Source organism: Anas platyrhynchos, chromosome 4, assembly GCF_047663525.1.
Source record: "Anas platyrhynchos isolate ZD024472 breed Pekin duck chromosome 4, IASCAAS_PekinDuck_T2T, whole genome shotgun sequence".
In the NCBI taxonomy this organism is placed as follows: domain Eukaryota; kingdom Metazoa; phylum Chordata; class Aves; order Anseriformes; family Anatidae; genus Anas; species Anas platyrhynchos.
In genome coordinates this window covers 27,656,696-27,717,102 of record NC_092590.1, presented here as the reverse complement: position 1 = coordinate 27,717,102, position 60,407 = coordinate 27,656,696, and the positions used below count along the sequence as shown (strand labels likewise).

The 60,407-nt window shown below is 34.8% G+C and overlaps 2 protein-coding genes across 6 annotated transcripts; one reads left to right on the top strand and one right to left on the bottom strand.

Moving 5' to 3' along the window:
- Window positions 1–6,090: 6,090 nt before the first annotated feature.
- FBXO8 (F-box protein 8) lies at window positions 6,091–25,149 on the bottom strand. Of its 3 annotated transcripts, none has more exons than XM_027456398.3 (6): window positions 25,015–25,149; window positions 20,628–20,964; window positions 18,237–18,363; window positions 10,597–10,715; window positions 8,769–8,965; window positions 6,091–8,011 (listed from the first exon to the last, which is right to left on the bottom strand). In XM_027456398.3, exons 2-6 carry the CDS (start codon window positions 20,954–20,956, stop codon window positions 7,824–7,826), a joined length of 960 nt encoding a protein of 319 aa, XP_027312199.1. In that variant the 5' UTR covers window positions 20,957–20,964; window positions 25,015–25,149; the 3' UTR covers window positions 6,091–7,823. The 3 variants fall into 3 exon arrangements, with proteins under 3 accessions (XP_027312199.1, XP_005027519.1, XP_005027518.2); XM_005027462.6 differs by lacking the exon at window positions 25,015–25,149 and adding an exon at window positions 24,656–24,871; XM_005027461.6 differs by lacking the exon at window positions 25,015–25,149 and adding an exon at window positions 24,076–24,184.
- Window positions 25,139–37,808, top strand: CEP44 (centrosomal protein 44). Of its 3 annotated transcripts, none has more exons than XM_027456397.3 (11): window positions 25,139–25,278; window positions 26,370–26,519; window positions 27,172–27,319; window positions 28,279–28,425; window positions 29,655–29,762; window positions 31,364–31,522; window positions 31,887–32,096; window positions 34,812–34,881; window positions 36,817–36,944; window positions 37,206–37,243; window positions 37,621–37,808. In XM_027456397.3, exons 2-11 carry the CDS (start codon window positions 26,431–26,433, stop codon window positions 37,676–37,678), a joined length of 1,155 nt encoding a protein of 384 aa, XP_027312198.1. In that variant the 5' UTR covers window positions 25,139–25,278; window positions 26,370–26,430; the 3' UTR covers window positions 37,679–37,808. The 3 variants fall into 3 exon arrangements, with proteins under 3 accessions (XP_027312198.1, XP_071893390.1, XP_005027517.1); XM_005027460.6 differs by having other exon boundaries at window positions 25,262–25,540; XM_072037289.1 differs by lacking the exons at window positions 36,817–36,944; window positions 37,206–37,243; window positions 37,621–37,808 and adding an exon at window positions 36,744–36,766.
- Window positions 37,809–60,407: the final 22,599 nt, after the last annotated feature.

The following is a 60,407-nucleotide window of genomic DNA, read 5'->3' as shown; positions in this document are numbered from 1 at the left end:
TTATCCACATACTGATTTTTTTTTTTTTTTTTTTTTTTTTGCAAATGAAACAGTGTAAACTTGCCAACCAACCATCTTCGCTTTCTTTAACCTTTCCGCATAACTTTGTGATTCTTACTTCCAAAGCCAATGCTACTGGCCCACCAAAGACTGTGTCAGCCAGAGCAATCATATAGATCATAAATGTGGGTGGATTTGTCAGCCGTGTTCTCCTGGATAGATTATTATTTATCAGTCTATGAACTGACAAATACTCCTTTGCTAGTTTATGTCGTATACCTGTACCCCTAGAATAGGTTACTGAGACACCTTTTCATTTGGACCAATGTTTTTCTGCTGCCAGTACAGATGGGGCTCTTCTATTTATTTTACAGGCTTCGTGTGCATCATGGATATTGAATTTGACTATATCTCTTTTCTTCAAGGTGTAATGATTTTTGACCAAAGCATTATTTGTAGTGAGTAATGGTCTTATTTGTACTACTTGTAGTAAGCATGAAGCCTCCAGATTTGTTTCTCTTCTTTACGGATAGTAAAGGATGGTTATCCAAAAAGATCTGAGAATGCTGCTATGTAGTAGTTGATATCATGGGATCACTTATTGGCTCAGACAGAGTGCTAAGCTAAGACCATGGGTCTGCCAGAAGGTGAGGTTAGAGATACTCCTAAGCTTTTACTTTTTCCAAACTCTACTGACATTCTGTCTTTACTCCTCGCTTGCTTTTTTTGACAGTGGTGTGGTCAGGATCATAATAGGGTGTATCTTGTTAAATGCGTTGAAAGAATAATGTAGATAAGCCTTTTTTTTCTTTTTTTTTTTTTTTTTTTGGTGGCCTGCTTAGCACTGAAGTATCTCATATTCTATATAAAATTCTGCACACTTCATGCAGCAGACAACTTCTGAAGTAATCTAAAGGTTGTAAAACAGCATTTGTAGGATTGATCTGTGGATGACCGGAATAAGGATGAGAACGAATTTATTGACATAAAACTATGTGGGCTTCCTTAGTACCAAGAAAAGGAAATAATATATTAAAACAAATTTATATTAAAAAGCTGAAAATGAAGTTTTAACAAAAGTTGATTACTAACCACATGACTTCTGCATTTTATTACATATGTAAACCTTATATGTAGGAAAAAGATTCAAACATTTGTTATTATATTTTCAGTGTGATAGATTTTTTTTTTTTACTATAAATTTTGCTGCTGTGTAAGGAAAAAGAATTAAAAAAATGAAAAATAAACTAAGAACTTATTTTGCTAGTACAAATCAGAAATGGTACTGGCACACTTTAGAGAGCATGCAACAATAGTAAACAAATTCATTGATATATACTCCTAAATGGAATATAGAAATAGGAAGTTACAATTAATGTGAAAAAATGCAGGATCTTAACTGCCATTGAGAAGTATGCAAAGAGACACACTTAGCACATCTAAAGCAGTTCAGCGATTTCTTTGCTTATTTTGTCATGCAGGTGATTAATGTTACAGAAGGCAAGTAAATGAGACCGTTTAAAAGTTCTCCAGTCATAAAAATATATTTTGATTTGATTGTGTTACATGTAACTGCAGTAATTATTCTGAATTCTTGATGTGAAAACAGGGAAACAGCAGTTGTGAAAACACTTTTTATAACACTTAGGAAAATGTTGAGATGAAAGTCATGTAAAGAATACCTGAGGCATCATGCCTGTAAGGAATATGTTCTCTGTGGTGTAGTGGAGTAGTATTAAATCCTTTTTACCACGTAAACCTCTGTGAAGCCTGATGAGTCAGTGGATAGAACGTATCTATGGAAAGGTCCACTGGACTGATTGAAAAGTCATGTTGTTGGCACTAGGTTACATGACTGCAGAAAAGCTTGCACAGCATAGACAGATAGTTTTCTTGGAAGGAGAAAGCCTGCTTTTGAAATTAAAGTAGTCATTCCAGTTTTTCTATATTGGATGTTTAAGAACACAATGCTCCAGCCGTAGTCCAACAGGATACATTTCCACAGGTAAAGTGAAGGAGACACATTGCAAATCATTTTCAATATCTACCTTACGTTTCAAAAGATAACGCTCATTTTCTTATGCAATGTTTTTGTATCAAAAATATTGTGAGCTTATTAGTTTTTGGATATTAGCATACCTTAGTTTTGGCTATTAAATGCATCTGCCCCAAGTCCAAGAGCACATTCTTTGCAATTGGCAGCCTCTTCCCATGAGCAAGGCTTAGCAAATGAGATCCTCAGAATTTAACGCTGCCAAAAATGAGATAGGTTGCATATTTGGTATTTTCTATAAAAACAAAACAAAGCAAAACAAAAAAACCAAACCCTCATCTAAAAAAGCCTTGATTTCCCTCCCCCCCCCCCCCCCCCCCCCCCTTTTTAAAATAATTTCTCAGCTGTGTGGATTAGAGGATTTTCCTGAAGTTTAACAATAAAGGCTATGCCTCCTCAGAAAACTTATGTTTATGCTGGTATCCACTGTCAAACCCAGACATTGAAATAACGAATGAGGTTCACTTCCTCAGAATGTGTAAATGTCCTGATTCAGAGTTAAACTGTCAACAGCTGAAAGACAATACCATTGACATGTACCTGGCACTAGTTACTCAGGTTTATTTTTTCCTGGAAAGCTGTTTTGGGCGACAGAGTGGCGTCCGGGTTTCCCAGGTTGTTGTGCTGACAAACTGCAGTGGTGGTAAAGGCAGGGAGTCTGACAAAATCTCATTAATCATTTTAAATTAAATCCAACATTCCTCTCCAACACTGCCAAGAAGAAAGCTAACTTTTACAAATGAATACCCTCTCTGAGAAGAACCGATATCCTGACCATGTTGCTTTCAGATAAATATTCTTGATTTCTGTCATGTACTAAATACCAAATAAGTATTATTTTTAAGCTGAAAAAATAATGAGTTTGATGGCCAGAAATCTGAAAAGTGCTTTTTGCTTATTTTCTGTAATAGGTGCTATGCATGAACATCTGATATTTAAGCCCACTTAATTTTTTTCAGTGAGCTGCAGATTTTTGCTTTATATAGATATTATTATATAGATTATATAATTATATAGATTTTATATATATAGAAAAAAAGTTGCTTTTTAATGGAATAAAATTACACATAAGGAATGGAAGTGTTCTGTGCAAATAGCTTATAATCTCTCTCTTCTCAAAGCTTGTTTAGATGAATAAGAAAGAAAAACATGCACATTCATTAATATCACTGTCAACAAAAGCACTGAAGTGATGAAGGAACTATGTGATCTCTAAAGCTTTTTATGTATAAATTCATTTATATAACTAATCCTAGCTATTTGGTTATGATGTAATTACACCCATGGTATGGTAAGTCTTAACTTTTAACATCTGATAAATAATATTAGAAGATTACATAAAATTTTATCTAAGATCACTATTATATGTAGGTTATAACAGTTTGCATATTATTTCTCTTTAAGCCAAACTGAAACCATAACGTGCCTATAGGAGACACAGGAAATCCTTTAAATCTGTCCTTTGTCTATTTTAATAGTGCTTTTGAGATTAGTAATAGATTTTACAATGGCAGAGAACAAGTCACCTATCATAAGGTTTATTACTTCTGATATTTACACGAAATATGTAAAAAGAAAAACCCTTCTCTTAAATGTTCAGTTGCAATCCAATCCATGACTTTTCTAAATACTTAATATCGTTATTTTGTCATATTAACATGAGAAAGTTAGTGTACCTCAATCTTTACTTAACTACTTTAAAGTAATTTAATACTTTTAAAAATAGAACTGTAAAGATAATAGATTGCACAACAACCTTAAATACAGAACTAAATTATTACCACTTCAAAGAAGAGCAATTCCAGTCTATAGATTTGTTTATGCAATTAACATTACTAAATTTCAGTATACTGCACAGGAAATAGTCATGTTTATTTGCCTGGGTAGAGAGTTCATTTTCCTAAATCTTTATTTTGAAGCCATTTTATAATTTTTGTTTTTCCATTATAGGGAATGGAAGGGATAGGTTGAAGAGAACAAATAGAATTTATTTTTCTTGAATGAAAATTCTTGCCTGCTTCAAAATTGACAAACTTGTCTTGCTTACAAGTGTTTGGGCTTTTATTTGTTGAAGTTTCTTTGATTTGAGAACCCAAAGCTGTAGAAATCTGTTTTTTAGCATGTGAATTAAAACCATTCAAGTTAGAAACACAAGAATATGTAGAATGTCAGACACTGACTATAACTAAGCTACATCGATATGTAATATACACCATATTCTTTAAGCAGTGCAATGAAAGACTCAGAAATTAATCCGGATCCAAAAAATTTGTATTATGATATTTCAAGTGGACACAGGTACACTAGTTTCCCCTACACATGAGCAAAGAACAATTTTATTTCTGTGACATCTGAAGTGTATTCTAAAGTCAGTAAAATTTCAGAAATGTATGTTCAAAACACAGCTTTAGTTTTTTAGGACTGGAGTAACCAGCGTTTGCTATGCCACAGGCTCTTTTCTTCCTTTCATGTATCTATTACACAGTTAAGTGTGCAGGCAACATTACGTACCACCTTTCCAGTTTGACTTTCCCAATTCCACTGTGAGGGGAGAGAAGTTCTTTCACAGCTTCCTAATAAGCAGTCACGGAGTATTTCTCTTGGTACAAATCTGTAAGATGTATGGCCAGATTTCAAAGGGCATGCAGTGGTGAAATCTCCTCCTAGCTACCAGTTAATAGTATGATCACACTCACATCATTAGGTTTGAGATCCTCTACGTATTCCGAAGTGCTTAATCAAGTAGCAACTTTCACAGCACACCAACACTACAGTGCTTAGCAACACCTAGGGCAGCGTAGTACCTATCACTATTTCCTTTTCAAATGTACATGTAGAAAGCAATAGTGTATACTGAAGAAGACACTGCCCAAACCTTTGTTTTTAGAGGACTTTTGGAGGATGATTAAGGAAATTCAAACTTTATCTTTTCTCTTTGTAAGAGTGGTTTTACACCTGCTTAAGATTTTTTTTTTCTTGTAAAACATGGCAGAAAATTGCCTAACTTCAAGAAGATTCTAGATTATTTAAATAAATAGATATTACTTATCTGCCACTCTGGAGAAAGACACAAACCTCAAAAGAAAAAAGAACAGATGAGATGTCTATTGTAATTTTTTGTTTATTGGTACCTCTATGGGAATTCACATGTGGCACATTGAGGTTTTCTATTCCACTCTGAATTGGTAACATAATGTACAATGTACAGCACGAGTTGGGTGCTAATCAACTAACACGGTTCAAAATCATACTTAGAAGATCAGATGCTGTTATTTGTAGTGAGTAGTATTTTGTTTTCCCTCCCCTCCCCCCCAGACTTTAAGCGCATTGTCCTGTTTCTAATTTATCACCCTGGTTTTTGAAGCTTTATAAACCTTGTTAATAGATGTACTCAACTATCTCAGACAGAACATATTCTGCCTGCCTGGAGGCTTTGTTCTGTATCTGTCTGATGGGAACTGAGGGTAACTGGGAAGTAAGAGAAATGCCAATTAATGAATTGTACTCTTTATCAGTGCAAAATCTAAAACGCTATCTCTCATGTCAACATAGGTGCTGGTGAGAAGAGAATTAGACCTTGAGCTGCATTTGTGGTCCCAGAAGAAAACTCTTCCAGATAAGATTAGTTGTAACTTCAAAATTCACTGAATTCTTCTCTTTACGTGTGTAACTTCTGAGGAGTGGTTTCTAGAAAGCTGTAATCTGCAGTCTTCATGTAAGAGCACCTCAAGGAGCACACAGAGACTTGTCCTTATTGTTGTTTTTACAGATTACATTACAATTTTCCTTTTTTTTTTTTTTTTTTTTTCTGAACAGGGACAGACCTTTGCCTAAGGCAATGTTTAATATAATGTTTTTAACATTTCATGTTTGAGATTAATAAACGATCAAGGAATGCACAGTTGTGAAATACATGAAAGGACAGAGTGATGCAATGAGGGACCCTGAGAGAGGGGAATGATATGGTAAAACTTTGCTGGAAGATTACTGCAATACTGCTGGCAGTGTACACTAACAAACACAAATGACATTTAAACTTGATTAAAGGTAATTTAATAAAAAAATACAACTCTGAGTGCATTTTTGCATGTGAACCAGAGCTATGAACAAAATCTTATGCAAAATACTTGAAGCAGCAGTAGCTACATTTTTTTCCCCTGTTATTTATGTAGCCCTTATGTAGATTGAAGTAAGTATATTGTTAGTCACTGCTTTTCTCACATCTAAGATGAATGTAATAACCACTCAGTGCCAAAGAAAAAGCAGCAGTGTGGGCAAAGTGCATGCCTATGAAGAGTACAACCTGCATTCAATTCCTGTCTCTGCCATAAACTTTCTACATTAAAAAATAAAAATCCACAGCAGTCTGTAAAACAGTACTAAAAAGATCTTTCTACCTCATTTCATGGTGTGGTAGGTAAAAATGATAAATCTATTAGTTACCACAATGAAAACAGATGCTAGAGCTATCTGAGGATTATGTAAACAAACAATTAGGAAAAGATTAAGGAATGACTCTTATTTCAACTACAGATGATGTCAGTTTAACAGAAGCACTGCACTACGAGTTAAAACCAGGCAAAAATCCTTATTAACTTTCTGCATTTTCACTGCAAATGCACTAATATTCTACATGCCTCAGAGAATGTAAGATATGACCTGACTTGAAACCACTTCTCAAGTATTTTCATAAATCTAGCAGTATTTAAAAATCTAGCTACATAAGAGACTCAGAGAATACTTCAGTACCTGGGTTGGCCAAACAGTCTGCAACAGCTCCAGTCTTGCACAGTAACCACTCTAAGCATGCACAGTCACTGTTTTTAACAGCTTTAACAATGAGTCATCTGGTATAAATTTGTCTAGGCATTTCCATCATTGACACTTCTAGACTGAGGGAAGCAGTTGAAAGAAGCAACATATTTAGCTGCTCTCTACCACTTTTCCTGTTGAAATTTTCCTTTGCTTACAGTGCTGAATAGCTGAATGTAGTTGTCCTATATCACCAACGTGCCAACAATATAGGTTAGCTATGTGTAAAACACATATTCTTCCTAGGCTGTGTCTAACTGACATCAGGGTTCATCTAGAACAGAGGTTTTAATCTTCTTTAAATTTGAGTTAATAGCACATTGTTATTATTCAAGTTAGTCATATAGTATTAAATATCAACTTTGATATTTTACAAGTATTCTGTCATCTTCTGGAATAAAATTTCTGATGGTATTCAAATCAGTTTCTCTAACATATGTATCTGAGGTAATTAGCACTGTAAAAGAAAAAACTTAATGCAAAAGAAAGAAGTACACTCTTAAGAGATAAAAGGAGAAATTTTAGTTAAAATATTTTACAATAAAATAATTATGATTATAAACCTCTTCAGTTAAATATATACACATTACATGGCATTTTAAAAAGAATGAACTTATTAAAGTTTCAAGCAGATCTAATGCACAAATCCACCACTTTGTCAGCTTAGACTGTAACGTCAGTTTTAACATTTGTAAATAGTTGTGTCAGACTAATGGCATTGTTTTGTGCAAAACTAAAAAAATTACGAAAAACATATCTCCAAATCCTTCCATTCCCACAGTAAATAGTTAGAAAAGGTAGTCTGCACATACACACACTTACACACACAAACTTTGATTGCATACAGAGGTTAGAATGACCAGCACTAAAATAACCCCCATCTCTACAAAATAATCAATTTCTTGAACTGATGTAGTTTTTGAAAATTACAAATATTAAGTGCTAGCAAATTGTGCTTTTAGGCAGCCACATGGCCAATAAGGTAGATGTTGTCATAAAGGTGCCCTACAAAATCTTCACTAATATTCTGTGCGGCTCGTCGTGTATTTCGGATGAATTCTCTCTTTGACATTTTGTTCTTCACATGAGGGCTGGTTAGATCAATGGAAAGTAGAATCAAAGAGTAACACAGTACATAAACTGCATCTAGACAAGAAAAAAAATATAAAAGGAAATGGTGATCATTACAAATATTTCCTGAATCTTACCAAGTCTTCAGCATCTGGGCGTATAACTGTACATATAGGTACATAACAATATAAAGGGATATCCCACCAACATAAAATTTAGTGTACCAATTTTCAAAGTAATTACATCAGCACATTGCCAGATGAACAATTACAAATCTTTTAACTCTTCTACAATATCCAAAAGTCACTGATGGCTCTATACACATTCATTTAAATGGATTCTTGAAGTTTTTATAAACTAAGGTCAACATCCAGCTAAAGCTTATCTTTAAATATCTTTAAAAGCAGTCCCATTGCTGAAAACTGGCTTCCCAGCAACCAATTAGAAATGCTTATTAACTTCAGTGAGGCCCCAAATTCCCTCATTTCTCTGGTACTATCCACAGGGCAAAACATTAAGTGTGTAAGTCTTTGCAAGAGGGAGTTTAGAGATAGTACAGAGTGTAAACAGAAAAACTGAAGGAAAGATATCATGTTTATCCCTCAACACTTCTTAGTTGGGTCTAAGAATCTGTACATTTTTTTTTCTCTTTTTTCAGCCCAAACAGGATGATGCCTGAGTATTCAACATAGGTGAAAGACCCTCCCAAGCTATATATGTACTTAGACAAATATTTTAGATGCTGCTTGTGTATTTATTGTGAGCAGTAACATCAACCAAATATGTACAGAAATACAGATTGATTCACTGAATCAAAGCTCTTTTTGCTTACCAGGGCTAAGGCCAAGCTCTCTCATCAAATCAGGGTTACAAGCACAGAATCTGTGAGAGAACTTTGTTATAAGAGTCTCAAGGTACTCCCCACGCTCCTCAGGGGCATGAATATGTCTGAAGAACTCTCTCAGTGCATTTGGTAAGAATTGATTTCTGAAGTTGTGCAGTGTCACAAGGTCATCCAAAACATCTCGCCTGGTAGAAGAAAATCCCACACGATTAGAGATGTTTCTTTTACCTATTTACATATGAAAATGTAGGTTTAAAAATCAATACGAAAGGTTTAGGGTAGTTGGAGCTTTAGAATAGTTTATTAGCTTTACTTTGGTTGAAAGACAAAATTATCACTAACATTGCAAAGACAGTAATATAAATATCACTTACAATAGCAACCAAATATGAAAATATACAACCAAAAAAATATACAACCAAAAATAGCAACCAAATATAAAAATATACATTAATTAGCAGTTTACATTTCTTCATATGCAAAGTCACATATACTACACATAAAGGCTTCAATTCCTTTAAGCAATGTGACAGTCATTTAAAGAGACAGTAAAGAGAATACATTTCTGTGTATCATGCAGGTTTTGTTGCTTAAGTAGAAGCTGTTATAGCAGTATCTTGTTAAAAACCAGCTTAAGTTAGATAAAATTTGCTCTCAAAGCCCCTTTAAAGTCCAAGTCCATCAGAGTGCAATGCTCTGAAGTGTTTTCAACTGCACACAGAAACAACAAAATCATTCAGACTAGCCTAAACACACAGAGATGAAGAAGACATTTGAAGCAAACTTGGAAATACATTTGAGTGACATCAAGAATATTCTGTTACATTGGTCCTTTCTATTAAACAGTTCAGTACTGAGAGGGACATCTAGAAACCCAGTTTAACTTTTAGTGCCTGATTAAACTCCATGAAGGGAAGATGAATAGCAGAAGGGGTTGTTAAAATTAATTTGCAATCTCATCTGATAAATGGTTTTGTATTTCTTCTACTATACCAAAACTTGATATTTTGATTCATTTTTTAGTATCATCACCACTGACAGTCCTGTACTACAAAGTCAGGACTGTCAGTGGTGATGATACTAAAAAATGAATCCTAATAAAAGGAGTTCTTTTGTAGTACAGGCTGAATAGGATGAGAAGCAGGAGAGGATTCCTGCTGTAAATGCTGCCATCCCTCTGCTCATCCTATGTAAGTCCAGTTATTATTTTCCTCCTCTTACAACTTTCATTTGAACTGGTAGTTGGTGCCCCTCTTTCCTGATACTGCACCACCCCAACCTGAAGGTACCCTGATGGGCAAAAGAAAGCACTGTGGAGGTGGAAGAGCATGCTACAGTAGGGGGTAGAGTTCCCTACCACAATCAAATAGTGGTTAGATAATCCATCATTAATTAAAAAGCTACTGCCACTTCATAAAAGGACTGTTTTTCCTGCTTAACACCAAAAAGAAGGACCAAATAAAAAAAAGCAACAAAATATCTACAAGTCCTGAACATCATACAGCACAAACTATTGTGTGCAGTTTGAATGCACGCTACAGCTTACACACAATTTATATGAAAAACTGCAAAAACGGAGAAATAGCACACTATGTGAGATTGATTCATTGGTTATAAGTAGTATTTTCAAGGGTTCTTATAAGGTGTTATAGTCTAGAACCAAGAAACTGTTCAGATTTAGCAACAGCATTACCTAGCTGTGTTTTCATATAGTTTTACATCAATAAAATTATATTAATATAAACAAAATATTTATTATTGAATGGTGCTGTAGACTGAGAATAGCTGTTTTCTCCTTGCAAGAAATTCAAGTTACCTTTCATCAAGATAGATTCGCAGCTTCTTCCAATTTAGTGTTCTTGTGCAAAAGATAAACTTAGCAATTTCCTTTGGCGAATCGTCTAGTATGCCTTTGGACATAAAGTAGTTGACTCCCTGAGATAAAAAATATGTACATATAAATATGTTTAATCTTCATATTATGTTTAGGAGCAAGCACTGTCCTTAGCAATGTAGGAACATAATGCAACCATATATATATATTTAAGCAGAATTATTCCTCTTCCACTCAATAACATTTCAACATGCACAATACAATCTAAAAAGGAACTTAATATGTTGTTATGGTTGAGATTTTACATATATTCACAGTAGGATATTTAAAATTATGAATCCCATAATTCTGTAGTATCTCATTTACAGTGTAGACTAATATTTTGGTTTTAATACTGTCAAAAATTGTATTTAAAATGCTACGGGGACCATAACCTTTAATTTCATAAATTTTGTAGAGAAGAAAATCTTAGCCATAATGTGTTTTGTCTTTTAAATCTTTGACTAATACATGTGAGAACATTAATGTTTATGACGCATCACATTCAAATAGATGCATTAAATGCATTTGTTTAAATGTGTAATAATGCAAATAAACACAAGCACACTGATTTCAAAGCATAGGTAAATATAAACAAATACAAATGTGCATACACATAAATAAGAACACTGCATCAATATATAAATACCTTAAGAAAAATAGAACTATTGTGTATATTTAATATTCATATTATAATTTCCACAATTTTCCACACTTTGCCAAGCACACATTTCTTATAGAATACACATGCCAAATTTCATTTAAAAATAAAAATATTTCGTAAAAAATATTTCAATGATATCCTGAATTCTTTATGTTCACTGTAATATCCCAAAGCATGAAAACTTTTTCCTTTGATCAAAACCACCTTGATGGATTTTTAAAATGTTCAAATGTTCCAACAACAAAAATCTAACAAACTAGCTTCATTTCACTTTGCCAGGGAGTGGGAGCAGTTTTAAGAATTTGTTAAACAGAAATTTAATGTTCTTTAATTACAGTATCTATTACACCATAACATTGAAATAACGTAAAATGTGTACGGGAGTGCATCTCAGTGTAGGCAGCGTACACCGAGGTAGTGCCACTATCTGTATCACCTTTAAACACTTCTGAAATCTTCTGAAATGAGACCACTATTTTTTGTAAGTCTGCCCTTTTAGTTTACATTGTATACATTACATCTATAAACATGTAGGGGAAACCTGTTCAGTCTATAAACTAACTTCCCAGTGCTGTGCAATTTTGCTCAAAAAAGAAATAAAGTACTGAGCATAGGTTTGGAAAGATGTTTTATGAAGTGGATCAGTAAAACAAAATCTCACTTATATCAAGTAAAAAATAAATTAGAATATATGCCCTGAGATACAGAGTCAGATACCTAAGATATCCATGACAAGTGAAAAGCCAATAAACACATGTAGTATTATCTAACCTTTTTTTTAACCAGTCCATAATTTTTAATATTTACAAAAAATAGCAGTGGAGAAGCATACTTTATTTTTAAAAGAATGTTTTCCAAAATAAATACAAATATAAAGGTTTTATACAGTTAAGAAAAAAATAAACCAGAAGTTTTAGTGCCTGATTTTAAGAATTCTTATTTGTGACAGTAATGAAATGTACTGCATTATACGTCTGCATTTAAGTCCAAATTAAATTATATTTAAGTCTGTTTGAAATAAGGATGGGCAATGTATGGTTAAGTACTTTCTTGAATTAGAGGTAAATGGGAATGTAAAAATGGGAGACCAAAATGAGTATGAACCTCTTATTAATTTCTCAAGTATTTTGGCGGTGTGTATGTGACTAACAGCAGGACACCAGGGCTTCACTATTCTTTACACTTTTGGCTTAACTATGCCTCCTTTACTTATATCCTGACTTAATGAGACTTTAGCATTTGCTTCACTAAGAAGTGCTTGTTTAAGGTAATATAAACTGGACCCTGTCAAAGAAGTTTCAGTAACGCTCTACTTTTAAAAGCATTTATGCTGCAGCTATTTAACGAACACTTCTGCAACATATCCAGAAAATACCTGGCACTTCATAGATGAAACAACATGAAAACAGCATCTACTTTAAGACAAACAGGGGATTGATTTTTCTGTGTCAGTAAAAGCAGTAAGTCATTTCTTTTGTGTATTAGATTACAACTCAGTGTAGGATCCTTATCTGATACTCTAATGAGTCTTTGCAAAACGTTTTTATCCCGTCTCTTAATTCCCTCTCTCTCCCCACCACACACAATCTCTTAACAATATCTCTCTGTGAATGCAGTCTCTTTATTCATTTTCCTCATCTCTTTCACAAATAAACAGGGTATAAATGAAATACACTTCAACGCATGCCATCATCTTTAGTTGCTTTTTATTTCTTCCTAAGCAACCACAAATACTTCGCAGCAGTAGAAATTTGAAGATTTCTCTTCAAAGTTCTTAAATTTTGGCTCACAGCAAATTAAATTTATTTTCAAGATTTAAGGCATGTCATCAAATCTGCTTTCTGTAACACTGTAAACACTGCCTTGTATTCCTCTCAAAACCCACATCTCAAATAAATCCCTTTAGGAAGCTAGAATGGTTGCTTGTGGCAGGTATAGTAGCTGAAATAAGTAGTCCTACATGCTAGTAAAATCTATGCTAATATTATTTTTCAGTCATCTGGTGATTCTTCTAGGTAATGTTTGACTGAATTCAGCTAGGCAGATCTGAGCCACTATCCACCAGGTCTGAAAATGTCTTTTTAACACTTAGAAATAGAGCAGGATGAGCTGGTTTGGCGGAACTGTAATTAGGTGAACAGCACAACAGCCTAGATTGCCAGCAGCTCTCAAAGTTCTGCAAGGAACCTGTTTGTCCCTATGATATTCTCAGCATTATAGAGTTAGGAAAGATGCCTTAAAGATACCTTGCCTTTCATGGCCAAGAAGCCAGCTCTGGATAAAATCTTCATGGATGAAGGAGTACTTTGATTGTATGTGGAAACAGCAATCATATAGCCCAATAGTTACAAGAAAAGTAATTCATTGTATTTACGTAACTTATTTTCTATAATTGCTCTTTTTTTTTTTTTTTTTTTTCCCAAAGCATTTAATAAGCTTTTCACAAAATGCTTATATTACCAACCTATTCTGTTACAGCACTGACACCTCTAGCTTACTTTCTCTAGTTCCCAAGAGTCTTTCCATTCATTTATATCCATACCGGACAGCTACAAATTAAAAAGTTTTCTTTTACAAAATTGGTTTAATTTTTGCATTGATTTTATTCTCTCATAATAGTACTTCCAGAATTTTTCAGTAAAGTAGTTAACATTAAAACATTTGTAGTTGCCTTGGACTTTTCTGTTTAGTTACACATACAAAGCAAACCAACCGTACTCTAAGTTGGTAACACAGAACTCTCTGAAATCATGTTTCCTCTCCTCCTACACATATACATTCTTTGTTTATTAATATTTAAATGGAATTGTCTGCCAAATCAGAAGTAGGAGATGATGCTTTTTACCTAATGGACATTTAAAAATACTACAGCTAAATATATGACAAATATATTTGTTAATAGAGACAAATTTCATTTAATATTTGAAATCTGACATAAACATTTGTACACTGCTCTATTTGTTCAGCTTACGTAGTTTTAAAAGGTGACTAAGGAAATCGCTAGTAGAATATCAACATTAGCATTTTCAGTTGACTTTTCCAGGCTTTGGTAGGATTATGTAAATATCAACACAAAATGCAGATTTCTTTCTAGACGACTGTGCTATATTTAAAAAAAAAAAAAAAAAAAAGGAGGATTTTGAACACCAAATAAATTTAAACACTCTTAATAAATGATTAGGAAATATGGGAATTCAAGTATAACTACTAGCTTGATTATATAGATGATTTTCTGAGGGGCAGTGACTCTGCTTTTATTTTGTATATAAATAAAGGCCCCTGGCCTTTTCTATCCCCAATTTCTATTTGGGGCTTCTAGGTAACACTAACATGATTAGTAAATGATAATTAGAAATGTACAGTATTATTATTTATGTTTCTTTTCTACATAAATACAGTATCTTAATACATTTCACGGTGATTCTTCCAGAACAGAACACAAGTACTAATTTTATATTTTCCAGTAGGTATTTATAAGGTTATTTTCCTAAGTTATCAAGTCATACAGTGATTTACTCATTTGGTGACAAATGTGGACACAATATAAAACATCCACTTCAACAGCCTCTTTCATGGCATGTCTTTAAAATACAGTCTCAGTGACACACACTTGTGATGCAATCTTTTAATTGTAGAAATATTTTTCATGTTACACAGCTTCCATAACTGGTAATTTAGATGACTGAAGTTCTTTGACTTAAAAGGACAGTTTTCAAAACGGTTTCAACTCTGTCATCCATTCCACCTTTTCACATAGTTAGAAAGGAAGTTGAAATCACATAGAACTTCTTGCCCCTGTCACATGCACATACTTTTAATATTCTTAGGAGAAATAAATCAATGCATCTCATCCTTGACTTGCTTAGTAGATCACTATGAAATGGGATAACTGTTCCAAAAATTTGGCTAGAAATGTACAGCACAGTAAATATTCTATCATCTACAGCCTAGCTATAATTAACAGCCAGGTAAGGTAGCTTTATGCACATCACTAAAAATTCATTTATAACCAAGAATAGAAAACTCACATCCCTAGTAAAAAGTAAGGGCAGTTGGTAATGAATGAACCAATTTCCATAAAACTGGAAAGCCAAGTACACTGTAAACACTGTCTCTGCTGACTGTATTTATGCTGTTATTATGCTACATAAAGGATATCCTGACCTCTATGAAGGCTGAGAGCTTGAATACAGTCCAGATTCTAATAAATCCATATAAATAAATGCTATCAAGCAGAATCTTTAAGAACTGCTATCATCAAGAATGAAACAGAAATTATATCTTCTTTCCTGACCAAAGTATTTTTCCACCTTCATTTCCAATCTAAAATCCATAGCATAGCCCCGTGTAATAAACTTGACAGTATATTTTGTAGGGAGTCAGAAACACTATACAAAAAGTGGGAAATAACTTCTGGTTGCTTACAAGCTCTGAGTCATAAGCATACATGATATGGAATGAGCACTGCATGAAGAACGTTTTGCATATGCCATACACTCTTTAGAATAAAATACAGCAGAGACTATGTAGGCAGATTAAACAACAGAATATTCATATTCAAGTCTTAATACTAACACTAAGGCACCCCTTCTCCCAAAAGAAAACAAAAAAATGTTCCAAAATCTTGGCTACAGTGGTGCTGCCATTATGATGAAAAACCAAACAACAAACAAAAGAACACAAACCAAACATGCATAGGAAGGTTTTCAGATTGTGTGATTATGCACATCCTTTCAGCTGAATGTGAGCACCTGCTATGAATTATGCAAGCTCATGCACACAACCGATACATTAAATTACAGCAGATATCACAACACCATGCACACAACAATGGCTAACCAGAGAATCCTACCACAAAGTGTGTAGATGCTCTTCCCTACCCCGTGAGCCACCGCTAGCTCTGGAGCTGTTGCTGTGGAGCCTGGTTACCCATTTTCATGACATGGGCGGTGTCCTTTGGAGAATCTTGCTCCTGTGGCTGTAAATATTCCTATTTTTATAGTACTTTGACCAGGTCTGTTATCAAATGTAAAGCAGAGTTTGGCAGGAAATTCCATGACACAATTTGTCATAGTGGAATGTCATATCATATATTCCAGTCACAGTGTCCTTATAATAATAATTCTGCCAATATCACAGTTGTAAACAAGAAAAGCAATGGTATCTGAATTCCCCTGAAACTCAGGCCCTGAATGATTCCTGCCAGGCTATGGTGCTCCACAGGGAGAGAGGAACAGAAGCCCTTAGGAGATATCCTGAAGCTTTAATCTCTCACTAGGCCTGACACAGTCTGTTCATATTGCCACTGTACAATATAACTATAATGAAACCAGAAGGAACGTAGCATAACAAATTTAATATCTAGTTTAGGTATACTATGATATCTCTAATTTGCTCATCTTCATTTCCTTGAAAAATATCAACACCTTTATTCAGTGCATTTTGTGATGGCTCCAACTACTTTAAACCTACCACAATTGCTTTAAATTATGTTGGAACATAACATTATATTAAAAACTTAAAAACAGTATATTTTAAACTGAAATATGAAATGAAAAATTATCCTAAAACAAATTGAAAGGCAAATAAAAATTTGTGTGGGCAAGGCTGTTGCCAATTAAAGCTTCATATATCCTTGAAAACACATTGTGTTTCATTTGCAAAGCTTTACATTTATTACTATATTCATTAAAATCCTGCTGAAAATCAATGCTTATCACCCGAGCAGAAAGATGCTGATAAGACATCTCAGCACTGTGTATCAAAGTTCAAGGCAGAGCTCTATGAGAGAAATTACAGAATACTATAACTTGTGACTAATAAAGGTAGTGTGTTTCTTTATCAAGCAGAATATGAGGTAAAGCATGAATTTAAACAAAATCCCATTATTGTAATGATTCATATGACTGCTTTATTTATGTCACCCTGCGGTCATAAGTTCATGTTTTCTGCATCTTATCAGCCAAGTGAACTATTGGCTCCTGGAAGTATATCTTTTCATTACTCTTAATTCTTTTCCTACTTTGGATTTATTCAATTGCCACTTCCTTGTGTATGTATAAACATATGCAGGAAGTTAATATTCCCTTTTATTCAGTACTGTCTACCAACTCTTCCTAGGAAACATGAAGCAGGAGGAGTCTGGTTCTGTACACAAAAGACTCTCTTTGTCACTTTGGCATTAACTGTGTATTTCCCAAGCAAAAGCTGTCTACTCTCAAGCTCTTTTCTTCTTTGAAAGGTGACAGAGAGAGGGCAGAAACTGACTTTCCCAGCTAGTTACATAAATTAATAAATGGAAACCTTTTAGCTTGACATGGGGTATTTTTTTGAAAATAAATTTATGGCATTACATACTATTAAGAAGATTAGGTTTATGCAGAACAAGTGTCCACAGAAGTCAAACCGATCTGTTGGGTAGTTCAGCAGTAAATCTTTTTCCATAATATTTCAAGATGCATTCCTTGACAGTGAAAGCTTAAAAATGCTGTACAAGAAATTGCAGTTGTCACAGAAGTAATTGCTGTCACTTTACACCTCATCCTGCTTTGCATGAAGTCAACTAAGTGTGATCAAATCCATACTGAGAAGCAGCATTTTAGTTTATGTATGCATGTTAGTACCCTTTTTAAGTTTCGCACTACCTCTTCAGTTAGGATTTCCCCTTGTTCCCATGCCATTACGTGATTATGAGTTTCTGGCATCCATAGGTCAGACTATGGTACAGAGCATTTAAGAGGCAAGCCACATAAATGATGTGCACAGGTACCATACGCAAAAAAGATCAAGAAGGGGCTGTATCTTACTATTAACCAGTCCTATTACAGAACAAATACCTATTAAAACTTTGCTTCTAATATGTCTATAAAACAACAGTCATAATTAAACTGTTTATTACTGTCAGCAACAGTTTACTTACCTCATCAGGGTTGGCATTAAAGGTGAGACTGCCCTCATCTAGCTGCATATACAATTTTCTAAAGGAAAATCCTAGAGGTGGATTCTTATTGTATATAGAACAGTGACCCCAAGTGGATTTGCACAACCTATGAAAACAGAATTAGTCTATTATCAAAATTATTTTCTGTGTTTCATATATTTACAGAATCAATGTAATCAATGCTGCAAAACCAAACACCCAAACAGTAAAAGGTTGATTTTAACACTTATTTCTTAAGCCTTTTGCATGTGTATTGCTCAAGTCTTCAATATGATTTTTTTCTTTTGCAGGTTTTGGTGTATTTGAATGAAATCTCAAAAATGCATCCCAGTAGGTGGCTTCATAATGACATCCACACAGCTGGGACCTCTGGAACTCTAGTATCTGAACAGTGGGTAACAAGTGACAAGTTGTTCTCCTGCAGCAGTATCAGAGATTAAAAAATTGTGTTTATTTTCTTGTGCTCCAGTTTTGCAGTGAGTGAGATGCCACATCTGCATCAAATTATCCAACTCACTACTTTCTACCTGTCCTTTTTCCAGTCTTGACCAGTCTGGGTTATGTGATCCAACCCCACCACTCCATGCACATTTCATCTATACTTTCCATTAGTTCACAGTTTCTTTTCTTTCTATCCCACCCTGACTCTGTATCAGTTTCATCAGTTTCTGTCCCTCATCCCAGTTTCTTTGACGACACCGTCTGAACTTCCCTTGAACTATCACTTACTAGGCACTTCGTTTGTTATATAGATTCCTTATTTCAGTTGTGGTTCTGCTTTAAGGCATCTGTTTTGTAAATAATTGACCACAATAGTCAGAATTCAGCAGGTAACTACTGAGAATGTGAAAGAATGGTTTTCAGATCAGGAACCCGAGTCCCATTTGGACTGAGTTCAGAACTATAACCACAGGACTTGCTGAAGTCTAAACTCAAACATATCCAATACAAATGGAATATTAAAAACTAAGATGTTTGCAGATATTATGTGAACTGAGACTTTTATAAATTTGCTAAATAAGGACAGGTTTTCACCAAACTTTATGCTTGGGAGGAATATTTGTGAAGATTTCACTAAATGTATATATATTTGTCCTGTGAAATACCTCATATATATATAATATACAATATATATATAATGTACAAAATATTTCTGAGGGAAATTCACTTTCTACCTGTATGCTAAGAATATACACTGCATACAATTGTTTAATTAAGAAGCTATAGTATACTTATGCTTTAGTACTGGAAATCTAGTTGTGTTTTATATGGTTTTCATACTAAGGGTCAAAAACAGTACAACCTACTGAAATGTTAAGTGCATAAACTTAGAAGCTTAGCAGGACCTTCACCAGAATTCCTATTTTCTGTCAAGACAACAGTCTCCAACAACAGAACAACTGTGACTAAGAAATAATTGCATTATTCTATTACTGAAGTTCATAAAGTGTAATAGGAAGGGAAACTGCTTCAAATGCAGATGGGCAAATAAATAGATGACGGAAGGAAAAAACATAGAGCACAAAGAAAAGAAAATAAACAGGACCTGGAACAATAATCCATTTATTACATAAATACTACTTACTGTCAGTTAAGGGGTAAAACTATGTTGTGAAAGAAGACACACATTCTGCTGACCATCTACTCTAAGCTAGGTATACTTTCATATGATTCTTCCCTAGTGCTGTAAAACACCAAATATCAAAGATGGTGCTTGTAATTCAATTTTGATCTTATACTATTTTATTTGATAGAATATTCCATTATTTATTTCCTGGACACATAAACAAGCAGAATTACCTCTGCGAATTATATAAATGCATTTCAGCTGTTGTTCAGCTGCAGAAATTACATGATATATTTGCAGAAATGACCTTTTATTTCCCAGTTCCTTCTGTCACTGTCTTCCAAATACAAATGCCTAGGTTGCTCTAAGGTAAGTAAAGTAGATGAGTTCTCATTCCTTTCTCCCTGGAGCTTCAGTTGAATAGATTTGCTTGCTTGAGCTAGATATTTATTTGAAGTTCAGAGAAGTAATAATACAAACAGTTCAGCTGTGTGTTGAGTTAATACAAAAGGGAAGACAAGTCCATTTTTTTCCCCATGATATAATCAAACAACAGGTTTGTAGTAATACACATATATGCTTACACCAAGCACACTTGCATGTACAGTAACATCTACTAATACTTTATAGTAATTACAAATCCAGAATAACATTTTAAAACTGTACTCAAGTTTCTCCTTTTAACTTAGAAAACCTTTGCTAAGGTTTGAACAACACAAAGTGCATTTTGAGACAACATTTAAGTTTAATAATTGTTTTTACTATTTCCAGGTAACAGTTTTTTGTTTGTTTGTTTTGCTTACCCTTGCCAGAGAAGCTCATCATTAGCAAGATCCTGCCAGACGCACGAAGCTAGACAGAGATCAGTTGCATTCAGGTATGACAAAATGGTAAAACTAAGCTCTGGTGGCAGCATTTCCAAGTTAATGAATCCTTCTTGCTCTTTAGATTTTCTTGTCTTTAATAGATGGTAGATATCAATGCCTCCTTGGGCTTGTTTCCGGTGGCTTGTATTGGAAACACTGTTAGTAGCTATCCTCCTGCCATGTTCTCTGGTAAGATAGCCTTGTCCACTGTACCCTTGCTGTTGCAGTTGCTGGTTCCTAGCAACTCTCCAGAGTCCCTGACCCATCTGCGAGCCTGTTGGACATAAAAATACAAGTTAAACATTCTCAGATATTTAAAAATATTTGTAAGACAGAGTCAGGTCAGATTAGAAAATTAAAATTGTAGGTTTGTTCTGAATAACAAAAAGTGACTTTTATCAAAGTTATGCTGACAGTTTATTCTGTCTACAAAGAAGCAACTACATAAATACTGGAAACAAAAATCATAATAGAAACTAGAAGATTTTTTTCCAAATGTTTCCTTGCTTCAAGAGTTACAAAATTAACAAAAAAACTTCTGCAAACAGTATCACAGATTATTTATGTCTGATGCAAGTTAAGAAGACTCAACCAGCAGAGCATTTGTAATTATCTTTTTCATGCTTCCTTTAAATGTAATTAAAAAAGCTTATTTAGAAATACTGAAATGCTATAAAATGTAAGGAAAAATGAAATTGTCCTCAGGATTGGAAAGCACATAAAAATAGGCTGACATTAAGGCAACACTTAACAACTTAGGAATGGCTTTTAGCTACAATATTTCTAACTTACTTCAGTGATTATATATTAAGGATTCACTTTGTTTGTGAGAACTCAAAACCTTTGGTTTATAAAAGATCCACCAGATGGTTGGTAGATAACATAGAAAGGTAAGAAAAAAAAGTAAAGTGAAAAAAGTTTTTGAAAATCCTGAAAACTGTAGGAACCACAGTGACCTACCTAAGCATTTCTTTTCTTTATTTTATTCTTTGTGACAGTGCTTTAAAAAAAAATTAAAAAGAAAAAGATAAATTTAAGGGAACACTGAGGTTGAATTCTGAAATCATTGTGACAGTAAGTTCAGTTACTGTGTTGAACAATTCTCCAAAATGTAAGGCCACTGCTTTGAAAGCCTGGAAGTCTTAATTGGAACACAAGGTGGTGTCTACTCCTCTCTTTGCTGTTCCTCTCTACAGCCTTTTCAATGTCTGCATTACGATCTCATATCCCAAACCCTTGAGAGGTACCCCAGAAGTACTTAGATTGAATGTAAGAGCCAGGATTAAACGTCACCTCACACAAAGAACAAAACCTCACTGGCTTCTGTATTTGCTTATCACAACTTGTACACTGCATCTATTTATTTATTTATTTTTGTCAAACTTGGCTGCAGATTGTAATAAAGACAACAGATCCTCTATGCTATTCAGGTTTGATGATTTCTGAAAGCCACAATTCAAATTTCAGTAATAACCTGCATTTACTAATAGGGAAAATTAAAGGATAATATATCACACTAATTCATTATTGGAATATTGTCTGAATCCCATCACAAGTAGTGCGTATATGGTGATATATCTAATGTTCTGGCTTTTGCTACAATGACAGACCACTCCAAGTAATCACAGTAGGAATCTGCAAGATCCTGATGCTGGCTTTCGAGAAAGAAACCCGTATGGTCTGTTAGGATCTCACATGCATTTGAAGTTATTTATATTCTACTAGCAGAGGGAATTAAGAATGGGACTTTAAAAGTGTTAAAAGTTGGAAATGGATGGAAACTGTTCTACATATGCAGAAAGAAACAGGCCACAGATAAGGTGAGTGATGAAAATGGAGAAATTACAGAAAATATAGAAAAAAAAGAGCATAAACAATGGAAAGCCCTTGGTAATTTGTGCTGATGTTTACAAAATCCAGATGTAAATTAAACACATATTCAAGATAAAGAACTGCCTACACCTTTAATTGCCCAGCTAGATTAAAATAAGAGGTAGCTACTTTTTTTTTCTTAAAGCAATATGATTCCCAGAGCTGCAGTTACTCAGTGCTACCTTTTTCTGTCTTTGAACAGCTAAATCTCTCCAAGGAGAAGGAATGTTAATCCCACAGGAGGATCACCAGTGCTGTTGCAATAAAGTCAAGAGCTATTAAATGAATCAATGTTAGGTGTGCCAGAATTGGCATTTGGGACTACAAGCATAAACCCATCAAGTCTCCTGCCACTCCCAACTCCAGCTGCTGCTTCTACTGCTGGAAAGAGCAGACACGGTATATTTGTGCAGTAAAGAACGAAGCTCAGAACCAGTTTGTTTGGGTAGGCCACACAAGAGCCAGGAGCTAGGAGGAGACTTTTCTAGGGGATGAAAAGTGCAGATAAAATTTCTGAGCAAATACAGCCTTTCAAAAAGGGTTACTATCGGTGAAATAGAGGATTCAATTAAGATGGCATTCCTATTTTGCTAGGCAATGTATATAAGCAAGAAAAAATACAACAGCATTCAAATATTAAACATGACATTTTACATAGTAAGAAATAATAAAACCTACGTGAACTGCGTATGTCAAGTAAAGAGAAAAGAAAGTTCTGCTAGATCTTCTCATTAAGGTAGTTTTTTGTAAGCCAAATTAAGGAATGTATTTTGCTAGTATTTTTGACATCTACTCTGATGTTAGTTTCCATCATTACAGCAAAGCTACATTTCTATATATGTTTGTTAACTGCAAACTGATAAAAGAAGTCTTTCAAAAGCACTAATGATCTGGACATACTTTATGTATGTCCATATAAATAAAAGGCAAAAAAAAGTAGCAACAAGAAATTTTCAAGGCTCTGAGGTACATTAGGGATCATATTGTGGCAAATTGCATAACTGTAATATACCAAAAAGACAAGACAGAAAGAACAGCAGCAGTATATGAAACAGACCGTAGAAAGGCTGCGCCCAGTGAGTTATCAAGCAAACTTTATGGTGCTTGGTAAAGATCTAGCAATTTTATAATAGCTTTCAAACCACTTCAAGGTCAGATTATCTTTCTGTTTCGTATACAGAACCTGTAAAGAATTTGGTCATGGTTGCAGGTGATCAAGATTTCCTACCTAGGAAATTACACATCCAAATTTCAGTTGCTAGCTTACTGTCTTTACTGCAATACCCAGCTAGCAGTTCCTGTTCACAGAATATGCTCTGTTGAGCAATATCGAGCTAACAAGAGCACTAACACTTGCTGCTGGTTTATCACCCTACACAACACTAAGCGTGACACATCACTTACAACACGACCACTTCTAAATTATTTAACACAAAAAAGTGGCTCTGAGACAAAAACAAACAAACAAAACTATCAAGAAACTAGAGCTCTTGTAACGTACTCACATACTTACACAAACGATACCGCTGCAGAAATATTGTAAACAGGCTTCTAATTGATGCTCTAAGTACCAACTGAAGATGTTCAGATGACGGGAAGACACGACCCAAACCACTCAGAAAGGCTGTTGGAAACTGACAGGCTTTAATGTGTGCGCGGCTACCCAGCAGCTGCCATGCTGGATGTCTGTTGGATCGCGTCCCCCTTCCCCTATCAAGCAATGCCTTTGGCTTTGCGGTAATCCTGGATAAACGCTGTGAGAACTGACTCGTAACACAGCAGTGAGTTGACTCCCTGCTATTACATGGCCCTTGGCGCAATGGCGCCCAGAAGTATATTTTCCAATTATTTTGAATGCCCATTTTCAGCCTCCAGGTTCAGTAAGTCGCTCAAATGCGGGCACCAACCCTCCAACTGACATAACTTTACCTAACGATGGAAACCTTTGGATGGCTTGCGCACACGACGTAGGCAGGGAACACAACGTGAAGCTTATTTACAAGGCGCTGGCCGCCGCGGCTGTGCCTGCCCCACGCCTGATTTGGGTGCGCAGCGCACCCCCGAACGGCGCCTCCCTCGCCTCGCCCCCTTACCTGGCTCCCCAAAGCCTGCTCGGAGACCTGAACACCGGGCGCTAAGAGCCGAGCGCTGCCCGGGCTAAACCGGAGGGGCTCGGTGGCCGCCACCCGGCCGGATAACGCCCAGCACAGGGCCGCGCACAGCTGTCCGGGGGCTCCGTGCAGCGCCCACCCAACCCCCGGGCAGGGCGCCCCGCAGCAGCCCCCCGGGCACCCCACGACCCCCCCCCCCCCGGTCCCTTCTACTCTGGGGGAGGCGACGCCCCCGCGCCCCCATTGGCCCTTCCCGTTTGCCCGCCGCTTCCGATTGGCCGCGCCGCCCGTCCGTCTGCCGCCGGCTGCCCCGCCGAGGGCAGCCCTCCGCGGCCCCTTACCTGTGCGGGCTCGGCTCCCAACCGCCGCCGCGACGAGCCCGCTGCCAGCCGGGGCGGGGGCCGCGCCGGGCAGAGCGGGGCTGGGCGGAGGGAGGAGGCGGGGGGAGCCCGGCAGCCCCTCGGGCGCGCAGGGAGGCCGCCGCCGCCGCCGCGTCTCCTGCCGGGCTGGGGCTGTTGTTGCTGGAAGTGGCGTCACGGCGGAGGGACGCGCTGGAAGCGGAAGCGGCCGTTGGGCCGCGCGGCGGCGGGCGCCTGAGGCGGGCGGTGAGTGCCAGGGCCGCGCCGGGGGTTACTGGGCTGAGCACCGTGGGGCACAGTAATAACAATAAAAACAAACGGAGCGTCGTGACTGCAGGCTTGAGCCTTTTTTTTTTATTATTTTTTTTTTTTTTCCATGAAGATAGTGCCAGGCAGTCATCTGCCCGATTCTAGCAGAAAAGCAAATGATAAATTTCTGCTCAAAGGCTTCACAGCTGAAATCATTACTTTTATGTAGGCTTTTGGGGAAATATCATGAAGGATAATGGTAATTATTCTGAAGGATAAACAGCAACTCTCCGTTGCCAGATTTTAGATCTCTCATGGCAGGTTTTTTTTTTTTCAGTCTCCCCGACCTCCACCTGAGAACTTACTAATCAGTACTGCTTGCTTTAAAAGTATACATTTTCTGTACTTTATCCCTTTGAAAAAGCTGTTCTGGGTGTTGGTGATCTCCTGCATTGTTGGTTCTATTTTGTTGTCATTTTTTTCTTCTTGCAGTCCTCCTTGCAGGATAGTTCTGCAGAGAGAGGCACCTCTTTGTAGTTTGTTTTGTGTCATTAGATGAGTCTGTAGTGTGAAGCAAAGCTCATAATAAAAGCAGGTTTTCAGCTTGAGCGTGGCAACGTAGAGGTTGAGCTGGACCTCTTGCTCATAGTTCCAGTTAGCTTAGTCCTATCTTGAAGTATCTGGGCAGCCTGTTGCTACACTTCCCCGTGAACAACTTTAAGCATTCTTAATGGATCATCTAAATAGAGAAGTATTGTCTGATTTGAAACAGCAAAGAAACTTATTCACTCATTTTTAGTTGATTTAGGCAGTCCTAAATTCTTGACATGCATTCAGATCTCTGTTTTTAAAGATCTGATAGTTGATGGGATTAGGCATTGCTACTTGATCCTGATACTGAAGGAATGAGGAAGATGAGTATTATTAGTATTGAGCCATAGCTCTGAGCTGTATTGTAACACTTTGGAAAGGCCTGTAGAAAAGATGAGCAGACACCTGTTAAATTTCAATGATAATTCTATTGCATTTAGTACTTTTAATGTTTTTTTTTTTTTTTTTTTTGTTTTGTTTTGTTTTGTTTTTTAAAGGGGGAGAGTGTACGATATTACATCTATCTCATAATCTGAAAGAAGAATAGAATTTGGAATAATGGCAACAGGAGACCTAAAAGGAAGTCTAAGAAAAATAGAACAAGGACTTCGCTTGTTAAATTATCCAAGAGATGTAGATTATACAATGTAAGTAGCAGTGTGAATGAACTATGCTAATACATGATGACAGCAAGATGCGTAAAGAAAATATGTATAAATACTAGCTTTGCATCCAGTGATGAGTAAGCACAGAGGGTATGTCTATGAAAAGTTGAGGTTTGATAAATAGGGACTTTAACTAGAGGTAGTGCAATTTTGCTCATCTAAGCAATCCTTAGAATAATTCTAACGTCTACCACTATCTTGCTGCTCTTTCTTCTGGTGTTTTTTTTTTTTTTTTCCTGTTCTGTGATTAATCTGTCATCTTCCTTATTTCTTTGTAAGTGCTAGCAAAACTTTCCTCAGGAATTTTCATCATGTAAAAATCACAAACAAGGTGTTCAACGCTGAGCTAGAAATGCTCTTGGGCTTTAGACCTGCCAATGTTAGAATGATATGAGAGGTCACACAAAATCATTGTTTCAAAAGTTTTACACATAATAATAAGGACTGCTGAATGAGATACATGGTAAGTTCCTGTGACTCAAGATAGCTAGAGGAAAAACTTAAGAAGAAACAGTACAACTTGGGTGTGACATGCTGGCAGTATTAAAACACCTTTCAAGTAAAATGTTTGTAATCATGTAATTAAGGGCTTTTGTTATCTCCTGATATGTAAAATACTTTTGTGTCTCAACAGGTTAGTGAAGGGTGATCCAACTTCATTTTTACCTATCATCAGTTATTGTTTTACATCTTTCTCAACTCAAATAGCAGAACTTCTGGTAAAGTGTGATGTGGAGCTTACAGCAAAGAGTGACTTGCGTTTTATTGAAGCTATTTATAAGGTATCTATCTTCATATTCTTTGCAAAAGAGACACAATTTTGCGTATGGCCTCATAAAAACTAAACATCTAGTGAGAGTAAAAGTTTTTGGCAGTGAATAGGAACTGCAGTTCAGTTAAGATTTAAGATGAGTAGTGACTAAATGTAGGGCAAGTTTTTATTTAGATTTTCCTGAAAATAGGAAAGGATATTGTTGTTCAAATTTTAATTTTAGGACAGTCATAGACGCAGTAACATAATTGAGTTTTATTTTAGGTATGAGGAATATGTAAATATTTGTTGCACAATAAGTTACGTAGAGAGAAGTGACCTTAGAAGAAATCATAACCAGCAAAAAAAAAAAAGTAAAAGTCAGTAATTGTAATAACTGTTTCTTTGTTGTGTCTTTATTTTAAAACATCATGCCAAATTAATATTAGAAGTCTAGTTCTTAAGAGTTTATAAATTGTAATCAAATAAAATTCTTTAGGCTGAATCAAAATAATTTTACATATTCTTAAATGTAGACATAAGCATGTTTTATAAATGGAGACTGGATGTATTAACTAGTACTGGCTTATTCATACTAGCATTCCATACGAGGATAGCAGAGAATCCTTTACAAAGTCTCTATGTGAGCCTTAGTTAGGCCTCCGACTCATTTGCTGATATCAGTACAAACTGTTACTGTGCATTCACTGTGGAAAGGCTGTTTTTGTTTAATTTTTTTTATAATTAACATCTATAATAACTTAATGTTTTAGACTGACATAAATTTTGCAAGTGTGATGTGAACAAAATACTTCTGGAAGAGGTGTGTTGAAAATCTAGCCAGAAGAAACAGCTGAGTGTATGTAAACAACCAAATGAAAAAAGGATTCATTCTGAATTGCAGAATGAAAGAAAGATAAGAACCTGAGCAGGCTATTTTTACAATAAATTATATGGTGATTTTTGAAAGCAAACTCTATTTTGTTGCAGCTTCTTCGAGATCAATTTCAATATAAACCAGTTTTAACAAAACAGCAGTTTCTTCAGCTTGGCTTTGCAGAGCGAAAAATACAGATTGTTTGTGACATTATCAACTGCGTGGTGAAAAAGCATAAGGAATTAAGTAACTTGAATAAGGTACTAATCAAATGGTAACTTTATTATGAGGTATGTTTCTTCTGACGTATTGTTGGTGCTGCAGGTAGAAGGTGAAGATCAGTTTATCTGAAGATGAAGCATTACTGGTAGTCAAAGTAGGGGGAAAATTAGTATGAAGTTCCACCTACGATTTTTAGAGTGCTGTTGGGTATACAAAAGATGTGAAACTGACAATGCTTTGTAGTGTATAAACAAAATAGAATTACTAAAACAAAGATTAATCAAATACTTTAACTTTATGGTAGGTAGTGTATCTTCCGTATTTCTCAACATAGTGAATGTTTATGTAACTCAGACTTTACAGGTAGATTTTAAAAACAAAGCAAAATCCTCTGCTATGTTGAAGCTCTGGTAACATTTAATTAAAACATGAACTTGTGTTTGTGTTTTGGTGGTACACATCTTAAGTCCGATTATTAATCATGTTTGATGGACATTGTTAAAGTATTTTTATCATTGTATGTTACATTTAAAGACATCTTGATTAAAAAAAAAATCAGTCTTTGTATTTTACAGGAGTTTGTTTCATATAATTTTATAACATCTTCAGAACTTGTATTTATTTCATTTGTCACTTTAGGGAGCATAATTACATACTTTTTTTGTTCCTGAAGTTGAAGTCTTTCAACTTCTTCAGTCTGGAGAAGAGAAGGCTTTGGAGAGACCTTAGAATAGCCTTCCAGTACCTGGAGGGGACCTACAAGAAAGGAGGAGAGAGGGACTCTTTCACACAGTGTAGTGATAAGACAAGGAGAAATGGTTTTAAACTGAAAGATTAGGATAAAAGATTTAGAATAAAACTAATTACTCTGAGGGTGGTGAGGCAGTAGAACAGGTTGTCTGGAGAAGCTGTGGATGCCCCATACCTGAAAATGTTCAAGGCCAGGTTGGATGGGGCTTTGGGCAGGTTGATGTAGTGGGAGGTGTCCCTGCCTAGGGGATGGAATTGGGTGATATTTAAGGTTCCTTCCATTCCAAACCTTTGTGATTCTATGAACTTTGTTGCAAGTTGTCATTTACACTTGTGACTAACTTTGTTGCAGCCTTGTGTAGGTGTTACCAGTATAATGCATCCATTCTAACATCTATTTTTGTCTGTTACTTTAGTATATAATTTATTTAGACAGTGTTGTATTGAAGAGGTTTAAATGTCTTTGTGTGCTGTGCCTGTTAATGACACACCCTCCACCCCCCTTTTCAATTTGAAGGTTAAATCCCAAATGAGGAAGAAACTCAGACCTTTAAAGTGTGAAATATGGTCAAACTGTGGTACTGTCCCTGCTGGTCCCAATGGCAGTGCTGTGAATTCCAAACAGGTATGAATGTAGTTACATTGTATGTCTAAATGTTAATCTGATTTATAATCTCATCTCCCAGGCTCTTTCTAGAATATGTGCTTTCACTTAACTTCTAATGTTTGATCACACTAGGTATCTTTTTCAAAATTTCTGGTTTTGGCTGAGATAGAGTTAATTTTCTTCACAGTGTCTGGTATGATGTTGTGTTTTGGATTTAGGATGAGAACAATGCTGATAATGCACTGGTGCTTCAGTTGCTGCAGAGCAGTGCTTGCACAGAGCCAAGGACTCTTCAGCACCTCGTGCTGCCCCGCCAATGAGGGGGCTGGGGGCGCACAAGGAACTGGGAGAGGAGGGCAGCTGACCCAAAGTAGTCAAAGGGATGTCCCATACCTCCTGGTATTATGCTGAATGGGGAATACAGGGGAAGTTGGCTGGTGGGGCTGCCACCACTTGGGAAGGAGCTAGGCATTGGTTGACGAGCAGTGAGTAGGTGCATTGTGCATCACTTGTTTTGTACATGTTATTATTTATTATGATTACTGTTTCTTTCTTTTTTGTCCTATTAAACTGTCCTTATCTCAACCCACGAGTTTTACATTACCAATTCTTTTCCCCATCCCACTGGGAGGGAGGGAGTGAATGGCTTTGTGGTGCTTAGCTGCCTGCTGGGTTAAACCACAACAAGCTATTACAGAAAAAATTGTTTCTCTTTTACTGAGCAGCTGATCTCAGTCTCGATACTAACAATCTAGTACTGTTACCTATTAGTTGCATTATACAAAAAAGGAGGAACAGTAATCAAAATGAAGATCCAATTGGGAAAAAACAATATACATCCTTTTTGGAGTTTGAATTGTGTTTGGCTTGACGTGCTGGTTTCAATGTAGGTTTCAAAACACCTTTTACTCTTCAGGTATGTGTGCAAGTATATTGAGAATTCCCTTGAAGAAAAGAATTCCAGCTTCACTAAAACACGTAGTAATCTGCAAGTGTTTAGATAGTGCACAAAGCTCGTAATTATGGATTCTTAATCATTAGGTATTTTGTACTGTGAGAGGTAGAGAGCATAAGACTTGGGAAGAAGGGCAGAATTTGTCTTTCGCTCTCTTGGAGGAAAGTATTCAAAGGTACTGAAACATGTAGCTAATAGGACTACTTCGGCAGTAGCCAAGGAAAAGAGTTCCAAGCTTCCTAGTTCTATTTTTTTTTTCTTTCTGAATGGTATAGAGGTAGTTTTAATGTTAAAACTGTATTGTTTCATGCCTCCGTTCATACTTTGAAATCTAATAACCTGAGAAATCATTAATGATTTTTTTATACAATAAGAAAGGCAATTAATGATTTCAGTACCATTCAAGAAATACCAGGGTATTCAGTAGCTGTGGTAAATGGTGTGAATATTTGTTTTACAATTCTTTCACATGTATGTGATTACTTTTCAAAACTTCAACTGTAATTACTTTCTATGTTTTGCAGCCAGTTGGGAAAAGTTTGTTAGATAAACACCTGGCCTTTTTTTTTTTTGTGATAGATCTTTTTTTTCTGTTACCTGTCTGAGGAATTGCAGTTTCTTGTAATGATCAACACCAATGATTTTTTTTTTACATGCTCAAAAGGTACCTCAAGTAGAACGGCACTCAGGGAGTGAAGTTAGCGATGACCTTCATCCAGCGCCCCTTTGTTCAGCACCGCTTCATCCACCACCCCTTCCAGACGAGGGAGGTAATGAAGAATTGTGCATAGATGATGATGTTGTGGAAGTTAAATGTGAACAAGTAAGATTTTTTTTATTTAAGATGTCCATGTGTATTCTTAATATTTCTTATGGGACTTTTCTAAAGAGGGGAGGCTTTAAAAAAGATAGCTGGATTCTTCTTAAATGTAACTAGTAGATACATAACATGATAGGGGGGATAAAAAAAAGTCAAAGTCTCTTGTCTTTACAAGAGACAATTCTGTTAAATTTCTATAAAAGCTTAGTTCTGTGAATGCTGTTAATGACAATTCTAAAAGATTACTTTCTAAACGTAGCACAATGTGGTTGTTGAACATGAGGAAAATTCCACTTAGCTTATTTGATCAAACTATGAATTATATCTATGTCAAAATCAGAGAATGTGTTCTTATCCGTGTTTTCAGGTCATAGAAGATAATTCTCAGATTGAGTTCCTAAGGACCCAGCTTGCTGATTGCCAGGAGAAGCTTCATAAACTAGATTGGATTGAAGATAGGCTACATGCTGTAGAAGAGCGACTGAAAGGAAAGATTACTATAGACGAGAAGGACTGGAATAATTTGTTGAGCCGAGTTTTGCTCCTTGAAACAGAATTACTGGTGCAGTCCAGAAAGGTATATCAGCTTCCATTTTTCTTCTATAACAAAAAGGCAGATATAACTATCAAAATATTTTTTTTTTAGTGTTATGTAGACGTTACCAGATAACAGAAGTGTTGCCAGACACGGCACTTACAGCCTGTTTATGCTTTTCTCGCCTCCTGATGTATGCCCTTTCCTATTTTTGTAGGGGTGATCTTGTATTCAAGTGCTGTTCATGGAGTTGGTGATCTTTTTTTTCTTTAACTGTGTAGTTCTGTTGCTTTCTCATGCTCTGAAGTAAAGCTCTCCATTGGAAAAGGTTTCCTTTCAGGAACAGCAGGTATAGCTCAGCGTATTTTCATGAGTAATGACCATGTGTGGTTTTTATTTGTTAGTGAACTTTTAGAAGGAAGCTTTTGTAGACTTGTAATTATACTATACTTTGAAAACATACCATTTCTGTAGTGGAGGATTTCATTATGTTAGGGGTACATTTAAGCTTGCTTTTTTTTGGTCCATATCATCAAATTTTATCTCATACTGGACTGCAATTGTTGTTGCAGTAATTTATGACGTAGTGCTTTTTCCACTGATTCAGCTGAATTCATATCTTTTAATTCTCCAGACTGATCTCTAATCATATACATCTGAAAGATTGTCTTCATTCTATATATCTAAAGTTGTCAAAAATAAGTGGTACAATGGAAAATAAAGAGTTAATGGGAAAAGTTAATTCCCTCTTTAGTCCTACTGGTATTTTGAGGCTATCTTGTAAATTTGTAGCCTAACTGGTCTTTCTCCCTTTTGCTCTTCCCTCCCATTTTCTTAAGCCTTACTGAAGATGCTCGTTGTATTTTTAAATGTGAAAAGGTACTGTAACTGTGATGTGGCTGTATTTGACATATATGTCAGAGCAAATCAGGTGTTTTCTTACATTGAGACTGTCTTATTTCTCATGGTATTGAAACACCTTTGTATAAAGACACACATTACATAATTTCATATATGTGCATGTGTTTTGAGCTGCAGTGACCCATAGCATCAATTTTGCCATTGCATGCTTGATTTCAAAATGTATTTGCATGTGTATCCAAAGGATACCAGGAGAATCTTTTCAGAAGTTGAAAACTTACGAAATACAGTTGATCAGTGTTTCATTTTTCTGTAGGTGTAAGAATGTTGAACTTACTTGTAATCAGGACCTCAGAGTGTATATCTGGTCCTGCAGTATGAAAATGTCGCTAATACTTGTATATAGTGTATAAAGACATTTTAATATTTTTTTCCTGTGTTTCTTGAAAGTGTGCTAGTAACAGAAAGTCGTGAAATAGACAAGTGTTCAGACTAAGTGCTGGCATATTTCTGAAGGTTGTAGTTCAGACAGTAATGACTGACATTATCAATTACTTTTTTTGCTTAAGAGTTTCAATGGCTACTTTTGACAGCAGAATGGGAAGTCTTGTGATTCAAATTAGTCTTTTTCCTTAATTTCTGTAAATTTGGTTTATTATTACTCTGGTATCATATGTATTGAAGTAGTTCAGATATCTGGAATACCTGCTATGAAAATCTTTAATACCACTCAAAAATTTCCATGTCTCTACTAGATGTTACTGTAAGAAATTATCTGCAGAAATAATTTTGATTTTGGTTTGTCTGTGGTATTGTCTGTGGTATAAAGAAGCAGTTTTTACATAAAAAAAAAAGTCTTAAACTGTAACTTTTTTTTTTTTTTCAACAGTCTCTTGAAAACTGCCAAGAAATAACCCTTTGGTTCAGAGAGTTGCTTCTGCTTTGTTTTTATGAAATTCCATCCAAGTTGTTCTTCGTAGATACAGAAGCAATTCAGAATTACTGCTTTCTTCTTAGTTTTGCATTTTTCAGGGAATTTCTGGCATCTAGCCAACATAGCAGGACCACTCTAAGATCTGTATTGCACTGCTGCCAAAGTAGCAGCAGCTGTGCATTTAACTCTGGGAAAATCTGAAAGCTGCCAAATCTGTTCAATGAAAGCAATTGGGCAGAAGGAGTCAGTGCAGATAATCTTTTTTTTTTTTTTTTCTCCTCTGCCTTCTCTTAATTGCAGTTGTCTTCAGCTTGTTCCCACACAACACCTACTAATTCTTCCTCATTTACTTGGATATAATTCCCTGTAAACTGATACAGTTAGTCCAGTATATAAAGTGATATATTTTACTGCAGGGTGAGATTTGAAATTATAATAATAGTTACTGGTTTAAAAAAAAGTCTGTTTTTGAGTTTTTTCCTAAACTTTGAAATTAGGAAATTGGACATATTTGTTGTGAGTAGAACATCAGTTTTGATTCCTTGTTTATGAACAACCTTTTCTAAACTAGATTGAGTGGAACTGAGAACCTTTCTAGAAAATAACGGTCTCATTTAGGAGCCTGAAAAACTAGCTTAAACTAGACTTTTGAGTTCTAACCATTTAGCTGAAATGAATTTCAGTTCATCTTTACAGTGATTTCTAGGACTTCAGGAGCTGCATTTCTGATTATCAACTGTAAGTGGAAGGTTTGCTTACTTTAAGCTTCACAGCAGCCACCATCAAGATATAACTGTTAGCACAGGCTAAGTACAGTGTAACTGTTCATATCTGTGTAGTGCCAACATACTTGGATTGGTGTAGCACACGCATGCATATTTGGTACTTACGTATAACTTTGTTCAGTCAAAAGATGTCTTAAACAGGATATAAGGCTAAAATGCAGTAAACTTGTATTTCAGAGAGACTTGTCATCAGAGTTCAGCAATGTATGTCAAGAACGTACTTCTAATACGTTTCCAGATTCTCCTGGTGAGTATTAATTTTTTTTTTTTTAAATTAAGCCATACGCTAAGCACTTCTTGCTGACCTTGGCTAAAACAGTGTTTTTTAACTAGACAGTTGTGATTTAGAGACCTTTTAATTTAAATGCATGCTTCAGATAAGAAATGAATCTGCTAGCAATTTAATGTTTCTAATTTATTCTTTAGAAGCTGTATTTACTCCAATTGTTTTAAACTTATTAATGCAAATACATGGCATATTAATTTAGTTGTAAATAACACTCTACCAAAAGTCTCAAATGCAAATTTAAGGTGCTATAGAGTGAAAGCTGTGAAAAGTAATAATGTTGGCTGCACTTCAAAGCAGTTACAATGTTTTTTTAAAAAAAATATAAATTTTTCAAGTACAAAATAAATTTGCTGCCATGGGTTTATTATATCTAAAATAGTTGTATGCTTTAAGTTCTATTTACTTATAAAGGGGCTCAGGGAAAACTGAAGTTTTTTGTTTATAATCTATGCTGAACGTTCTCTGTAGTTTCATCCCTTTTGAAAAAACAGCTATCCTCACTAGCTTTTGCACTGAGCTTTCTTATCTTGAATACCACAGCAAAACCTTTTTTTCAGTCTCCTGCTAAATTTTGGAATACACAAGAAGTCAATGAAACAGTGTTAAGTGGGAAGAAAACTAAAAATATTCTCTAGTTCCGAAGTAATTCTTATTTATTAATGGTAGCTTCTTAGCCTATATGTTTCCTCACTTTAATTTGGTCCATCTCCTCTATGGTGGCTATTATCCCTATAACCATTAGTTATAGAGTATTGCATTTTGTATTCTCATTTATTAGGCCTTTTTGTCCCCTTCTGGGATACTAGATAGAGACTGGAAAGGAAACTAAGAATTTACTTATATTAATCTGAGTAATTCAGTTTCCTTGGAAATTTGGAAGGCCTCTTTACAGACCTTTTTACGGACTTAAACAAACAAAAACAAACCTTGCCACTTGTTTACTTGCTTTTGTATGTTCAGTGATTTATTATTGACACTTGAGGACGTCATAGTCAGCAAGTAGGTTGATGTCTTTAAAAGGTAACCTTTATGTTTTCAGATTTAGAGAACTAATCTGGATTTTCCAAAATATGATTCAGAAAATTGTAGGTTTAAAGGCTGTGCAGCCAGTCTTGATGCTTATATTGAGGATATGCAGTACTCAGAATGCATTTTTTTGCTTGTAGTGCTCTTCATGAATCGCTACTGTATTGAAGGAACACTTGTTAATTTTAATTGATTAAAATAATACATTTCAAGTACAGAGTAGTGTAGCTGAACATGTTCCAGAGTTTTTATCTGTAGATGGATGTAAGACTAAAAATAAGGACACAAACACTCGTTTTAAGTACTAAATTTAATTTTCCCTGACAATACTATTCTGAATTAAAGAATATCAAAGCCTTCCCAAAGTAGAAGATAGCATGCAGCACCCATTCATCAGAAACAGACCTAAAACTAGTCCAATGGGAGCAGAGCTAGGGAGACAAAAAAACTTATTTTTAGCTAAGTAAGTGATGACTTTATATTTTTGCTGCTTAAAAGACAGGTTACCTTGCAGAAATTAAAAAACATGTTTGAACAGGTGATTCACAATACAAATAATGTGAACATTCTGAAATTACTCTTAATATTCAATCCAGTAATTAAAGTTCATGTGTTGATTTTACTGTAATCAGGATAAAAGGTAGCCTTCCTAGATGATCTTTTTGGAATTGGTCTTGTGTTATACATAATATACTCTACCTACCCTTGTTTTAAGAAATGAAAAAAAAATAGTAGCTTTTTTTTCCCTCTCTAAACAATGCATTCTCTTCTGTTATTACATACTGTAAATCAAGCTATTTGATAGCTGACCTTGCAGTAAGAGAGCAAAAAGGCAAAGGTGACATAAAAATGAGTCTTTCTCAATAGATACAGAAAGGAAGGAGGAGATGCCAGAGAGTCTTCATCAGTCGTCTGGATACAGTTCACTATTATCCACAGACGCATCTCCTAAAGCCATGACCATTAATTCTCATGGTCTGACAGACATTTCAAAGGTAAGTAAAACTGGCAAGTGCTTAGTTGATTTCCTTTGTGGGGTCAAGAGAACAAGTAAGCATTCGTTTTAGTTGTATATACTACAAGTGAAAAACAAGGAAACTATGCAAAACTATGTCTAGGTCTGTCTCATAAAAATCCTTTCAATATGTAAACAGTGCTTAAAGTTACATTTTCTCAATGAATTTTTCAGGTTGAAAGTCCATCTGAAGAATGTTAGCTTTGAAGAGTTCACTAAACTTGTTGCTTTTAAATTGCAGGAGACAACAAGAGAAAGAATGGAAAGGATAAGTAAAATGTAAGTAATAGGAAAGGGCAGCAGGAATTCATTTCCCAGGAGGGAGTTGTACTGGACTGGACTAAGGCTTATGGAGAACGTACATATGTGTTCCAAACCTCAAATGTCTCTACATAAGGTGTGGCATTTCCTTATGACTCCACTGGATAATAAATCCACTTAAAGTTCTGTATTTTTGGGATGAGTCACTGTTTTGGTTTCTAAAAAGTAATAGAAAGCATTGTTACTAGTACTAACTGGAGATTAAAGAGTGTTTAGAGTTTGATTGACAAGGAATAGTATCTTTTGATAGAAGTTTCTGGAATGAGCAACTTTGCCTTTTACTGTATTTTAATAAGCATGTGTGAGTGTGTAAACTTTTTTTTTTTAATTTTCAGAATAGAAGAAACCTCAGAATTGTTGAAAACCTCAAGTAAGGCTTCTGAGAAGACTTGAAAGAACAGGTCTTCAGACCTGGTCTCTGTAGACTTATGGATATCAAAATTAATATGTATGTTTGTACAGCATTAAATTTTTAATATATTGCTGGTGCTTATACTCCTTTCAATAAATATCTTTTAATGCATCCGTGTATTTTTTTTTCTCCCTGACTTTTGATTTTAAAAATTGTTCAGATAACTTCCACTCCACCCCAGTCTTTTTGTGATGTGAAGTCATTAGAGCAGTGTATTTTTGTGTTGACATTTGTTAGCAGTGTGCTAACTAATATGTTTTTTAAAGTGTGAGGTTGAGGACCGTGGTTTACATCCTGTTAGAAACACTCCAGCTGGAACTTGCATATTGTACCCAAGAGGCTTTCTTACATACCATCTTACCATCTGTACTGTTAAATAAGTCTTAATGAAAACTTAAATACATGATTTTAAATATGTACCCTTTTTACCGTTATTTTATTTATTTTTTTTTTTAATAAAAATTTTCATGCCTAGCTGGAGCACACCAACACGTTATGGATTCCGTTAACACTGACAAAGTGAGGGTCAGTTTGATCCTAAGCACTGAAATATGCAAGTCAGTCCATAGACTTCGACTGCGAGAGATGTGTTGAGTGTTTTAGTACTGTTACCCAACACATTTTAAGACCAGCAGCACAGATGGAGACCATCCAGTATACAAAGATACAAAACACTTCTATGATTTGAAGCCATATTAAAATTTCTCTTTAGAGATATAAGTAGGTATAAGACTTCTATAAACATTATGTAATCAAACCAAAGAGGCGTGGGGTATGATAAGATTTATTACACATATGCCTATCATATCAGGATTTCTTTGTGCTATAATACCCACTTCGTGTAAAAGGTTTTTGGAGTTTGATATCATAAAAATTGGTGGATTTTTTTTTGGCAGAGTTTGTAGATGAAGGCAAAAGCAGCTGTTCGACATTATGATGTAAAAAATGATTTATGTGTTTTAATGGTAATTACAATTCTTTTCTATAACCATATGGAATTTAAGTTGACTATTTTACATATAAAGAGCAACGTATGTGGATCCATTATGCTCTATAAACTGGAACAAGAGTTTTTTTTTTTTTTTTTTTTTTTGAATTTTGCATTAGAGCTCTTTCTTCACTATACTTGTTTCAAATAAATAAATACAAGCTAGATGATGTGAACTAGTTTTGCCGTTTTTGAAAACAGACCTTGTAAATTACTTCATTAACCTAACAATGAAATGATTTTTTTTGTAAATGTGAGAAGAAACCACTTAAATAGAAAATAGGTGCTATCTTCCTAAAATAGGACTGCAGCACCATCTTGTGGAAAAAATTTATACAAAATAATAAGCAGAGTAGGAAAAAAGTATCCAATTATAAACACTGTTTTAAACTAATAATGGTCAAACACTTAAGTCACTTTCAATGATTAAGATCTGGTACTTAATTTGTATTGCAGATTACTCAAATTTGGTTGTACTGAACTGTGAGACAAGCTGAGTTCAGTTATATCCCAGCACTTAAGCCTAATTTGAGTTGGTTTTCATCATTAGAATTGTATTCAAGCTGAGGGCTGTGATTACAGTGTGCCCTAATTCCTTATGAGTGTATCTAGTTATCTTAATTATTCTTGGAGTTACTTTTACATGTCTAACAGTAGTTAGCAGAGACATCTTTGAACTCCAAAGTCAAAATAATTGTTGCTTTTTTTTTGTCTGTTAACCTGGTGTAATTGTTAAAAGAGTTTTGAATAAATACTCCAGTACTGTATTTTCTATCTTTATTTTTTTTAGCTTCTGCTGCTGGTAAAATAGTAATAGTGTGACTTCAGTTTAGCTATCCTTGGTGGGGGTGGCAGTTTTCTTACTGTGGAAGATCAAATATGTGATTGTTCAAATGAGCTATTCCTTTTAATTTCTTAAAATCAAGAATATGTGTAGAGTTGGGGAAATAGCTGTCTGGTGCCCATATACTTCACAATAGGTATCTTTTTTTTCTTTTTCTTCGTTGCTGAAGTTGTTATTATGTATGGCAACTAATTTGTTCCCCCTTTCCCATTGTTTTTTTTTTTTTTTTTTTTTTTTACGAGTTACATTTATTTTTGTTTTGTTATACTCATGAAAAGCTAGGTACAGCTAAAATCAGAGATACGGTGACACTAAAATTCAAGAGGTGCATTCTTGTTTTGTGAAGGTTAGATTTCCAGAGGAGGAATAAAATATGGTGATAAAAATGTGAGAAGCTGCTAATATTAATGAAATTAATTTAGTTACTTTTTATTAGAGATATTTAAAATTCTTTCTCAATCATCAATGTTCAGAAGTTAAACCAGCTTATTTTTTATCAACTGCGTGTTTTGATATGGGATGTTAGCTTTTTTCTAACAGTCTGAGTTGTACTTTCTGTGCACTATATGTTGCAATTTAAAATTATGTATTTGACATTACATTTATCATTCCAAACACTTTATGCCAATAGTTCCTTCTCAGTTTCTCTGTCGGAACTTTTTAAAACTTTGTATGGTAAAAACCTAAGGAGTTCACCCATAACACTCAGACAGCACAATAAGCTTTGTTAAGAAAGATATTAGATCTGCAAAAAATGTCTCATAGTATATTAAAGTGTTTCATATACCATGGTAGTATGTTGCTTCTGTAGTCTCTAGGCAGATCTGTGCAACAGAGGTCTGTTTTTTTGTTCTTTGTAAAATAGGATGATGCAGTTATGCCAGAGGAACAATCAATGCAAGGGTAGTTATAAAAATATTTGGCAATATTTTTACGTGTACTTTGATTAACCTATTTCTAAATACCCAGGCATTTCATTATCGTACAGCAAAGCATTCACTTGGAATAAGACAACAAGATTTTTTTTAGTGAGCAAAATTTAATGAAGTTATTTCCCATTGTGTTTTAAAAGAATGCATCTTCACTACAGCTTAAGAACAAATCTGAAAGGTTAATATTTTTCTCTTAAGGATACATATGTTTTTTCTTGTTTGTTTTGTTTTTAACTTGATTTCCCTTGGCTTTAAATCTAGGATGCATTTCTCATTCAGTCTGCAATTAAAATACACAGAACTTGAAATACAACAGACTACTTTTTTCTAACACTGACTTCTGGTCTTATATGTCTTGTTTAATTTGACAACTAGCAGAACTGCCAAAAAAATAATGGAATTAATGAATGTCTTAGTGTTTCCTTACCACTTCCAGACATAATAAAATACTTCTGAGCATATTGTGTCTAGATCAGCTGTTCAATACATGACCTCCTACACTTTTGCAGTAAATTAGTGCAGTTTGGGGTGTGAGAGGTTGGTTGATTTGGGGAGCAGGAGGTATCTAACCAAGAAACATCACTCTTCGCACTTTTCTTTTTTAGTTAGAAAGCTTGGGTTTTGTGGGTACAGGGAACATACTTTTATGCTAGGACTTACAGATCCCAGTAGTCTTGGGAGGAGTGGTGGGAGATAGAAGTCAAAGTTTATTGGATCTAATGCCTGAATAAACCTTTCAAAAGCTTAAAAAGAAAACAAAGATAATAACAAAATAAAAACACAAAACCTTTAAGTAAAGGTACTCTACTAATGCATGTGATATTTTGGAGCAGTTGAAGGAAATTATTTAAAATGTTTGTGATTTGAGCGTTTCAAATGGGGGAAAGATATCATCATAATATTAACTATATGATATTTTTTTGCATGAGTATCCTGGCTTATTTCATGAGATGTAACAAACTCAGTAGCTTTGTATATGCAACATGGCCTTATTTAAATGTAGAAGATGCTGTATTTTTGGTTACAAAACTCTCATTCTCTTTAGACACCTTCCAGAGCAGATACTTGATTTGGAATTGGTAATGCTTTTTATAATCTGGGAGTAAACTGCTCTAATTATAGGTTTACAACAGCAAGCAGTAATGTGGAGCAATGGTGTTCTAGTGCAGCAAAAGGAGTCATTTTTCCCCTCACCTTTACCTTTCAAGTTATCATGAAGTTAACTTTATATGCAATAAAATAAAATAACTTCTGATGATTAGCTCCACCACCAGAGTGTAGTTTTTCCCGTTAAGTTTATAAGGATTAATTTTTATCAAAAATGTTATCAGAATATTATACCTCAGGGTATTTTAATAAAAGATACAATTATATTTCTAAAAAATGCTGCAAGGTTTTCTTAAATTTTCATGGTTGTATTTCTATTCTGATCTTATCCAGTGTTGCTGCACTTCATTGAATGCATGCTGAAATATGAACTGGGATTAAGGGGAATACAGTTAGAGAGCCTTGAATGCTTTCTGTGAATGCTGAGAATAGTTTCATAAAGCTGAACTATTGGCAGTACCAGCTTAAGGGATTTCCTTCCTCTGGTTCCCATTCCCATCTGACTGTGCTGTGAACTGCATTTCTTAGCTGTTGTGACTTACATATACTAGTCTGAAAATATGACATGCAGGGTATTGTATTTTTTTTTTTTTTTTCTATCCACATCCACAGATAGCTCTGTGATTCACCTTATGACACGCCATACAAACGTTTGTGTCTAAACTTCCAATTGGAGCAGCATACTGTGCTATCAACAGGTAACTGGGCAGCAGGAGAGAGGATGTGTCAGGTTAGAGTTTTTACTGCTGAAGAATTTTTCTCTGAGCTCATAGTAAACCAGAAGTGAAAAAGTTCTCATGCAAAGTCTTGACATTTACATTCGTGAAATCTTGTGTTGTTTTTTTTTGTTTTTTTTGTTTTTTTTTTTTTTTTTTTCACGTTTAATTCATGTTCGAATTGACCAAATGAAAGGGCCAATGTGTGTTAGAAAGAACATGTAGAATAGCATTACAGGGAATCTAATTCTGGAATTGGGTTTGCTTTCAAGTTTTAAAATAGCTCTTTGTATTGCATGTGCTTCTGATTTTTTTTCCCAGCCTTGTGGGTTTAGCCTCTTAGTTTTCTTTGTGTTTTAAAAAAATAAATAAATTAAAAAATAAATTACTGCCCTCTTGCTAAATAAAGGGACCATAAAATGTACTGTCAAATGCAAAACAAATCCTTAGGGAATATGTTTGGTAACCTTTTGTATTATGTTACAAACATATATGCACATGTAAAGCATAAGAAATAATATTCTGTTTAGATGGTCACACTATATTATAAAAATAAGAAGCAAATCCTCTCAACCTTCATTTGACTGTAAAATGGCAAGGTAGACCAATTAATGTTGTTTAATTTAAGCGATCTCAATATAAGTGAATTTTAAAATACATGAAGACACCAGTTATTTTTAGTAGTGCATGCCTGATTGTTTCATAGGTGATAAAGTTGACTGTGCTATACCTTCCTTACCAGACTGAGTTATGATCTGGGATTACATAGAATCTTTATCCATATATTGTTGCATAAGTTATTTATAGTTATTTTATATCTGCTTTCTTCAACTGTAAAACTAAGAGATTCCTCTTGTTTTCCTCTTGAGAGTATTATGAGGTTTGGTTCATTGTTTATGCCCACTTTAGGAATTACTTAAGAAAAAAGCTATTGGAAAAAATTGTAGTCTGGTTTTAGGAGTTCTCTTAATTGAAACCATTCCATTGGAACCTATGGAAGGAACTGAAGGGTGAGTTCATGAACTTACTTGAGCTTATGTATTAGTAGTAACTTAAGCTCCAGCTTCTTGTAGTTATAAAAGTAGTTGACAGCTGTGATAATTTCAGATAAAGTAGTTGTGCTTTTGTGTGAACTACAGAAAAATAGGTGCTGATATGGTGGGGGATTGCTAGACTGAATACTTTATCAAATCATTTTTTAAGCTGTGATGCAATGATTTAAGTCTCATGACTTAAGTTTCTGTAGGTTTTTTTTTTTCTTTTTTTTTTTTTTTTTTCATGGCTGTTAGAATGTTTTTTGTCCCTAGTATCCACATACCTGCACAGAAGGAAGGGATCCAGTCTTTATTTTAGAATGACGGGGAAAGAAAAACAATCATTCTAGTGATTTGGAGAGGATTGAAAAGGATTGATTGTCTTTAGCTATTTTGCAGTTGATTTCAGGAGTTTGGCCTTAAATTAAATTTTTCTGATAGGCTTGGCTTTGATATGCTGTTTGGATTTTTATTTAGTGACCTATCTGATAGTCTTGACTCCAATTTATAAGATTGACAAATATGTACTAACTGACACTGAGCTAGAACAATAGGAAGGTGTGATCTATCTGTAGTCTGTGGCAGTCTTGCTTAAACATTGGCTGCAGCAAACAATACCTTGCTCAGGCAGGTAGCGACCACAATATCAGCTTAAACCGGGTGCTGGAGAAACTGACAGACTCAGCAGCTAAGGGCCGATGGAGCATGCACCAACAAATCTATGACTATTCATATTCATCATCTTGCCCCATAAATAGTGAGGAACCCAAGAGCACTTTGAGCTCTTCTGCATGGCAGCTGGCTGCAGGACAGATTTTCCCTGAGTAGGGACACTACTCAGGTCATGCCTGATGCAGAGATCCCATACTCCTTGCAAGAGATTCCTTGCTGCAACTCCTTGGTAAATGTTTAGTAGCTAACTAAACTTTATAAAGTTTGCTAAGATTATGCCTTAGATTGTGCACACATAATCCTTAGACATAAACTGTTGACCAAGTCTGGGACTAGGAGTGGATTCAGCCACACCTAGTGGATTCAGACACACTTACCTCTTCAGTTTAAGGAGTTGAGAAAACAAGGGGATCCACTCTGAACCTTATGGATCAACAGGAAGGTCTCCTGGACATGTCTAACTTACCCTGGTCTCTATGCAGTAAATAAGCAAGGGTAACTTGCCATCTCAAATCTTGCTAAGTCCCTGTTTTAGTAACAGTTAAGTTTTGTTAGATCACTACATTACATCAATACATATAGTGCTGCTTCTCTCTTACAAGCAAAGAGTATAATTTCATCTGTGAACACTTGGTGAGCTTTGCTATAAGGGTACAGCTTTACCGTATAAGAAGGTAGACTAATCATCATGATGCAGGAATCATCTCTTGTTTAAGGAGAGAAGCCGGAGTCCTAGTAGAGATGTTTATGGGCTTAAAAATGTATGTTCAGAATATGAAAGATGAAAGTGTTCCCCCAATGTTGAAGTGTGGTCCATATTGCAGGAGACTCTTCTGTGAGTTAAAAATGAAATTACAAGGGAAGCAGAAAAAACAGCTCCAGATATGTTAAAAGCAGATATCAGCAGAACCCTTTTTATTCAAGTAATGCTTACAAAGATAAATTCATAACATAGTCTATTAGACAAGCAACATGAAATAAAGAGGGGTTGCATTTAATTAAAACTATACTAACACTGAGAACCATTTGAAATTAAAAATGTTCAAATGAATAGGAAAAATACCTTATAGAATGATGGTGATACACTAGAATAGCTCTTTTTATCCTCTGGTGTGTGTGTGGGACCCTACAACTGAATCTTTAAAGGTGATGTGTGGAAGCAAAAGGGATGGTTCAGACTCCTAGACTTCTTAAAAGTTCAGCATTCTACCCAATAACCCCCCTAAAAGTGGGGACGTTGTGAGCAGTGGTGTGAAAAATGAAAATGACATATTCTGTACTTGAGGGAAGAAAGCAATGTTATCCTTTTGGAGGGAGATAGTTGACTTTGGATTTGGAATCCTTTTCTGTCTCTGTTCAAAGCTTTTTTTTTTTTTTTTTCTGCTCTTAAGATTTAGGTAATCCCTTCTGCATCCATGGTTTTATCAGAATGCATTTAGCTTTCTGTTAAAACAAAAATATTAAAATTTCATGCTTCAGAACATAACCAGCAAGGTCCAAAAAGGAGTTTGCATCCAGTGCATGCATGATTGGTGAAAAGAATCAGAGACTTGTGGGGGTCAGAATGGGATCTCTGTTTCTCTGAGAGAAAAAGAAAAAAAAATCCGATGTTCAGTGCTAATATTAATTTATGCTATCATCTCAGTTCAAATTTAACGCAAAGTTTAATATGATTTGCTTATTTGTGTGTTTTCCTCCTTTGCTGACAGCCACACAAGCAACTATTCAGGTCATATTTCTCCCTCTCACGTTTCAAGTGAAGTTTCAAAGATACCAGGTATTTTACTTTCCCTGCTGCATGAATATGAAGCACCATTGCAGAAGCTTGTTGGAGGAACATCATTTTTGATAAAACAAAAACAAAACCATCAGTCCTCTTTTCTGGTGCGGTTCTGCCCTCACCTTCCGACTGTCTTTAATGAATTAGTTCAGGACAGGGACTGTCTTTCTTAATGAATTGCTGTCAGGAAGTTGTGCACACAAAAGTGTGAGCTGGGCCAGTTCGACGGGGGGCGGGGGGGGGGGGGGCGGAGAGAGAAGAAGGCCAGAAACAAGAGAGAAGCAGAATTCATCCAAGCTGCATTGGCCAGGCACAAAATCAAGGCAATACCAGAGGGAGAGGACAGGTGCACGCAGCTGGGGGTACCCAGAAGCGAGACTGGCGGTGAGGTTATCCTCTTTTGGCGTTAAGAGATTGTGAAATTGGTGCATTATAGTATTTATTGCACATCACCCTCGGTTTCCTGGGGACTGAAATTCCCTTTGCTGCTAAAGGCTTTCTTGTTAATAGCTTGCCTGCATGGGTTAATTTTCCTCTTTTATGATTTACGAAGTGAGTGAATATTTTGGTACCTTGTCTCCTATTATAGTACCTCCTCAGAGAGTCTCTTCTTAGCCTCCTTTAGGTCTGCAGTGTGCTTTTTGAGTGCTGTTATGTTTTAGGATATATATGAGGTCAGGCCTAGTGTGACAGATATCACAGTCACCTTGAATACAATGAAAACTAAAACAAACTAAAACATTGTTCTTTTTTTTTTTTTTTTTTTTTTTTTTTTTTTTTTTTCTTAGGTGTTACTGGCCAGCTAGAATTGTGTGTTCTGGTATAAGTCTGTATCTTTTTTCTTTTCCTGTCTTGAAAAGATGGCTATGACTACATGGCTCTGTAATAATAAAAACAATGTAGTAGGAAGTGTAACAGAATTAATACTATCATTCTTGTTAGCTCTTTAAGACTCAAAACTCTTTAACAAGTGAATTAGTAATATTCAGCCTCTTTCATTAACCCATTATCCTCCAATTCTTTCCAAACTATTAGAATTTGTAATGGAGTGAAAAGAAAAACAAACAAACAAAAAAAACAGATTAAGGTAAACCAAATACTGGCACAGTAAGCAGATCACTTCAAAAATAGTGATTAGTACATAAAATGAAATATTTTCAAGATGGAGATACAGCAAAAGAGGTTCCAGCCATTTAAGGGCTTGTGACCATATGGTTTAACTGATATAGCAGATACGTGTTGCTTAAAGATCCTTTCATCATGGTTGACTGCAAGTTTTCTCTTGCTTTCCTATGCCTTTTCTGACCTCAAGAGAAGTGTGTAATAAACTTATTTCTGTATTTCCTTGCAAGCTTTTAAAGTGATACAGGTTATTTAACCTGTCCCAGTACTGGGACTTTAATATTGTCTTGACAAATGATTTTGTAGGCCTTTAGTTACTATGAGGACAAAATGAGACAATAGCTATCTTGAGTAAGCTTGTACAAGTCACAGACCTATAAATGAGAGTAGATGACTGAATTTAACATGTTATTTAAAATTCCATAAATGTCAGAGAGGGTTTTCAGACTTCAGATAATAGACTTTTCATTTCTCACCCTCAGCAGCACACCGATAGCTAGCTCTGAAGAAATTCCACTCAGTTAAGTTTTCTGGACTCATTTATCTCTTTCTTCATTTGCTTGCTGTGTCTTTGCATTTTTCTCACAGTACAAGTCACATTAGATATGCTAACACTATTTCTGTTACATTGATACACGTAGTATTTGGAAGGTTGGGAAGAATGATTGGAGTTTTTTGTTGTTGTCTGCCAGAGCAAGCTTTAATGTGGATACTTAAAGCTGGTAGTACATTCAGCAGAGTAATCTGTCTTCTCACTCTGTCCATTTAAATAAAATTGTAATTGTAGCCCATGTAAGCATATGCATTCTATGAGTAAATGAGGTAGCACAGGTCCTAAATTGTTACCAGAGCGGTAATGTTGAGATCAGCATGGGCTGCGAGACCCAGGAAGTCTGGTCCTGAGCACAGCAGTCTTTGTGCTGCTGGAACTCTCCTTGTACTGATAACCGGGCCAGTCTGATAACTCTAGTCTTAACAACATGGACAGCAGCATATACATCATTAACTGAACGGGGGATCTAAAGTTATGTGGTGTTCCCAGTACCTCATGCTATGCAGTTGTAGTATCCCACGTATCCCACAAGAGTTATGTGAGGGGAGCCCCTTAAGGTAAGTTCTCAGTTTGAGGAGTGCAAGTATAACTTTAAATTGCTCTGTGAAATGACAAAGAAATTATTCCTGTAAGGATGTGTATATTCCAATAACATACATAAACAATAAGACAACTTTAATCCTTTTTGCTTCCTGTATTTTTCATTAAAAAAAAAAAAAAAGATAATGTGTATTTTTATGTATTTTCCTCTGGGCACTAAAGGAATAATACCCCCAAAAATGTGAAGAAAAAAATTCAAAACAATTTATTTGAATAATAACTTGCAACAGAAATGCTATTATCAGCTACGGACTAATTCTTGCTTTTTTTTTTTTTTGCTTTTTTTTTTTTTTTTTGCTTTTTTTTTTTTTTTGTAACACGTTAAAACTGATGGGTTTTTGCTAACCTAGAATGTGTTCAAACTCAACATTTCTATTTTAAAATAGGCTTAGTACTCTACTGATAAAATTGGGTCTGTGTTTGGAATGATCTAAGTAATAAATTCCTGTTCCATGTAAAGTAAACCTGCTATCCATGCAGGAATACTGCTCCTAAATCTGAACCTTAAGTCAGATAATTTACTAAAAGCTCATTCTGTTGTTACTGCTTCAGTGTTTGTCATTATACAAGGTAAAAAGCAGACTCTTACAGCAAATAGAACCATGGAACCATAGCATGTTCATCTAAATAAAACATATAAATTATGATACAAGTTTTTTATTTCAGTGTCGTTTATTGGCAGTTGTAGACAGAAGTGTCTACTGTAATATAAACAGTTTAGTCTTTAAGGTACATTTTTTCATATAAGACTGACATTTGCTGCTTTTTCCAGATAACAGTAGCCAACATTGTCTTATCAGGGAAAAGGTTAGCTACAGTTCTGTAAGTCACGGAGAAGATAACAACTTTGAATAATGGAGCGATGGTGTGAGTTTGCAGCAGGGCCTTTGTGTTGCAGGAAAGGTTAAAGACTAAAGACCTTCCCAGTAAGCTGACGATATCATCTGTCTTTTCCTCATAGAAATTCCCAATAGGTTAGATATGTGAACTCCAGAAAAACATTAAATTAACATGTTAAATTATACTCTTTACTTAGTACACAAAATTTAAGTTCCTTAACTTTAAAATTATAAAACTCTCTGCAATATAGAGAATATTTCATAATTGTGGGATTTTCTTTTTAAGAGAAATTTGATTTTATGTTAATTTTTCATTCTTTGAGCACTTGTTTATAACACTAAGCCAGCATTACAGGAATAACAAACAAACAAACAAACAAACAAACATAAAAAAACAACCTAGTAATTTGATTTAAATTTTTGTAACTTTTAAAGGTTGATGCCCAAGAATATTTTCTTAAAAGCTCTGTAGAAATAGCTGTTTTACATTTATTGCATCTCTAAATGTGTATCTACTTCCCTGATGAGAAATGTTTTTCTGATGTCAGTGATGAATATGATTGCACATAATGGTGCATTGGCCCAGTTAGTTCCAGCTTACTTGTTATCAGTATTAGCAAGTCAATCGCATAGTCCTCAAGTTCAGTTAGAACTAATTTTGTAGCTGAAAGTGAGTTTTATTAGCCTTCCTTCTCCTCTCTACTACTTTCCTTATACCTGTCCAGTTAATATTTTCCTTCTTTAAAAATTAAAGATACACTTTTCTGTTTTAGAAACTGCTTCTTGGACTTAATGTCTGGAACATGTGTCTGGGAAGAGAGAGAAGAATGAGATTGTTGGTTCTACTACCAGTACTAAAGTCAATTTTCCCTTCTGGTTTTATCTTCTATCTTTATTCTATGCCTGTCTGGGAGGAGGGAGGGACCTAAAAGCCAAAGTTTTAAGAAATGCCAGAAATAGTTTCCAGCAATATTATTCCAATATGACTCTGAGCAGCCCTATTACTTTAAAGCCTTGCCCCTTTGCGTCATCTTACTTGAATAACATTACATTTAAGCTAACCTGTTTTTTTATTTCATTAAGAAATTATTTATGGTGTTTATTATTGTATCAAATGAACATATTTGTAAGCAATATACTAACACTTTATTTTATGCCTTGCATGTCAGAAAGAGGCAGTTATAAGGTGATGGTGTTTGCATTCCAGTATATCTACAAGAAATTGAGAAACAAACAAACAAAAAAAAAAACAGGCAAGGTCAGTCAATTACTATGGCAAAAGTGTTGCTCTTGTCACCTCATCCTATTGTGTTGGTGGAAATTATTGCTTAGGATATTTTTAAGAAAAGGGAAACCACTGTGGATTTTCTGCAGGCTATTCCAGAACATGAACCATGAAAGAGGTCTAGAAAATGTAATGCTGGGAAATATATCAGTTGAGCATTCTAGAAAAATTGTAACTACATTTGTGTAAATTGCATGACTGGAAAGAGACAGTAGAGAGTAAAGGCATAGACAATAATCTTCCAAGTATGATAATGCTGTCAGAACATAAACAGATCAGCTGGGAACTAGCACAAGCATTTTCAATGTTATTTGTAGAGGTAAGTGTAGGATTCATTATAAATCATATTTTCATATTGGATTTTCTACTTTATGTTTGGGTAATAAAATTCTTCATAGCAAAATTAAATGTCTCTGTGACTTTCAAAAGGGGCTGAACCTATTTATGCATTCTGTATCTCGTTTTTGAATAAGCAGAATGAACTGAGAACCCATTGTTGCAAAATTAGAACTGTCATAGATCTTTTTATATTTGTCAGCATTGAACTTTGTCAGTATTTTTTTTCCCTTGGGTAGTATTTTCAATATGTATTTTTTTTTTCTTCAGTATTTCTCATCTTAACAACCTGAATATTATCAGCTAAAAATGTCTCACAAGATAATATCTTCAAGAACATTTATGAATGCTTTTGGAGTTGATGTTTCTACTTAATAGCATTGGCAGCTCAGCTAAATCAGTAAGAAAGATAGTACACATTAAATCTTTATCCTAGTAGTTCCAAGCCTTCTTGTAAATTTACTTCATTATTTTTGTATTGTCTTTTACTTTGTTTCTTGCTACCTTTTCTAAGTTTCTACTGGAAAACAATGAGACTGTTGGTATATTATCTGACTCTTAACCAAATAGGCTCTCTAGATATTTCAGAGGATTGTCTGAAAGAAAAATTAAAAATATATATATTCAGGAACGCCTCTAATTTACATTCAGAATCTTTTCCAAATTGCAGGCTTATATCTTCATATATTTCTATTTCTTTATCTGTTCCCTCTGACTTACACAGCTGAAATAATTTTATCTGTTCACTTTTTTTTTCCCTTTCTTATATCAGTGGTTGAGTTCTTTTTGTCATATATTCTGTAGATGAACAATTCGTCAATTAATGAAGAATATTGGTATATAAAATAGAATAATGAAGAATATATGGTATATAAAATATTGGGAGCAAATATAAAGTCTCACTCAAATATCCCTTTAAAATCAAGATGCTAAAGAAAGTTACTGCAGATTCTTTGCTGAGTCCTTTGGAAGTATTGTATATCTAATGTTTATACAGCATGGAGAAAATTAGGCAATTGTCACAACAAAAAAGTGCAAAAAGACAAAGAATAGATAAACTTGATGGATTCTTAGGAATGTGCTTACTTCACAGATAATTGCAGATTTAGACTAAGTGCAGCAACTTTCAAAAGGAACTTAATCTCATACCTTTAGTAGTGTAACATAACTTAATGTTTGGCACTTAAAAGCAACATTGATTTAGGGGTAATGATTTTGCATTTAAATTCCTATTAAAAAGATAAACACCTTTAAATGAGAAAAACTGTGGCCACTCAGCTCACTTAACTATGATGTATGTTTAATATGAAAGACCTTATGCAGTTTTTCTCCTTTGGATTTCAGAGGCCCTCTCACTGAAACTAAGTTTCAGCAACTTGTCTGCCTGAGACCTTATGGTTATTTAGAAATCTCTTTGAAATTGAGGAAGTTTCAAAGCTACTTACTTACATAGCTAAAATTGCATTGGATGACCTGTGAGAAACAGGTACCATTGCGAATTCAAGTTACTATTAAGATTCCTGTCAGCAAAGGCAGTCATTCCAGCCCTTTCTTATGAAATCAACCAAATAAAGTATTATTCAAACATCTGTCAGCAGAGACTTCAGGGCCTAACCCTCAGCTAAGCTAGAAACCCATAATGAAGGACAGCTGGTCCAAACTGCTTCTGCTTACATGAGGTTTCAGCACTTCTTTGATGTATAGATAGGTCACATTTGTGACAAAATAATTTTCTAGAAATAATCTGTTCAGCATAATATATGCAGTTCAACTCTTCTTAGGCTACCTTGTCAGTTATTTTCAGATTCTTAAAATGGTTTGCATACAAGTGTATTAATGTACATTTCTTTAAAACTGTTCAAACTTGCTGTACTAGTTTTTACTTCTAAAGCAATTAATTATTTCATAAGCTGTAATCAGAAACCTTCTGACTTGCTTTATATTTCCCTTCCTATAGCAAATCGCTTCTTCTGTTTTCTAAAATGGAAAATATTCCACTACTTATTCCCTGTGGCTCCTTCCTCTGCTTTACTTTAATGCAAGTACCTGCTATTCCAACTTCTTTTCAAAGATCTGATTTTTTTTTTTTGTTTTTCTCCCCACTAGAGTTACCTTCTTTTTCATTGCTTCTAGAGACTTTTCAAAGCTTAGGGTGGTCTAAAAGTTGAGAGTTAAGAAAAAATAAGATTTCACATTGCATTTCTAAATGGAATAAAATAGGGAAGGAGAAGGGTTCCTTTTAGCAAGGTAGTTGATGTTAATTGTAACTTCAGTAGAAAGCCTAACTGCTGATGTTGACTAAAGATGGGATACTTCATTCACTTGGAAAAAGCATAAGAAAGGTTATTTATCATCGGGCATAGTGTGATACAGCATCTCATAATAAGTATTATTCAGCTTGTAGTTACCTGAAAGTTAGTGTTGCATTGGGAAAAAAAAAAAAAAAATCCAAATCTTTCACACAGAAAACTAGGATCTTTGTCACCTTCATTTTTCTACTTTCAAATAGCGTTACTATTAAGAAGCTTAAAAAAAATGCCTAATAAATCTCTAAATGCTGAATCTGATTTTTTTTTACACCACTGTTTTAATGTTCAAAATTAGATTTCTTATGTTTCAATATATTTTTTTTTTCCTCTTTTGTTGTCTTCCTGTGAGGATCCCTGATCCTTTTTCAACCTCTATCTAGAAACTGTTGAGAACACGTTAAATTGTAGTTTGCTTAAGGAATTTATCACAAGGCAGGATATTTTTTTGGAAGTGAGTAAATTCAACCATGCTCCTTAATTTCTCAACCTTAGTTACAAATCCTATTGAAACTAGCATTAGATAAAAGGGCCACCTTCCTCAAGAAAGTTTAGGAAGTTTTTTTGTTTGTTTGTTTGTTTTTTTTTTTTTTTTTTTTTTTTTTTAATAGGTGGAGAGTGGTGAGATGGTTTGGAAAATCTTGTATAATGGTGAGTAGTTCCTGACCATTCCAAGGATCTTCCATTTCTGTGTACTTCCTAAATCCCCACTAACATATTTTTTCCATATTGGAAGGTGAGTTGACTACAGTAGGGCCATATTCTTGGTACTAAAGCCCTGAAGGCGGAGTGACCTTAAGAACTGTTGACCAACTGTGTGTAGGCAGTAGTTTTTTTTCTTTTTTCCCCAATGCTTCTAACCCAATGTTCATTTTTGCATGTCGTCTTGTTTTGGTTTTGGTTCCCCTGACCCTTCGTAACACGTATGCTTATGATTTCTAGTGATAACCTGAGGTATGTTTTAAGGCATGTCTGAGTTTAACAGTTTAACAACTTTTTAAAGTGTTTTAAAAACCTTTATGGATTTTATGCAGGCTTTGATTAACTGTAATTTTAATTAGTTTTTCTGTATGGTTTTTCTGATAGAAAGTTACATGAAGTTTAAACTAGATACGAAGTGTATTTCTGTGCACTGAGGGGTTTTGCAGTGTTCTGCTGGACTTGTGTTGAAGAAGTAGCTTAACTTATTCCACAACTCGCTTTAACATTGACCTCTTATATTCAGTTGTTATTCAATACTTGCTACCATTTGCTGACATATTCTTAAGTCATATGAAATTATTACCAATCTCCTTTATATTCAGAAAAGAAAATACCTGATAACTGTGGAGTGTCTGGCAAATATCTTTTTTTTTTTTTTTCTTGAGCAGCTGTTCCTATAGATGATGCTTTATATCTTTGCTGATGTAAAATATGTAAGTTTAGTAACATATAAGTTTTGTCACTTTTCCCCACACATTAATGACATTTTTATTTTAAGTAATAGAAAAATGTCACTTTTCAACATAAAATGTTTTCCTCACAGAAAATATTCCACTTCTGATAGTTGCTAAGGGATATGTAAATCCATTTCCAAATATAGAGCAGAATGAAGGTACAAAATTGGCTATCATAAGCATGTTCATATCTTTTAATATATTCTAATGTACAAATAAATAAAATAACAAACAGAACAATGGAACACCACAACGGCTTGTTTCTGTGGCTTTGTTTTTTTTTTTTTTTTTTTTTTTTTTTTTTTGTTTTGTTTTTTTAAAAACCACAAAACTGCTAATAGTCCATCAAATTACTGATGAATAGTAATCCAACATTCTCCCTTTAATGTTTAGCATTGTCCTTACCATATTCTTAAGAATATATTTTACATATTTACCATAGGTTTGCAAGACACTGTTTGCCTTGTGGTACACACCTGTGATTCAGTCATGTGAATAACAGGTGTCAGGTTTACCACAGGACTCAATCTTGTTGACTAGTTCTCTTACTTGGATATAAATTATGGATATTTATAATGGATATATATTACATAATGCTTATTTTACTAGCTTCAAATCTTAAACTCTAGCATTTCTGGTGGAAATTTCCATTACCCATTTGTTGTTCTGGGATAAATATATAGAGAAATATGTAGAGAATGCAGTCTGTGATCAAGAAAAGTCTTGGCTGGTGCAAATTATGTGTGAGGATTATTCAGGCAGTCTACCTCAGCACTGTGTTCACAGAACATTTTAAGTCAGTTTTCTTTCTAATTAAGTAAACCAGAGGTATATCACTGAACCTTTTTTTACCTTCCTGGGATTGAAGCATAGAACATAATGTGAGAGACTGAGTTGCTTGCTAATCAGTCAAGATAATGAGGGAGCATTATCTAGTAAGCAGGGAGGGAGGAATAAGGAAGAGGTTCAGAATTTCATTGGAGAGGTTCAGAACCTCATTGAAAATAAAAACATGTTTAGCGGGTACAGGCTTGAGAGAATTTCTGTTAGGGCTGGCAGTGAAGAAGTTTTACATTCTGTGCTTGGGAATGTTTGAAAAGTTCACTGTTTACATTTGTTACCCTAAGCTGTTTTACACTCACTAAGCACCCTTTTCTGATGTACAGCAAAACACAGAATAGTTATGGACTTAAATTGGAAGACTAACTGCAAATTATAATTTAAACTGAATCATTACTCTAGGGTGTAATTTTTACTTGCTTACTGTAGTTCTTCCAACAAAGTATGTGATCTGGATGGTGTTCAGCCCTCATTTATCACTTTTGCATACCCCTTTTACAGCTGGATTTTCAAATCTGGTTTTAAAGTTCATTTAACATGCCTTCCAGAAAGTAAATATGTCAGTAAATTTTGGTTTATTTTACATAGTCATTCTTAAGATAGTTTAACTTAGTGCGAACCTATACTGCACTCAAAAATTTAGTCTGAGTTGGGCAAGACCAGTTTCATTTCAGATTACAGAGAGTGATTCTGAAACACCTGGAGCCAAGATTTATATCCTTACCTAAATTCTGAAAGCACTGTGGTTTTATGGCTCTTTAGAGGAAAGGCAGGAACTGCATTAACACTTGTTAGTGCAACAGTTAATGCAATGCTGACTAGAACTTCAAAACCTGAAATATTAAGGTCAAAATGTTTTTAAAAACAAGAGGGGCAATAAGTTTAAATATTTGATCTCTTTCATGATTGAAATGACTTTTCTTCTATTCTTTTGGAAAAAAAAATCAGTAAAGTTTTAAGTCATCTGAGGAACATTGCAGTAATTTGAACAGGACTTTTTTCTTTTTGTGTTGGCTTGGCCATCCAAAATAGACCTCAGGTTCTCCTGGAAGTTATTTCAGTGGAAGAAGAATGTGCAGGCTTTAAATCCTCACAGTTTATATACACCACTCAGAGACTTGGAAAACCGATTTATCTCTCAAATAATTAAAATGTCATTTTTAGTGAAAGTTACCTTTTGCTTAGCTTTTGTGCATGTGTGCGTGTAGCAGAGAGATTCTGTCCCAGTATGTTGGAAATCTAGGCTTCAAGCTGCAAGGATTTTGTGAAAGTTATTTGCTTTTTTTTTTTTTTTTTGAGTGCTTTTGTATACCAATGATATCTCAATTGGAAAATTTGTGTCTGCATAAACCTGTACTGACGTTCTGATGTTTAAATCATTCTTCAGAGATGACAAAAATTACACTGTGTGTGGCCTCAGGCCCGGTAATCTACACTGTATAATTCCCTTGCTTAAAGTAGATAGTGAATAGACACTAGTTCTAGGAAACTCTGGCAAGTTTCACCACTCTAGACTGTTCTTCAAGCTTTAAAATAGTACAATAATGCCAACTTTTTCTTTCTTTAGTAAATTTCAATCAGCTGGAATTGTCATTTATCACTGACAGCACTCCATTCAGTATAGTTTCACTTGAGTTAGGGTGATAAATCACACTACGCAATTTCTCTTAAGAGTATAAAACCATTCCAGCACTACATCTGTTAAGAATATAATGCTAGTCTGTCCAAACAGCAGAATATTGAGGATTTTATTCTAACAACTCTATTTAGTGGTGTCCATTGTTGTGTTTGGTTATATTTTACTGGGGAAGATTAGTTGCTGCTGCCTGAATGAGAAACAAATACATTGGATAATTTCTTCTGTTTGAGCTATTTTGTCTATGAAATGGAATTTTGATATATATTTAGAACATTCAGGAACTTGAAAGCAACAAGTGTTTCCCAGCATTTCTACAGCTCTATGAAATGTCTTGCATGTGATAATGAAGGTAGTCAATTATGGTTTCACAAAAGGAGCAAGCAAGTTCTAATAGACTATCAGCAAAAAACATTTTTTGTAATTTTTCTTGAAAATGGGTAAAACTTTTTCTGATAAAATATCACTAACATTTAATTAAAATGATGTATTATCATTTATTTTTGTAATGACATTGTAGTGCATTATTCCTGTTTGCCTTCCTAAATATGTTTTAGAGAAAACCAAATTTCTTCAAGTATTGGAGCAAACCAACAAAATTTGACAAATCGATCTCTAAATAGGCCATGCTCTCATCTTTTCTGCTCTTTAGATCCTCAGCTCTGACACATACATACTGTTGTTTACCCTCTGTGTGTATTTTTCTTCAGTTAGACTCATTTATATATATTAAATACAGGTCTTAGTCTTTGCAGCTGACGTAAATCAGCTCTGCTTCTGGCTTAAAGAACTGATATGCATTTTAAGCCTTATTTTCACTTTTTCATTATTTTTGATTTTAAGCTTTATTTTGTTTACTTCAAATATTTTTAAATGCTTTTTGTTCCATGTAAGTCTTTGGGTACTGTTATTAAAACAGTCTTTGCTCATTTTTACCCCACTTCAGAGCATAGATTCAAAACCTATTGAAAAACTTAATTTCATTATTGTCCGGAGAAGTATGAACCTTCTTTTTTGTTTCTGTTTTTCTCACAAACCCGGTTTTGTTCTTTTGTTTTGTATAAATATTTAATTCATTTTGTGCTTAGTTCAAGTTTTTAATATTGACTTTTGCCCTTGTAAGTTAACCTAGAACTGGGACATGTAGGATGACTATAGATGCACTGGGCAGGCAGACTAGCAAAAAATTAAATGTGAATCTGTTTCAGAAAGTACATTACGGTAAAAAAAAAAGTCTTGTGGCTGGGGGAGAAGTGTGTTTTAATGTAAGGCTATGTCTTTCTCACGTCTTTCTCTTGCACTGTAAAACTAGATCTCTGAGGTGAAGCTGTTGGTAATGTGTTCCACACAGTGAATCTTTTACTTTTGATTAGTTCTGATCTGGTCCCATAGATAGTTTCTTGGATGTTTTAGCTGCCACTCCCTAGAGCACACTACAAACTGTGGGTGTTCTGTGAGTTTGTGTACAAACTGAAGCATAGGAAATGCAGACAATAGGGAGATTTGCTTCTGCAAATCATGCCTGATTAAAATGCTAGGAGTAAGGAACCTTAGAAGACCGAAATTCGTAGTGTGGAGATTGAATAATATTAGATGAAGAGAGAACACTTGTGTTTAAGATGAAAAAGGAGGTAGAAGAGATGGAACAAAATATAGTCTTATGAGAATATTTTCTGTGTGGTTTTATGAATGAATGTGGTTTTATGAATGTGGTTTTCAAGTTCTTGACTTGACTACTTATAAAGAATAAATGAATTTTCAGAATGCATCAACAGTTTTACAGGCCTTAAAGAAAACCAGGGAGATCAGTTTAGGCTTGACCTGAAGTGTTACAATCTTCTGCAGGCTGGGAAAAAGTTATCTGTAGCTTGTGTAAATCTTAACATTATTGCTGAACTCATGTATTTCTCCAACAAATAGGATATTGGCTTAAGAATATTGAAATTGGTAGGTATTGACAAGGTTTAGCAAATTTTCATTTTCTGTAGAGCCCTGTTTTGATTAAACCTTAAAAGGCTTTCTTTAAAGAGAAGTTGGGTCTTTTATGACTATTGAAGTAATGAAATTAGCAAGGAAATATTCTCATGAACCCTATGAGAAAAATGATGGGTATGCTCTTCTGAGCTTAATACACATAAAATTTCTTTAGTGAGTGTGGGCTTCTGGTAAGTTATCTTTTGAGTCACTTATTGTTTTGGCTTTAGGATAAATGCCTTGTTACATGAGAAACATAGGACCTCCAGAATCAGTTTGGAGTTGTACCTATTTTATGCTGACCTTTAAAGGCGCTCATAAGGTATCTGTTATTTCTAAGTGCAAAACTGAGACTGCTCTCAGCCAGAATTAATAATGCTATTTTACCATAGGAAAGCTCAAATATTGCTTTCTCTGTCCCACCTCTATTACATTGTAATGTTCTTACTTACCCACAATGTAGTGTGCACAGATGATCAAATTGTGTATGTGAATGTGGCACAAGAAATAGTTCAAACTGAATGAAATACATTCTTTATCTGTTGTGGAATAAATAAGCGATTCATCATTGTTAGTAAGTTCTTTAAGGAATTAAGTCTGGAAGAAGCAATATAATTTAAAAGTTTCAGCAATATTGGGAGGGAGAGGGGAAACATATCTTAGAAGACATTTTCTGTGGTTGATTGCTTAAGACTTTTTATATCATTGTGCCTTGTGTTTCTGCCACACTCTGTGGGTGGACAGTGGGACTTTTTTTTTTTTTAATTATAAATACCAGTGTAATTAAATGTTATTTTCACATATGTATTTGATCATATAGTGTGTGCCCTATATGGATGGGGCAATCAAGAATGATGAACAAGCCCTCTTATGTAGGAAAATAGATTGTATAATTAAACCATACCTCTTTTAACAGGTAACCTGAATCAGTTTCATGGCAACATTTGGATATATTTTCACCTACTCAAATAATTCATAATCTTTTTTTCTTTTCTCTCTCTTTTTTTTTTTTTTTTTCTTTTTGCTCTGGAAATTTGTATTTTAGCTGATGTTTGCTTGGTTAAATAGCTGAATAGCAATTAGAAAATGAGTGGTTTGAATAATTTTCTTATTCTAGATCTACCCCCCGTCCCAAGCTTCCAGATATTTAAATTTAGGCAATTGGCTTGTGAACAACTTAAAGCTATAGAAGGCTCATATCTTAAAGAACCAAATTTTGTTAGGTTATAAACAAAACTAAAACCTTCAGTGATCTGAGGTTCAGTAACAGGTGCAGAAAAATTGCTACAGAGGAATGACTAAATCTGCATTGGCATTCTGCAAGCAAAAATAAGCTGAATTTCTGAATAATTTTCTTGTACTTCATCAAAATAAGTTCACTTTTATCTAGTTTGTTTTATATGAATTTTCCTTGGCTACTCACTGATTTAACATTCCAGAGGTAGTTGAGAATTTGCCAAATATGTGACAAAAATTAACATAAACACAGTTTTTCTTACAACTGTTAATTCAATAACAGTTCACTTGTAACTTTTCACAGTTATTACACTGCAGTAATAAGGTACGCATTCTTGGGAAGACAACCAGAATGTCGTCTGTCTCTGCAAGCTCTCTAACTGCCAGAGAGGAACTTCTTTTTTTTTTTTTTTTTTTTTTGGTTTTGTAGTTGTGCCCCAGTCAATTTCCTCTGGATTACTTTATGCATCATCA

Coding starts and splice junctions, on each gene's coding strand:
- CEP44 (XM_027456397.3), top strand. CDS start 26,431: ATGGCAACAGGAGACCTAAAAGGAAGTCTAAGAAAAATAGAACAAGGA. Junction 34,882..36,816: donor TACGTTTCCAGATTCTCCTG/GTGAGTATTAAT, acceptor CTTTCTCAATAG/ATACAGAAAGGAAGGAGGAG. Junction 36,945..37,205: donor GTCTGACAGACATTTCAAAG/GTAAGTAAAACT, acceptor TTTAAATTGCAG/GAGACAACAAGAGAAAGAAT.
- FBXO8 (XM_027456398.3), bottom strand. CDS start 20,956: ATGGGTCAGGGACTCTGGAGAGTTGCTAGGAACCAGCAACTGCAACAG. Junction 10,716..18,236: donor TTAATGCCAACCCTGATGAG/GTAAGTAAACTG, acceptor TTTTTATCTCAG/GGAGTCAACTACTTTATGTC. Junction 8,966..10,596: donor CGAATCTATCTTGATGAAAG/GTAACTTGAATT, acceptor TTCTTCTACCAG/GCGAGATGTTTTGGATGACC.